Raw genomic sequence first — 72,089 nt, 5'->3', positions numbered from 1 at the left:
TTTAATTATGTTACTTTTATAAGACCCTTTTAATTTATTAAGACCGTGGTTTATCAGGGTCAAGCAACTTCCTTTTCCTTAAATTTCAGTGTGATACGGACCTTTTAATGTCTGTTTACTGATTTGTATCTCATCGGTCTCTTCAAAAATAAAACTTCAGTACATTACAGTACACCAAATCAATCAGGGCCTCACCTAATTTTTAAAACAATGCTATGAAAAATGAATGCCATAGGAAATATAAATAATCATTTATGTTGAAAAATCCAGTAAGATACTTCATAAAACATGCATATGGCATGGGTCTTATAGTATATAATGTAAAAGTGCTTTTGAATACGATATGGAATCAGTCATGTGGCTTTTGAAAAAAAATTAAAAGAAATATGGCAAATTTCCAGAGACTCTGTGGACGTGGGTTTGAGTGTACTCCAGGAGTTGGTGATGGACAGGGAGGCCTGGCCATGCTGTGATTCATGGGGTCGCGGAGAGTCGGACATGACTGAGCGACTGAACTGAACTGAATCATTGTAAGAAAAAAAATGATAAAAACTAGCATATAATTTACATCAGGAGTCAGTAAACTTTGGCTCATAGACCATGTTTTATAGCTCATAAGCTAAAAATGGATTTTGCCTTTTTAAATGGTTAAAAAATCAAAATATTGTTTTGTGACAAATACACAAAATTCAAGTTTCAGTGCACTAATTCATGCACATGTTGCCTATGGCTGTGGTTGAGTTACAAGGACAGATCTAAGTAATAATGTCAGAGTCTGAATATACCCTACAGTCTAAAATTTTTACTATAGGGTTCTTAAGAAAAAAAAACATTGATTATCTCTGAGTTAAAGATTATGGTACAGAAGGTTTCTTTCTTTTTTCTAAAAATATGATTATATAATATTATTTTATGTTGTGAGGTCTAATATTCCTATGTTTAGAAACATAATTGTTCCTACATTTAGAAAAATACATTTACTTGAATATGGACAAAATAATCATGTTTTGTAATACTTCATAAGCATTTTCCTTTTTTAGTCTAGTTAATCATGATTATTTTCCTGGATATCTGCCAAACTTTCAGTTAGCATTGTTGTCAGTGGATCCAACCAAACTATGGAGAAAAGTATTTAGAACCTTGTATTGAGGGTGATGTCAGAGCACATTGAATAAACCATTTACGTGCTCAAATTGGCCATTTAAGTAACCAGCAATCAACCATTACAAAATCAATGTTCCTTTAAAATTATTTATACATGGATTTGTGGAAGGGAAATATAGAATAAATAAAATCTTATATATGGATCAACAATTTGTTTGACTTTCCTAAAGTATAAAAATTATGACTGGAAAATGCTCCCTTTTGCTTTTCTATGACTCTAGCTTATTTTATTTACAGCTAATTATATTTTAAGCCATCAGAACATTCTGATCCATAATATTTACTTGAAAAATGAAAGGATTCATATTATATATTAACAAAATTAGACAATTAAGAGGGATTGCTAATTGTATCTTTAAGAACTGGAAAAACATTTTCAACTATGTACTACCAAAAATTGTATTACGAGCTGTGAAAACTTGGTCACATTTGCAAAGATTCTAACTGGATGGACTTGCCACAGTTAACAAGAAAATGGTGGAGAGACAGAAAAAAAATCATCCAAGCTGTTTCATTCACCCCTCATTTTTTTCAATTTTTCTAAAAAGAAATATCATTTAGGATATTTTATTAAAACACTCCCTAATTTGTTTATATAGAAATAAACAAAAAGGAGCTTTGATTTAATTAATCATGTAGATTATTATGTGGATTATGATGTACAATTGAGTACCAGTCTCACTGTAGACACACAAATGGTTTAGTAGATTTGAACTGTAACACATGGCTCAGAAAAATAAAATGATCTATTCACTGGATGTACAGACAAAAAGGAAAACTGAAAATAATGAGTCAGCGAGGGTACAAAGTTTTCAAATGTCTAGGCATCCTTCTCCTTGAAATAGATGCCACTAAAAAAGATAACATTTCAGTTCCTACAGGACAGCCATACACCTACTCTGGTCCTCATAAGTCTTGTTCTGAGATGACTAGATAACCTCACCTCCTGCCATCATCCTAAAAGGATGTGAGTTGCTTACCAACAAGGCCAACCTCAACCTGACCCTACAGCTCAAATCTTTAATAGCATGTGCCCCCTGTCCAAGTAAAGCCACCTTCTCCCCACTTGGTGTCTCCTCCTGAAAGCTGTTACTTTCTAGTCTGGAGCCTCCCTAGAGCCCAGCAGAGGCAGGATGGTGGGACGCACGCAGTTGGGGGGACAGAGTGATAACTCATTGTTTGTGCTTCAGCTTTTCTCTTACTGAGCAAGCAGACTAACAGTCTGGCTGTGTCATCGCAACCAGTGCAAGTTACCATCTGACTCATGATGTGTCCATGACTAAAAGCAAAAAAAGATGAATTATCTGGCCCCTAAATAGAAATATGGACATGGTTTTATTTGCAAATGCAGAAAGACATCTTCAAAGGAAGAGCTCACTATTTTTTCAATTTATTTTTCCTAACAAATTATAAGACCCAGTTCAGTTCAGTTCAGTCAGTCAGGTCTGACTCTTTGTGACCCCATGGACGACAGCACACCAGGCGTCCCTATCCATCGTCAACTCCCAGAGCTTACTCAAACTCATGACCATCGAGTCGGTGATGCCAGCCAGTCATCTCATCCTCTATCATCCCCTTCTCCTCCCGCCTTCAATCTTTCCCAGCCTCAGGGTCATTTCCAATGAGTCAGTTCTTCACAGGTGGCCAAAGAATTGGAGTTTCAGCTTCAGCATCAGTCCTTCCAATGAATATTCAGGACTGATTTCCTTTAGAATGGACTAGTTGGATCTCCTTTCAGTCCAAGGGACTCTCAAGAGTCTTTACCAGCATCACAGTTTAAAAGCATCAATTCTTTGGCACTCCACTTTCTTCACAGTCCAACTCTCACATCCATACATGGCTACTGGAAAAACCATAGCCTTGATTAGATGGACCTTTGTTGGCAAAGTAATGTCTCTACTTTTTAATATGCTGTCTAGGTTGATTATAGCTTTCCTTTCAAGGAGTAAGCGTCTTTTAATTTCTTGGCTGCAGTCACCACCTGCAGTGATTTTGAAGCCCCCAAAAATAAACTCTCTCAATTTCCATTGTTTTCCCATGTATTTGCCATGAATGATGGGACCAGATGCCATGATCTTAGCTTTCTAAATATTGAGTTTTAAACCAATTTTTTCAATCTCCTCTTTCACTTTCATCAAGAGGCTCTTTAGTTCTTCTTCACTTTCTGCCGTAAGGGTTGTGTGCTCTGCATATCTGAGATTATTAATATTTTTATCAGAAATCTTGATTCCAGCTTTTGCTTCATCCAGGCTAGCATTTCACATGATGTACTCTGCATATAAGTTAAATAAGGAGGGTGACAATATACAGTCTTGATGTACTCCTTTCCCAATTTGGAACCAGTCTGTTGTTTCACGTCCAGTTCTAATTGGTGCTTCCTGACTTGCATACAGATTTCTCAGGAGGAAGATGAGGTGGTCTGGTATTCCCATCTCTTTAAGAATTTTCCACAGTTTGTTGTTATCCAAACAGTCAAAGGCTTTGGCATAGTCAATAAAGCAGAAGTATATGTTTTTCTGGAACTCTCTTGCTTTTCCAATGATCCAACAATGTTGGCAGTTTGACCTCTGGTTCAATTCAAAGTACTTTCCATAATACAAAAGCTGTATTATTTTAAATTATTATTATAAAGTATGTCCATGTGGTATCATACACTTGATTACCATGATATTGAACAGTTTGCCTTGGAAACGGACAGAGATCATTCTTTCATTTTTAAGATTGTATCCATTTTGGACTCTATTGTTGACTATGATGACTATTCCATTTCTTCTAAGGGATTCTTGCCGACAGTAATAGATATAATGGTCATCTGAGTTAAATTCACCCACTACAGTCTATTTCAGTTTGCTGATTCCTAAAATGCTGACATTCACTCTTGCCATCTGCTGTTTGACCACTTCCAATTTGCCTTGATTCATAGACCTAACACTCCAGGTTCCTATGCAATATTGCTCTTTATAGCATCAGGCCTTGCTTCTATCACCAGTCACATCCACAACTAGGTGTTGCTTTTACTCTGCCTTCATCTCTTTATTCTTTCTGGAGTTATTTCTCCACTGATCCCCAGTAGCATATTGGGCACCTACCAACCTGGGAGATCATCTTTCAGTGTCGTACCTTTTTGCCTTTTCATAGAGTTCGTGGGGTTTTCAAAGCAAGAATACTGAAGTGGTTTGCCATTCCTTCTCAAGTGGACCACATTTTGTCAGTAATGCTGACAATCCCGACCAGTAATGCTGAAGAAGCTGAAGTTCAACAGTTCTATGAAGACCTACAAGACCTTTTAGAATTAACACCCCTTTTTTGGGTGTTAAAAAAGATGTCCTTTGCATTATAGGGGACTGGAATTCAAAAGTAGAAAGTCAAGAAACACCTTGAATAACAGAAAAATTTGGCCTTGGAGTACAGAATGAAGCAAGGTAAAGGATAATAGAGTTTTGCCAAGAGAACACACTGATCATAGCAAACAATCTCTTCCAACAACACAAGAGAAGACTCTACACATGGACATCACCAGATGGTCAACACTGAAATCAGATTAATTATATTCTTGCAGCCAAAGAAGGAGAAGCTCTATACAGTCAGCAAAAACCAGACCAGGAGCTCACTGTGGCTCAGATCATGAACTCCTTATTGGCAAATTCAGACTTAAATTGAAGAAAGTAGGGAAAACCATTGTACAATTCAGGTATGACCTAAATCAAATCCCTTATGATTCACAGTGGAAGTAAGAAATAGATTTAAGGGAATAGATCTGATAGATAGAGTGCCTGAAGAACTATGGACAGAGGTTCTTGACATTGTATAGGAGACAGGGACCAAGACCATTCCATGGAAAAGAAATGCAAAAAAGCAAAATGGCTGTCTGAGGAGGCCTTACAAATAGCTGTGAAAAAAGGAGAAGCCAAAAGCAAAGGAGAAAAGGAAAGATATACCCATTTGAATTCAGATTTCCAAACAATAGCAAGGAGAGATAAGAAAGCTTTCCTCAGTGATCAGTGCAAAGAAATAGAGGAAAGCATTAGAATGGGAAAGACTAGAGATCGCTTCAAGAAAATTAGAGATACCAAGGGAACATTTCATGCAAAGATGAGCACAATAAAGGACAGAAATGGTATGGACCTAACAGAAGCAGAAGATATTAAGAAGAGGTGGCAAGAAAACACAAAAGAACTATACAAAAAAGATCTTCACAACCCAGACAATCACGATGGTGTGATCACTCACCTAGAGCCAGACATCTTGGAATGTGAAGTCAAGTGAGCCTTAGTAAGCATCACAACGAACACGGCTAGTGGAGGTGATGGAATTCCCGTTGAGCTTTTTCAAATCCTAAAAGATGATGCTGTGAAAGTGCTTCACTCGATATGCCTGCAAATTTGGAAAATTCAGCAGTGGCCACAAGACTGGAAAAGGTCACTTTTCATTCTAATCACAAAGAAAGGCAATGCCAAAGAATGCTCTAACTACCGCACAATTGCACTCATCTAACATGCTAGTAATGTTCAAAATTCTCTAAGCCAGGATTGAGCAGTACATAAATTGTGAACTTCCAAATGTTCAATCAGGTTTTAGAAAAGGGAGAAGAACCAGAGATCAAATTGCCAACATCTGCTGGATCATGGGAAAAGCAAGAAAGTTCCAGAAAAACATCTATTTCTGCTTTATTGACTATGCCAAAGCTTTTGACTGAGTGGATCTCAATAAACTGTGGAACATTCTGAAAGTGATGGGAATACCAGACCACCTGACCTGCTTCTTGAGAAATCTGTATGCAGGTCAGGAAGCAACAGTTAGAACTGGACATGGAACAACAGACTGGTTCCAAATCGGGAAAGGAGTACATCAAGGCTATATATTGTCATCCTCCTTATTTAACTTATATGCAGAGTACATCATAAGAAATGCTGGGCTGGATGAAGCACAAGCTGGAATAAAGATTACAGGGAGAAATTTCAATAACCTCAGATATGCAGATGACACCACCCTTATGGCAGAAAGTGAAGAAGAACTAAAGAGCCTCTTGATGAAAGTGAAAGAGGAGAGTAAAAAAGTTGACTTAAAACTCAACATTCAGAGAATTAGGATCATGGCATCTGATCCCATCACTTCATGGGAAATAGATGGGGAAATAGTGGAAACAGTGTCAGACTTTATTTTTGGGGGCTCCAAAATCAATGCAGATGGTGACTGTAGCCATGAAACTAAAAGACACTTACTCCTTGAAAGGAAAGTTATGACCAACCTAGCGACTTCACTTTCACTTTTCACTTTTCACTTTCCACTTTCACACATTGGAGAAGGAAATGGCAACCCACTCCAGTGTTCTTGCCTGGAGAATCCCAGGGATGGGGGAGCCTGGTGGGCTTCCATCTATGGGGTCACACAGAGTCGGACACGACTGAAGTGACTTAGCAGCAGCAGCAGCAGCAGCAGCAGCAGCAGCAGATAGCATATTAAAAAACAGAGATAAACACTTCGTCTTTTTGTATTGCTTTAAGAAATAAATGGTTTTGCAGCACTGAAGAGATTATAGAAAGTAAATAAGCTAGATCAGACCTGTTTTATGTAGTAATTTTATAGTTTATTTTAATTATTTCAGTTGTAAAATATTGTTATACTGTTAATTAGTTCTGATTGTTCATATTAAACTATTGTAATGCAAATAAATAAATAAATAAATAAAATTTAAAAAAAAAAAAAGAAAAGAACTAAAAAAAAATAAAATAAAATAAAAAGCCCAGTAATGTACAAAAAAAATAAATAAATAAATAAAAAACAGAGACATTACTTTGCAAACAAAGTTTCGAATAGTCAAGGCTATGGTTTTCCCAGTAGTCATGTATGGATGTGAAAGTTGGACTACAAAGAAAACTGAGTGCCAAAGAATTTATGCTTTTGAACTGTGGTGTTGGAGAAGATTTTTAGAGTCCCTTGGACTTCAAGGAGATCCAACCAGTTCATCCTAAAGGAGATCAGTCCTGATTGTTCATTGAAGCTGAAACTCCAATACTTTGGCCACATGATGGGAAGAGCTGACTCATTTGAAAAGACCCTGATGCTGGGAAAGACTGAAGGCAGAAGGTGAAGGGGATGACAGAGGATGAGATGATTGGATGGCATCACCAATTCAATGGAGATGAGTTTGAGAAAACTCCGTGAATTGGTGATGGACAGGGAGGCCCGGCGTGCTGCAGTCCATGGAGTTATAAAGAGTTGGACATGATTGAGCAACTGAACTGAACCGATGTGATATCAGTTAACCACAATTTTTAGAAATAATAGTAAACTCAGATATTTGTAGGAACTTATGTTTATAAACAACTGAAAGTTCATTGGAATACCCTTTTCTCAATTTTTACTTCATAAACACAAAGACATGTAGACACTCTGAGCTATTAGACATAGTTCTGTCGTTCTGTCTATAGAAGGATTTTGTCCTACTTCTTACCATGTACCTCTTTTTTTTTTTTTAAGATCAGATTTATGTGAGTGTCCAGAATTGATTCAGAAAACTTTATCTCATACTCTTTCAAGTCCAGTTGTCTTGTGAAGACAGATAGAGTCATAAGCACAAAAGCTTTATTTAAAACACCATTTCACATGAAACTTTTAATATAAAAATGATTAATCTGAATCTGCAAAAAACTTAAACTTTCCTGTGTAAAATACTCATAAAACATTAGTCTAGTTCTGTTTGCTTTCAAGACATATAAATACACAAATCAGACCATTCTCATATTGAGAGATCCATGTCCAAGAGCTACAGCATATTGTGAAAGTCCTACCTAGGAGCCCATGTGATAGTTTGTCAGAAAACATTTCACCAAAAGAAAAACAGATAAGGAAACTGATGTTCCAACTGGCCTCCTGTAAATATACTTATATAAATGCCACACAATCATATTTGGTTGGTTTCTTTAGCTTCAGTCCCGTTCAGTTCAGTCCAGTCGCTCAGTTGTGTCCAACTCTTTGAGACCCCATGAATCACAGCTTAAGAGTTGTCAAAAATCACAGTAGGGTAACAGGGCTTCTGTAACAGACTATCTTTTAAAAAGTGAATCTATGCCTAAATTAATACCACCAGTCAAGCATGTGCAAATTTGAATAGCATCTTGTTAATGGCATCTTGATATTGTGGTCAAAATAAGAATACTATCGAGAGACCAACTGAATTCTCTTTGTCAATATCCATTCATATAACATAAATATTTGGTAGTTTGCTACCATTTAGAAAAAAAATTCTGCAAAATACAAGTGTCATTAAATTATAACAATGACCAATAATTTTGAAAAAATAAGATTGGAACGATCAGCTTATTTTCTAATGCTAACTACATATTAAAGTTTAAAGATACTCCAGGTAAAATGATCCAATGAATAAAATATTAAAATGAAGCAGTATTAGGAACATGGTCCCTTATGGTATCTTCACCTTTCTTTCCTATTATACAATCAATTGGAGTTTGTAGCATAAATGCTTATTAAAAACTCAATCACTCTCATGCATTTCTACTGAACTTTTGTTTTTTTCAATACTTACTTTTATTTATTTTTAAATTTATTTGGCTGCACTGGATATTAGTTGTGAATTGCAGATCTTTTACTTGTGGCATGCAAACTCTTGGTTGCAGCACATGACATCTAATTTCCCAATCAAGGATTGAACCTGAGCCCCCTGCACTGGGAATGCCGAGTGTTAGCCACTGGACCACCAAGGAAGCACCCTCTACAGAGTATTTAAATAAAGAACATTGTGAAGGAGGTGGGAGCAAGACAGGTTCCTTTCTACTGATTTCCAAGGGATTCTGCAAAGTTAGGAGAAAGTTTGGGGGAAGAGGAATATAGGTCAGAGAAATCCCAGAAGGGCTGGAGGGGGCTGGCTGAAGAAGCACAGTCATCCTTAATGCCCAAAATTACAGACAAAAGAACTTAGAAAAATGTTTAGAGAAATGAAATTCAGCACACAGTCATCCAGGTATTGAAAAGTCAATACCTGGGAAGGTTTTCTAAACAGGAATATTTGACAATAATGGAACTATATACAATCTAATGACTGCCTGCAAAATCCTGGCAAGAGAAAAGTTCAGCAAGTAGTGTAGACTACCAGTTGCTAACAAAAAATGTCAGAGCAAAGACAGAGGTTCCACTGAGATGACTCACCATTCCCAAAAACCTGTAATAATTCCATGGGTTATTATCAAATAACCCCTGCCTTAGACTGCTCAGGTTGCTGTAACAAAATGACATTAACTGGTTGACCTAAGCAACAGAACTTTCTCTCACACAGTTTTGGAGGCTAGAAGTCTGAGATCTGGGTCCAGCATGGTTGGTTTCTGGTGAGGACCTTCTTCCTGCCTTCCGGATGGCCACCTGCTTGCAGAATCCTCACATGCAGAGTCCTCACATTTCCTCTCTTCCTCTTTGTATAATGCCACTAATCCCACCATGAAGGCCCCACCATCAAGATCTAATATGACTAAATTCTTCCCAAAGTTCTCATTTCCAAAACCTACCATGTTGGAGTAATGATGAGCATCAACACATGAATTTTAGGAGGACACAAATATTCATTCCATACATACACTTCCATTTACTGAACATAGTACTTGTTAGTTAAAATGAAATTACTGAATGTAAGATTCTAAAAAGCAATTCTTTCTTGCTTATAATTCATGCAAGCTATTTAAAACTTTTGTCCACTGCTAGTATAAATGTTGATATCCACATTAGCGAATTTAAAGATTCCAAATAAAAATCCCTACTGTAAGTAAAAATAATGTTTGATTGAATTAAATAGTATTATTTAAATTCCTATTGATAGCAATTTTGTAGAGACCATTGTCAAGCAGGTACAATTGTATTAAACTACTACACATAAGCTAGATTTATGTCATATTTGAATAACTCTTTGCCATTAAGAATACATGTATTAAAGGAACATTTCTTAAAGATCCATAATGTCTTTATAGTAGGCTTTCAAACTGCAATTCTAAGAAGTCAATGAGCATTTATGATATGCTTAATTTAATTATCCCTGACCCAACTTGTGCACACAAATAGAAAGCAAATTGTTTTAAAGTATTTTTTACTTTAAAACAAAAGCTTTAAATCCAATTTTAAAAACAATATAATTCTAAAGTATTAGTTTCACCTATGAATAACAGAAAATTCAAATTACAATAACAAGTCAGAAGTTTAATTACCCCTCTTGTGGAATTTTCAGTTTCAGGGCAGGCAAAGCAGCCTACAAAGTTTTGGTTGTCCCACAAAGCCAACAAAACAGCTTCACAAGGACCTCAGACACACACAGTTCTTACGCTCTATCTTCCTGTAATTCTAACTGTGGCCCTCAGGACCACAGTCAAGATGAAGTACCAGAACGCACGTCCATGTCCCTGTTGGGAAAGAGAAATTTCTCCTCTTCCCTTCTAGGTTATTTACTGGCCTAACAAGTAAATTGACATAAGGTGTATGAAGAGGGCAAAGAAAAATTTAATTATGTACTAACTGAACCCCCATAAAGATTGGAAATTCCAAGCCACTCAGATAACAGAGGTTTATACACCATCCTAAGTTGAGGGGCTTCCCTGGTGTTTTAGTCAGTAAAGAATCTGCCTGTAGTGCAGGAGACCTGGGTTCAAACCCCGGGCCTGGAAGATCCCCTGGAGAAGGAAATGGCTAACCACTCCAGTATTCTTCTCTGGAGAATGCATGGGCAGAGGAGCTTGGTAGGGTTGCAAGAGTTGGGGTTGCAAGAGTTGGACACAGTTTAATAACTAAACCACCACAGAGATGAGGAGAAGGGAGCCGGACTCTAGGGTTTCAAAGGGGAGGAAAACAATTTACAGGAAGATGAAAAGAACAGATATTTGGTAAACAGATGTTTGCCCTGCCATGCAGGTAGATCTTTCTAATGTAAGAAGTTGTCTCTGGTAATAGCTCTCTTCCTGGTAGAGACCCCTTGTCTAAATTCTTTCAGGCAGTTAAGAAGGAGGCAAAAAACTCTTTCTGAGACTCTAGGGTTCCAATTGTAGTCAGCTTGAAAGAGCTACACACCCAAGTGACACATTCTTGGGCCTGCCCTGAACCCCTCATTTCGAACCACAGGATGGAACAAGGGAGATACAGGGCAAAAATTCCCCTCCAGTGGTTGTGAGAAGATGCTCCAAGAAGCTGCCGTGGACCACTTCCTTTTAAATCTCACTGACTAGAACCCAGTCATCAGGCTACACTTAAGAAGCATGAGAGGATGAAAAATGTATTCTTTATTTTGAAGGCCATCAGTTCAGTTCAGTTCAGTTCAGTCGCTCAGTCATTTCCAACTCTTTGTGACCCCATGAACCACAACATGCCAGGCCTCCCTGTCCATCACCAACTCCCGGAGTTAACTCAAACCCATGTCCATCGAGTCGGTGATGCCATCCAGCCATCTCATTCTCTGCCGTCCCGGTCTCCTCCCACCCCCAATCCTTCCTAGCATCAGACTCTTTTCCAGTGAGTCAACTAGACGCATGAGGTGGCCAAAGTATTGGAGTTTCAGCTTTAGCCATATGCCATGATAAAATTTTTTATTCCTATGGGAGGAAACAAGAAGTGTTGAAGAACTAGATTAGAATGACTTTTCCCATAGTCCCAAGTGCATGTTTTGTCCTTTTGATAAGCCCATCATTTCCTCACTCTGAACTGCTGTCTTACACCTAAATAGGAACATCAGATTGCTGAGCTGGACAAAGAAGTAGCACAAGAAAAAAAAAGATAAAATTAGCCTGACATCCTGTTTTAAACCAAAACAGCTCAATTGGCAGTTTTTTCCTGAGGGGAAGTGGGATGAGAGCCAAGACTGAATTACCTTTCATCTGTGGAAAACTTGGCTTTCGCTCTGGGCACAGTTTGGTAGTTTATAACTAGCTCTGAAACCATATTCCATTATTCTATCTTCCAGATTCCTCCCATCAGCGGACATTATCCTTCTGAAGAAGAGCACTGAGGTGAGGGTGCACAGTGGAAAGACAGTTTTCAAACGTGGGGACCCCAAGAGATCAAAACTTGGGAATCTCTTACAGATGCAGAGTCAAAGTTATGGCTTAATGAGCAGACAATTTCAGCTAGGCAAATAATCAGTTTTTGGGTTTGTTTTTTTTTTTATTTGATTGAGATATAGTTTATATACAATGTTGTGTTAGTTTCAGGTTACAGCAAAACGATTCAGTTATACACACACACATATTCTTTTTTCAGGTTATTTTCCCCTATAGGCTATCAAAAAATATTAAGCACAGTTACCTATACAGTATAGTAGGTGCTATATAGTGGTTATCTGTTTTACATGTAGTAATATATATTTGTTAATCTCAAACTCCTGATTCGTTCCTCTGCTTCCCCTTCCCTTTAAGTAACCGTAAGTTTGTTTTCTATGTCTGTGAGTCTACTTTTGCTTTGTATAAAAGTTCATATGTTTCTTTTTTAAGATTCTGCATAAAAGCAATATCATATTTGTCTTTCTCTGCCTTACTTCACTTAGTATGACAATCTCTAGGTCTAACCATGTTGCTGCAAATGGCATTATTTCATCCTTTTTATGGCTGAGTAGATTAATTGGCAAAATGGAAGAGTGTTACCTACTCAGAAACAAAACATAAATTTGAGATGTAGGGAAAAAAATACTCCCATAAAACAGGAAATATGCAATAGAAATGGTACTCAAAATTCCTGAAATCAAATATATGGTTTCACTTGCACTAACAAAACAGTTGGTGTCAAGAAGGTGCAAATTTGTTGTAAAAAAAAAAAAAAAAAAAAAGATGATAAAATTCACTACTTGTGTATATTTTACTTCTCCTCAGATGAAATATTTATTTGCATCTCAGTTCAGTTCAGTTGCTCAGTCATGTCCGACTCTTTGCAACCCCTGAATCACAGCACACCAGGCCTCCCTGTCCATCACCAACTCCCGGAGTTCACTCAAACTCATGTCCATCGAGTCGGTGATGCCATCCAGCCATCTCATTCTCCGTCGTCCCCTTCTCCTCCCACCCCCAATCCCTCCCAGCATCAGAGTCTTTTCCAGTGAGTCAACTCGTCACATGAGGTGGCCAAAGTATTGCAGTTTCAGCTTTAGCATCAGTCCTTCCAATGAACACCCAGGACTGATTTCCTTTAGGATGGACTGGTTGGATCTCCTTGCAGTCCAACGGACTCTCAAGAGTCTTCTCCAACACCACAGTTCAAAAGCATCAGTTCTTCAGCGATCAGCTTTCTTCACAGTCCACCTCTCACATCCATACATGACCACGGGAAAAACCATAACCTTACCTAGATGGACCTTGGTTGGCAAAGTAATGTCTCTGCTTTTTAATATACTGTCTAGGTTGGTCATAACTTTCCTTCCAAGGAGTAAGTGTCTTTTAATTTCATGGCTGCAATCACCATCCGCAGTGATTTTGGAGCCCAAAAAAATAAAGTCTGACACGGTTTCCACTGTTTCCCCATCTATTTCCCATGAAGTGATGGGACCAGATGCCATGATCTTTGTTTTCTGAATGTTGAGCTTCAAGCCAACCTTTTCACTCTCCTCTTTCACTTTCATCAAGAGGCTTTTGAGTTCCTCTTCACTTTCTGCCATAAGGGTGGTGTCATCTGCATATCTGAGGTTATTGCTATTTCTCCTGGCAATCTTGATTCCAGCTTGTGCTTCTTCCAGCCCAGTGTTCCTCATGATGTACTCTGCATATAAGTTAAATAAGCAGGGGGACAATATGCAACCTTGACGTACTCCTTTTCCTATCTGCATCTAGTCATACATAATATCCATTTCATGATTCTATTGAATCATTTCAGGAGCATTCAAAGTATTTCAGCATGAACCCTGACATTTAGCATGAACTTAACCTTCTGTTTCTTCATTTTCATCTCATTATCATAGGCATAATTTTACAATAATCACAAATATATATCAATCTTTCTTTACCTATGAAGCTCAAAAGGCATAAGAATAAACTATATTTCCCTCTTAATTGTTGCTTAACCAGGTTTTACACATCATTTTGCTATTTTCATATAAAAACAATGCTTTTCATCTCTTTATAATATCAATAGCATTATTCAGTGTATCAAAGTATATTGAGTCACTTTTGAAGTTTCATAATAATAATTTTTGACATTATTTTTATGAGAAATCCATATAAACTACTGAATCACTCTTGGCAGGGACCTGAGATTTTAATAGCCATGACTTCATGAAAATAAAATGCCAGGTTGGTAATGCTTTGGGCTTTCTCCTGAGGCAATTTAAAATGAGAACATTTATTTTTATTCTCCCCATTGGGTCCAGAATAGCACTAGGTAAACAGCTGTAACTTCTTCTCTCTTATTCTGACATGGAGTTGACAGTGGCTCCTTACCTCCCAAGCAAACCACACTTGACTAGAAGCTAATGAGGTGATTAAGGTTCACTCATCAATACCTTCCAGTCAAGTAAGCCCACCTGACACACTCTGATGAGCCAAAGGTTGAGTGGGAAAGAAAAGCCTACCTTGGGGAACAACCTAGCAAACAATAATTTCTAACCAGCATGCTGCTGCTGCTAAGTCACTTCAGTCGTGTCCGACTCTGTGTGACCCCTTAGACGGAAGCCCATCAGGCTCCCCCGCCCTTGGGATTCTCCAGGCAAGAACACTGGAGTGGGTTGCCATTTCCTTCTCCAATGTGTGAAAGTGAAAAGTGAAAGTGAAGTCGCTCAGTCGTGTCCGACCCATAGCGACCCCACGGACTGCAGCCTACTAGGCTCCTCCATCCATGGGATTTTCTAGGCAAGAGTACTAGCATAACCACTATGAAATAACAAATGCTAAGCAGAGTTCCTTGACTAGATGGACCTTGGAACTGAACTGAAGCAGATTTCCTTCCAGAAATTAAAAAAGAAAGAAAAAACCAAACAAAATTTTTCTTTTGAAAAAAAGGAAGTTAAAAATAACTTACTCAACTTTTTCTTTAATTATTTATTGCTTTTTTAAATTGATGATGATCAAAAATACATACCTACTTCAAATTATTTTTATGAGATTCAAATAAAATAAAATGTTATTTATGAGAAAGTTACTATGCAAATGTTGAATTAATGTCATTAAAATAGAATAGGATAGTAGGAGCTTTTCTGCAAGCATAAGGAACATAGTAAGTAGTTGATGTAATTTTAAATCATTTGGTGGCAAAAGTACCCAATTTGGATGCTTTCCTGAAAGGCTTCCTGTTTCTTGCTTTTGGAAGACCACCCATGTCCTTGTGATATTCATCATAACCAGATAGAAATATTCCCACATGGCTATCCCTTACGTATGCTTGTACTGTTTCCTCTGTTTGTATTTGGGTTCCCAGGCCATAGAAAAGCTTCTCAAAATTAAGAAACATTGATTCCCATATTATTTGACCATACAGTATACACAAAATCAATTCACATCTGTCAGTAAAAGCTGCTGCACCACAGACTTCTTTAATCATGCATCTTTATTCTAAACTCTAAACAGTGTAGCAAAAATATAACCAAGCTGCAAACGGTCTCCCTCTTATTCAGCCCTGATGTATTATTGGTTTCTATCTGTGCAGCTTTGATTTACAGCAAAACAGAATGTGTGTTGTTTCCAGAGCAATAATATGCTTCCCCATACAAAAAGACACTCTTTAAATTTTAAAAATGTCTCTTCATGATGGATAGTTTTTAAGCCAACATATTATAATGCCGTTTGTATAATGAACACTCACTCCAATAATATTCCATAACTCTAGGCTATTGAGAACAGTCAGGGAAAATAGGAGAGATGGATTCTGCTTCTTGCTAATTCTATTCCTACTTTTCCATGTGATTCTAATGGTCTATTTTGATATAGATTGTATCCAGATAGCTTTTCAGGGAATTTGTGAGATTCTGGCCTCTTTGATCCACAGTGACTTTACTTTCATTCTCATCATCACGTTCAAGGTCACTCACCACATCGTCTCATTTGGATTTATGATTTACTATTACATATTATTTCTTTGCATTGATCACTGAGGAAGTCTTTCTTATCTCTCCTTGCTATTCTTTGGAACTCTGCATTCAGATGCTTATATCTTTCCTTTTCTCCTCTCTTCTTTTCACAGCTATTTGTAAGGCCTCCTCAGACAGCCATTTGGCTTTTTTGCATTTCTTTTCCATGGGGATGGTCTTGGTCCCTGTCTCCTGTACAATGTCACGAACCTCCGTCCAGAGTTCATCAGGCACTCTATCTATCAGATTTAGTCCCTTAAATCTATTTCTCACTTCCACTGTATAATCATAAGGGATTTGATTGAGGTCATATCTGAATGGTCTAGTGGTTTTCCCTACTTTCTTCAATTTAAGTCTGAATTTGGCAATAAGGAGTTCATAATCTGAGCCACAGTCAGCTCCTGGTCTTGTTTTTGCTAACTGTATAGAGCTTCTCCATCTTTGGCTGCAAAGAATATAATCAATCTGATTTCAGTGTTGACCATCTGATGATGTCCATGTGTAGAGTCTTCTCTTGTGTTGTTGGAAGAGGGTGTTTGCTATAAGCAGTGCGTTCTCTTGACAAAACTCTATTAGCCTTTGCCCTGCTTCATTCCGTGCTCCAAGGCCAAATTTGCCTGTTACCCCAGGTGTTTCTTGACTTCCTACTTTTGCATTCCAGTCCCCTATAATGAAAAGGACATCTTTTTTGGGTGTTAGTTCTAAAAGGTCTTGTAGGTCTTCATAGAACCAATTAACTTCGGTTTCTTCAGCATTACTGGTTTGGGCATAGGCCTGGATTACTGTGATATTGAATGGTTTGCCTTGGAAATGAACAGAAATCATTCTGTCGTTTTTAAGATTGCATCCAAGTACTGCATTTCGGACTCTTTTGTTGACCATGATGGCTACTCCATTTCTTCTAAGGGATTCCTGCCCACAGTAGTAGATATAATGGTCATCCAAGTTAAATTCACCCATTCCAGTCCATTTTAATTCACTGATTCCTAGAACGTCTATGTTCACTCTTGCCATCTCCTGTTTGACCACTTCCAATTTGCCTTGATTCATGGACCTAACATTCCAGGTTCCTATGCAATATTGCTCTTTACAGCACCGGACCTTGCTTCTATCACTGGTCACATCCACAACTGGGTATTGGTTTTGCTTTTGCTGCATCCCTTCATTCCTTCTAGAGTTACTTCTTCACTGATCTCCAGTAGCATACTGGGCACCTACCGACTTGGGGAATTCCTCATTCAGTATCCTATCATTTTGCCCTTTGATACTGTTCGTGGGGTTCTCAAGGCAAGTATACTGAAGTGGTTTGCCATTTCCTTCTCCAGTGGACCACATTCAGCTGTGGTCCATGTGATCAGATCGGCTAATTCCACGTGAACATTTCATGCAAAGATGGGCTCGATAAAGGACAGAAATGGTATGGACCTAACGGAAGCAGAAGATATTAAGAACAGGTGGCAAGAATACACAGAAGAACTGTACAAAAAAGATCTTCATGACCAAGATAGTCACGATAATGTGATCACTGACCTAGAGCCAGACATCTTGGAATGTGAAGTCAAGTGGGCCTTAGAAAGCATCACTACTAACAAAGCTAGTGGAGGTGATGGAATTCCAGTTGAGCTATTTCAAATCTTGAAAGATGATGCTGTGAAAGTGCTGCACTCAATATGCCAGCAGATTTGGAAAACTCAGCAGTGGCCACAGGACTGGAAGAGGTCAGTCTTCATTCCAATCCCAAAGAAAGGCAATGCCAAAGAATGCTCAAACTACCACATGATTGCACTCATCTCACACACTAGTAAAGTCATGCTCAAAATTCTCCAAGCCAGGCTTCAGCAATATGTAAACTGTGAACTCCCAGATGTTCAAGCAGGTTTTAGAAAAGGCAGAGGCACCACAGATCAAATTGCCAACATCCGCTGGATCATGGAGAAAGCGAGAGAGTTCCAGAAAAACATCTATTTCTGCTTCATTGACTATGTCAAAACCTTTGACTGTGTTGATCACAATAAACTGTGGAACATTCTGAAAGAGATGGGAATCCCAGACCACCTGACCTGCCTCTTGAGAAACCTGTATGCAGGTCAGGAAGCAAGAGTTCGAACTGGACATGGAAAAACAGACTGGTTCCAAATAGGAAAAGGAGTACGTTAAGGTTGTATATTATCACCCTGCTTATTTAACTGCTATGCAGAGTACATCATGAGGAACGCTGGGCTGGAGGAGGCACAAGCTGGAATCAAGATTGCTGGGAGAAATATCAATAACCTCAGATATGCAGATGACACCACCCTTATGGCAGAAAGTGAAGAGGAACTCAAAAGCCTCTTGATGAAAGTGAAAGAGGAGAGTGAAAAGGTTGGCTTGAAGCTCAACATTCAGAAAACAAAGATCATGGCATCTGGTCCCATCACTTCATGGGAAATAGATAGAAAAACAGTGGAAACAGTGTCAGACTTTATTTTTTGGGGCTCCAAAATCACTGCAGATGCTGATTGCAGCCATGAAATTAAAAGACGCTTACTCCTTGGAAGGAAAGTTATGACCAACCTTGATAGTATATTAAAAAACAGAGACATTACTTTGCCAACCAAGGTCCGTCTAGTCAAGGCAATGGTTTTTCCCGTGGTCATGTATGGATGTGAGAGTTGGACTGTGAAGAAAGCTGATCGCCGAAGAATCGATGCTTTTGAACTGTGGTGTTGGAGAAGACTCTTGAGAGTCCGTTGGACTGCAAGGAGATCCAACCAGTCCATTTTAAAGGAGATCAATCCTGGGTGTTCATTGGAAGGACTGATGCTAAAGCTGAAACTGCAATACTTTGGCCACCTCATGTGACAAGTTGACTCACTGGAAAAGACTCTGATGCTGGGAACAGTTGGGGGTGGGAGGAGAAGGGGACGATGGAGAATAAGATGGCTGGATGGCGTCATCGACTCTGTGGACATGAGTTTGAGTGTACTCCAGGAGTTGGTGATGGACAGGGAGGCCTGGCGTGCTGTGGTTCATGGGGTCGCGGAGAGTCGGACACGACTGAGCGACTGAACTGAACTGAACTGATTACATATTATGCATGTATGTTTAATGCAAAATATAATAAAGATCTAATGTATATTATAGCCTGATTCTCCAACTAGATTCTGTTTAAGTAAAAATAGATTCTGGGACCCACAGCAGTTATCTTCACATAAGTGATTCTCACCAAATATTTGTTGGTAAATCTTGAATCTGACAATATGGTTTAAAACAAAAAGAAATATACTAATTTAATAAAACCAACAGACTAATCTAGTCCATCCATTTTCTATATAAATTTGGAATCAATTTAAACATACTTTCAGCTCATTTCAGCCTCCCTGAAAATTGTTACTAATTTTATTTTCTGCTTAATTAAAAATTAAAAGATCCATCATGCCACTACATCCAATTGTCCATTGATGGAACATTATCAAAACTCAGCTTAGAAATAGGAATTCATATTAGACTTCCTCACAAGACTCAGCACCCACACAGAAACAATTGTTTTCAGGGCTCAAGCTGAGTCGTAAGAAACTTACTTAACTTGACCCTATTATATTGGGATCCACAGAATTACTATCCCTTAAGTTATGTGAGAGTTAGACTGTGAAGAAAGCTGATCGCCGAAGAATCGATGCTTTTGAACTGTGGTGTTGGAGAAGACTCTTGAGAGTCCTTTATACTGCAAGGAGATCCAACCAGTCCATTCTAGAGGAGATCAATCCTGGATGTTCATTGGAGGGACTGATGCTAAAGCTGAAACTGCAATACTTTGGCCAACTCATGCGAAGAGTTGACTCACTGGAAAAGACTCTGATGCTGGGAAAGGTTGGGGGCGGGAGGAGAAGGGGACGACGGAGAATGAGATGGCTGGATGGCATCACCGACTCTGTGGACATGAGCTTGAGTGTGCTCCGGGAGTTGGTGATGGACAGGGAGGCCTGGCGTGCTGTGATTCATGGGGTCGCGGAGAGTCGGACACGACTGAGTGACTGAACTGAACTGAACTGAACTGAAGTTATGTGTTTAAAATGGGCACTGGATTTCATCAGGAAAAAATACCAAATAGGGTCTATCAGAATTGATACCTTCATTTGTTGAAAAAATTTTGATGACTTATTTAGGTTTGCTTCACATAAAGTTCCATTAAAATCCAAACCAAACAAACCCACATTATTTTAGGATAAGCACTAGGAGATATTCTGTTTCCCTTGGAAAATGGTTCACATTTTATTCAAAGACATGGTTGCGGTAGTAGTTTAGTCACTCAGTTGGTCTGACTGTGTGATTGCATGAACGATAGCCCACCAGGCTCCTCTGTCCATAGACTTCTCCAGGCAAGAATATTGGAGTGGCTTGCCATTTCCTTCTGCAGGGAATCTTCCTGACCCAGGGATCAAGCCCAGGTCTCCTGCACTACAGGCAATCTCCTGCATTGTAGGCAGATTCTTTACCAACTGAGCCACCAAGGAAACCCTCAAACATATGATGGCTTTCAGAGACATGAAAAGAAAGTCATTTTTTTCTTACTTTAAAACTTCTTGGATAATCAAAACCCAATTCTCGGTGCAGTAATCATACTTGTATGAAGCCTTACGTAGCAAATAAAAATGCATTCCATTTTTCCTTCAGGCCATCTTGACAGTCTTTTCTACTTTATTTTTTCTGTGGTTCTTTTCCACTCAATGTGTTATCAGTTACTTCATATTCTCTGTGAAAGAGGTATTATGCATTTTAAAAACAGGGGACATAGAATTATTCATTTCTTAATAGGAATTATGTGGTTAAGGTTTTTCTCATAAGGATTCAACATGTGAAGAAATCAGGAAGAAGAGAAGCCGTGAACACAAGACTTGGAGAAAATAGCTGTCAAGAAGGCCCCCAAGGATGTTGCTCACCTCCTGGCATAAAACCCTATGCAATAGCTTCTGCTTAAGCACCCTGGGTCAGATAACTTGCTTCTTGGTAACAGTATATGTCAGAGATGGCAGGGCACCATGTATGTGGTTCAGTTACATAGACAGTAGCTTCTGCCTTGCTAGCAGAACCTCTCACTGGTGAGATGAGGCAAGTTTGGTATGTTGAAGACACCTAATCTGCAAGGAACTGAAAGGTGTCTCCAGATGAGAGCAATCAGGAATTCAAGAGCTCAGTCTCACAATCATCAGGAAACTGAATCCTATCAACAGTCATAAAAGTGAGCTTGGCAGCAGGTTCTTCCCCAGTCCAGGCTTCAGGTGAGAACTTAACATTGGTTGTCACGACACCTTGATCCCGGCCTCCTGAGAACCCAAGCTCCCCATCCCCATGTTCCTAACCCACAGTAACCATGAGATAAGAATGTGTTGCTTTGAGCCAATAAGTTTATGATTTTGGTATGTTGCAATAAATGACAGAGAAACATTCACAGTTTACTTATTTTGTAATTTAATCAAGAACCCCTCTTTCCTTGTGATTATTTTTAACACATTAGGAAATGTGTTCAAGTGAATGACTTACCTTTGTCTTTATTCTTTTCTTTGAGTCTCTTGGACTGCAAGAAGATCAAACCAGGCAATCCTAAGGAAGTCAACACTGAATATTCACTGGAGGAACTGATCTGAAGTGGAAGCTCCAACACTTTGGTCACATGATACAAAGAGCTGACTCACTGGAAAAGACCCTGATGAAGAAAGACTGAGAGCAGGAGGAAAAGGGGGCAGTAGAGGATGAGTTGGTTGGATAGCATCACCAATTCAATGGACATGAATTTGCACAAACTCTGGGAGAACGTAAAGAATAGGGGAACCTGTCATGCTACAGTCCATGGGATCACAAAGAGTTGAACATGACTTGGTGACTGAAGAACAACAAATCAATTACACAGGTACTATAAATTATTATCTTATCCATTTCATTATGTAAATAATACTAAGATTACTCCGTTTAGAATCATTTGTATAAACCATCGTATATTTTAAAAACGATGTTTGGAAACTTGCCTGGTGATCCAGTAGTTAAGACTTCGCCTTCCAATGTAGAGGGTGCAGGTTTTCCATTCCCAGTTGAGTTGCGAAGATCCCACAGGCCTCATGACCAAAAAAACCAAAACATAAAAAAAAAGTAATATTGTAACAAATTAAATAGACTTTAAATACGGTCCACATAAAAAAATTTTTTTGATAAATAAAATGATGTTTGTAAATATGCTATTTTCCAGATGTCAACAGAATCTTCAATCACCTGGGTAAAAAAGAGATAATAACCATTACTCAGTAGTCAGAGACTTGAAGGAAAAGTTATAAATGAATAGAAGACATACTGAAAACATGCTTTTTATCCTCTACTTTCACGTATTTCCATAAAACACATAAGAAAGTTTTTCCAGTCAGTTTCTTTAATATGAAGATACTCTTCTATATAAATAATTATATTTTCTTAATGATTAAGAAAATATTTGAGTTCTAATCCCATCACTGGAAATTTTCTTTTACATTGCAGCATAAATGAAGCATATACGTTGTTAAACTCCTGGAAGATTAGTTATTTTATTATCCAATGTTGTTTATTATATATAACATACTGCCAAAAATGTTTATGTCATTTTTCCCCCAGAAGTAGCCAAGATTTCTTAAGCACTATTCAACCCAGTCAGGCCCCTGTGTGTCACAGGAATCCTATTTTTTAACTAGTTCTTATTTTTTTTTACTGCTCCCCTGATTCTCTGTCCTTTTATAACAGACCTCAGACTTCAATACAGTTAAAATTAATGACTTAACCAAACATGGTAGGAGCTTGAGCCTGTGTTCTTTGCTCTACTTTTCAACCTCTGTGGGAGATGTGGTAACTTGTATGCTCTGGAATCTTTTAACTGACAATGAAAAGGGCTAGTAAATCACTGCACTGCTGTAAGTCATCCAGTGTGGACTCTGCCTAATGACCCCGAAGCACATTCAATACATGCCCTTCATCTGAAATCTTACCACTGTTCAAGGCACATTTGTCCGTGTTTGGAATGAGCTTGCACAAGTCCCCTGCACTCCATTTCAGAGTTTACTTCTCTTCCTTTATCTTTATGTAGATCAAGGAAACCCTAGAGGATTTTACTAGGAGTAAATACTCTAGATATAGGACTTGCAAGGTTTTAATACAGGCACCTGCTGGTCATATAATTGAGATTATCTACACTGAAGTAGAAACTAATTTACAAATTAAGTATCATTTTATAGATGCATTTATATTTACATCACTAGTTTGGCAGCTGACAACTCCTGCTAGACATTATTTCTGTCCTGCTACTTTTACAAACGGTTTGAATTTACTTGAAAGCTATTATGCAACCAAATGATAATAAAATAGAAATATACACATTGGATAGGTTGCATATACTCACTAAATCCTCATGATGTAAGTTCAGACAGTAAAAAAGACCTTCCCTGGAGGCCCACCCAGCCCCAACCACCAGCTTTTCTCTATTACAGCAACTGGGTCTTTCACAGAACTTTCAAAAACTGACAATTACCTTAGTTACTTTGCTTAATTTTCTGTCTTCTCCCTTCCACACAAGTTGCATATGGAAAGAGACTCTGTGTGTGTGTGAGATTCAAGATAACAATGGAATGCAATAACATGAAATATGGCAGAGTGGCTGGTATAGAGAAATAATATCAATGGAAGCTCGCTGCATATCTTGTTAAATGTGTAAGTTATCTGGAAATGGGAGAGAAGAGAAAAGTCTATCACCAAGGTGAATGTCACGCCAGCCATGGTGATGACCCCTGGCAACCGATTCTTGTGGAGGACCTTCCACTCAATTACACTTTTCAAATTCTTGTTCTTAGCACCTGGAGACAAAGTCAAGAAAACAGGGCCCAATGGGAGTGGAGGTGCTTCAGTAGATATCATTGCAAACAGCAAGCACCACTACAGGAGCATCAGGACCAAGTGTGCCTGGTACCCAGAGTCTATGGAAACGGATGAAGGACCATAACAAACCTTCACAAAGTCACATTGGTAGTCTCCAGGGTGAGGAGTGGAAGGTGAGGCATCATATGGAAGGTAAGCCTTTATTTTTCCTGCACAAGGAGAGACTTTACTCATCCTAATGCAAACCTTGATGACTAATATATTTAGGGAGGAATCAGGCCTCATGGCTGCAACTCTTCCACTGTTTATGAAGTCAAGATGCTTTCAAGGATAAAGAAAATGAACAATATATGCTTTTTGCATCATCTTGAGGTTTATGTTTTCCCTTATCTTTCAGCCCCAATGAGAGCTTGAATTAGAACTTAAAGTTACAGAGAAGGAAAAAATTCAGTGAGCAGGGCTAAGTGTTGTACTTATCAACTGTGTATCCATATGCTGAAGCCTAGAAAATATACCTGTTAGAGGTCAGAAGAATTAGATCAACAGACATGCTAAATACAATAACAGAAGATGAAAGTAAATTGTAATACTATATCCTTTCTATGGCTGAAATGAAAATATGTTTCTAATCTTTCTATTAGTTAAAAATAAGAGATTTTTTATAAATAAAAATAACTTCTAAGGAAAAATGCCTTCCAAATATTCCAATTTTATGTAAAATATTCACGGCCCAGAATAAGAAAAAATAAACCTGACCCATGGCTTGATTTACTGACCTTCATCTGATTGTACCTGCTGGAGTGGTGGCCTATGGCACTAGAGTGGCAGCTGTGCGGCACTGGAGTCTTTAAGGAGATACCCCACATCCAAGGGCAGAGAAGCCCCAGCAAGATGGTTCAGTTCAGTTCAATTCAGTCACTCAGTCGTGTCTGATTCTTTGCAACCCCATGAATCACAGTAGGACAGGCCTCCCTGTCCATCAACAACTTCCAGAGTTCACTCAAACTCATGTCCATCGAGTCAGTGATGCCATCCAGCCATCTCATTCTCTGTCATCCCTGTCTCCTCCCACCCCCAATCCCTCCTAGCATCAGACTCTTTACCAGTGAGTCAACTCATCGCATGAGGTGGCCAAAGTATTGCAGTTTCAGCTTTAGCATCAGTCCTTCCAATGAACACCCAGGATTGATCTCCTTTAGAATGGACTGGTTGGATCTCCTTAGAGTCCAAGGGACTCTCAAGAGTCTTCTTCAGCACCACAGTTCAAAAGCATCAATTCTTCAGTGATCAGCTTTCTTCACAGTCCAACTCTCACATCCATACATGACCATGGGAAAAACCATAGCCTTGACTAGACGGAACTTTGTTGGCAAAGTAATGTCTCTGCTTTTTAATATGCTATCTAGGTTGGTCATAACCTTCCTTCCAAGGAGTAAGCGTCTTTTAATTTCATGGCTGCAATCAGCATCTGCAGTGATTTTGGAACCCAAAATAATAAAGTCTGACACTGTTTCCACTGTTTCCCCATTTCCCATGAAGTGATGGGACCAGATGCCATGATCTTTGTTTTCTGAATGTTGAGCTTCAAGCCAACCTTTCACTCTCCTCTTTCACTTTCATCAAGAGGCTTTTGAGTTCCTCTTCACTTTCTGCCATAAGGGTGGTGTCATCTGCATATCTGAGGTTATTGATATTTCCCCCAGCAATCTTAATTCCAGCTTGTGCCTCCTCCAGCCCAGCGTTCCTCATGATGTACTCTGCATATAAGTTAAATAAGCAGGGTGACAATATACAACCTTGACGTACTCCTTTTCCTATTTGGAACCAGTCTGTTGCTCCATGTCCAGTTTTAACTGTTTCTTCCTAAACTGCATACAGGTTTTTCAAGAGGCAGGTCAGGTGGTCTGGGATTCCCATCTCTTTCAGAATGTTCCACAGTTTATTGTGATCCACACAGTCAAAGGCTTTGGCATAGTCAATGAAGCAGAAATAGATGTTCTTCTGGAACTCTCTTGCTTTCTCCATGATCCAAGGGATGTTGGCAATTTGATCTCTGGTGCCTCTGCCTTTTCTAAAACCTGCTTGAACATCTGGAACTTCACGGTTCACATATTGCTGAAGCCTAGCTTGGAGAATTTTGAGCATGACTTTACTAGCGTGTGAGATGAGTGCAATTGTGCGGTAGTTTGAGCATTCTTTGGCATTGCCTTTCTTTGGGATTGGAATGAAGACTGACCTCTTCCAGTCCTGTGGCCACTGCTGAGTTTTCCAAATTTGCTGGCATGTTGAGTGCAGCACTTTCACAGCATCATCTTTCAGGATTTGAAATAGCTCAATTGGAATTCCATCACCTCCACTAGCTTTGTTCGTACTGATGCTCTCTAAGGCCCACTTGACTTCACATTCCAAGATGTCTGGTTCCAGGTGAGTGATCATGCCATTGTGATTATCTTGGTCGTGAAGATCTTTTTTGTACAGTTCTTCTGTGTATTCTTGCCACCTGTTCTTAATATCTTCTGCTTCTGTTAGGTCCATATCATTTCTGTCCTTTATGGAGCCCATCTTTGCATGAAATGTTCCCTTGATATCTCTAATTTTCTTGAAAAGATCTCTTGTTTTTCCTATTCTGCTGTTTTCCTCTATTTCTTTGCATTGATCGCTGAGGAAGGCTGTCATATCTCTCCTTGCTATTCTTTGGAACTCTACATTCAGATGCTTGTATCTTTCCTTTTCTCCTTTGCTTTTCGCCTCTCTTCTTTTCACAGCTATTTGTAAGGCCTCCTCAGATAGCCATTTTGCTCTTTTGCATTTCTTTTCCATGGGGATGGTCTTGGTCCCTGTCTCCTGTACAATGTCACAAACCTCCATCCAGAGTTCATTAGGCACTCTATCTATCAGATTTAGTCCCTTAAATCTATTTCTCACTTCCACTGTATAATCATAAGGGATTTGATTTAGGTCATATCTGAATGGTCTAATGGTTTTCCCTACTTTCTTCAATTTAAGTCTGAATTTGGCAATAAGGAGTTCATGATCTGAGCCACAGTCAGCTCCTGGTCTTGTTTTTGCTAACTGTATAGAGCTTCTCCATCTTTGGCTGCAAAGAATATAATCAATCTGATTTCAGTGTTGACCATCTGATGATGTCCATGTTTAGAGTCTTCTCTTGTGTTGTTGGAAGAGGGTGTTCGCTATGACCAGTGCATTTTCTTGGCAAAACTCTATTAGCCTTTGCCCTGCTTCATTCCGTGCTCCAAGGCCAAATTTGCTTGTTACTCTAGGTGTTTCTTGACTTCCTACTTTTGCCTTCCAGTCCCCTATGTCCACCGTAGTTTAGCCCTGGGTTAATAACAGGGAGGGAACACAGCTCCACCCATCACCAGAAAATTGGATTAAAGATTTACTGAGCATGGCCCCACCCATCAGAACAAAACCCAGTTTCCCCCTCAGTCAGCCTCTCCAATCAGGAAGCTTCCATAAGCCTCCTATCCTTCTCTATCAGAGGGCAGACAGACTGAAAACCACAATCACAGAAAACTAACCAACTTGACCACATGACCACAGCCTTGACCACAACCAACATGACCACAGCCTTGTCTAACTCAATGAAACTATGAGCCATGCCACGTAGGGCCACCCAAAATGGACAGGTCATGTGGAGAGTTCTGACAAAATGTGGTCCACTGGAGAAGTGACTGGCAAACCACTTCAGTATTCTTGCCTTGAGAACCCCATGAACAGTATGAAAAAAGATAGGACACTGAAAGATGAATTCCCCAGGTCAGTAGGTGCCCAATATGCTATTAGAGATCAGTAGAGAAATAACTCCAGAAAGAATATAGAGACAGAGCCAAGACATAAACAACACCCAGTTGTGCATGTAACTGGTGATAGAAGAAACATCCAATGCCATAAAGAGCAATATTTCATAGGAACCTGGAATGTTAGTCCATGAATCAAGGCAAATTGGAAGTGGTCAAACAGAAGATGGCAAGAGTGAATGTCGACATTTTAGGAATCAATGAAATAAAATGGACTGGGATGGTTGAATTTAACTCAGAGGACCATTATATCTACTACCGTGGGCAAATATCCCTTAAAAGAAATGTACTAGCCATCATAGTCAACAAAAGAGTTCGAAATGCAGTACTTGGATGCAATCTCAAAAACGACAGAATGATCTCTGTTTGTTTCCAAGGCAAACCATTCAATATTACAATAATCCAAGTCTATACCCCGACCCGTAATGCTGAAGAACCAGAAGTTGAACAGTTCTATGAAGACCTCCAAGACCTTCTAAAACTAACACCCAAAAAAGATGTCCTTTTCATTATAGAGGACTGGAATTCAAAAGTAGACAGTCAAGAAATACCTGGAGTAACAGGCAAATTTGGCCTTGGAGTACACAATGAAGCAGGGCAAAGGCTAATAGAGTTTTGCCAAGAGAATGCACTGGTTATAGCAAACACCCTTTTCCAACAACACAAGAGAAGACTCTACACATGGACATCATCAGATGGTCAATATTGAAATCAGAATGATTGTATTCTTTGCAGCCAAAGAAGGAGAAGCTCTATACAGTGAGCAAAAACAAGACTAGGAGCTGACTGTGGCTCAGATCATGAACTCTTTATTGCAAAATTCAGACTTAAGTTGAACAAAGTAGGGAAAACCACTAGACCATTCAGGTATGACCTAAATCAAATTTCTTAAGATTAACAGTGGAAGTGAAAGAATAGATTCACGGGATTAGACCTGGTAGAGTGCCTGAAGAACTATGCACAGAGGTTCTTGACATTGTACAGGAGACAGAGAGCAAGACCATCCCCCAAACAAAGAAATGCAAAGAAGCAAAACATCTGTCTGAGGAGGTCTTACAAATAGCTGTGAAAAGAAGAGAAGTGAAAAGCAAAGGAGAAAAGGAAAGATATACCCATTTGAATGCAGAGTCCCAAAGAATAGCAAAGAGAGACAAGAAAGCCTTCCTCAGTGATCAGTACAAAGAAACAGAGGAAAAAAACTGAATGGGAAAGACTAGAGATCTCTTCAAGAAAATTAGAGAAACCAAGGGAATATTTCATGCAAAGATGGGCACAATAAAAGACAGAAATGGTATGGACCTAACAGAAGCAGAAGATATTAAGAAGAGGTGGCAAGAATACACACAAGAACTATACAAAAAAGATCTTCATGACCCAGATAATCATAATGGTATGATCACTCACCTAGAGCCAGAAATCCTGGAATGCAAGATCAAGTGGGCCTTAAAAAGCATCACTATGAACAAAGCTAGTGGAGGTGACAGAATTCCCATTGAGCTATTTCAAATCCTAAAAGATGATGCTGTGAAAGTGCTGCACTCAATATGCCAGCAAATTTGGAAAACTCAGCAGTGGCCACAGGACTGGAAAAGGTCAGTTTTCATTCCAATCTCAAATAAAGGCAATGCCAAAGAATGCTCAAACTATCTCACAATTTCACTCATCTCACATGCTAGTAAAGTAATGCTCAAATTTTCCAAGCTAGGCTCCAAAGGTACATGAACCATGAACTTCCAGATGTTCAAGCTGGATTTAGTAAAGGCAGAGGAACCAGAGATCAAATTGCCAACATCTGTTGGATCGTCAAAAAAGAATTCCAGGGGATGACAGAGGATGAGATGGTTTGATGGCATCACCGACTAGATGGACATGAGTTTGATTAAGCTCCGGGAGTTGGTGATGGACAGGGAGGCCTGGCATGCTGCAGTCCATGGGGTCGCAAAGATTCAGACACGACTGAGCAACTGATACGAACTGAACTGATCTGATTGTATTAATCCTATTTTTCATCCCACTATTCAATATAAAACCAATGTAAATTGGCTGTTGCTGCTGCTGCTAAGTCGCTTCAGTCGTGTCCGACTTTGTGCGACCCCATAGATGGAAGCCCACTAGGCTCCCCCATCCCTGGGATTCTCCAGGCAAGAACACTGGAGTGGGTTGCCATTTCCTTCTCCAATGCATGAAAGAGAAAAGTGAAAGTAAAGGCGCTCAGTCATGTCTGACTCTTCGCGACCCCATGGACTGCAGCCTACCAGGCTCCTCCATCCATGGGATTTTCCAGGCAAGAGTACTGGAGTGGGGTGCAATTGCCTTCTCCATAAATTGGCTATTACTGCACAAATTTGACTTACATAAAAGCAATACATTCTAACAAACAACTATACCAACTAACCTTTTATATACCTGTACCATTACCAACACAGTGGCCATGGGTTTGGGTGGACTCTGGGAGTTGGTGATGGACAGGGAGGCCTGGTGTGCTGCAGTTCATGGGGTCGCAAAGAGTCAGAAACGACTGAGCTGAACTGAACTGAACCAAATAATGCTTTGTATTGTTGATGAAAGTTTTTGACTGAATGGTTTCATCGTGTTGATCTTTGAGATTCCCAAAATTCAGTTAAGCAAAGAGTCCACTCTTATGCTGTCCTTAGACAGTCAAGGATCTAAATAATTGGATTATTACCTTTCTTTTTGATTAATAGGTGGGCATAAATAAAGACTTTTTCTTCTGGGTTTTTCAGTCAGCTCAGTTCAGTTCAGCCAGGCCTCCCTGTCCATCACCAACTCCCAGAATTTACTCAGACTCATGTCCATTGAGTCGATGATGCCATCCAACTATCTCATCCTCTGTTTTCCCCTTCTCCTCCCGCCTTCAATCTTTCCCAGCATAAAGGTCTTTTCCAATGAGTCAGCTCTTCGCATCAGGTGGCCTAAATATCGAAGTTTCAGCTTCAGCATCAGTCCTTCCAAAGATTATTCAGGACTGATTTCCTTTAGGATTGACTGGTTTGATCTCCCCTGTCTAAGGGACTCAAGTGTCTTTTCCGACACAACAGTTCAAAAACATCAATTCTTCAGCACTCAGCTTTCTTTATAGTCCAACTCTCACATCTATACAGGACTACTGGAAAAACCACAGTTTTGCCTAGACAGACGTTTGTTGGCAAAGTAATGTCTCTGCTTTTTAATATACTATCTAGGTTGGTCATAGCTTTTCTTCCAAGGAGTAAGCGTCTTTTAATTTCATGGCTGCAGTCAGCATCTGCAGTGATTTTAGTGTAAGTGTTAGTCGCTCAGTCATGCCCGACTCTTTGTGACCCCATGGACTGCAGCCCACCAGGCTCCTCTGTCCCTGAGATTTTCCAGGCAAAGATACTGGAGTGGGTTGCCATTTCCTTCTCCAGGGGATCTTCCCAACTCAGGGATTGAACCGAGGTCTTCTGCACTGCAGGCATATTCTTTACTGACTGAGCTACAAGGGAAGCCCTGGAGCCCCCCAAAATAAAGTCAGCTGCTGTTTCCATTGCTTCCTCATCTATTTGCCATGAAGTGATGGGACCTGGTTGCCATGATCTTAGTTTTCTGAATCTTGAGTTTTAAGTCAACTTTTTCACTCTCCTCTTTCATTTTCATCAAGAGGCTCTTTAGTTGTCCTTCGCTTTCTGCCATAAGAGTGGTGTCATCTGCATATCTGAGGTTATTTATATTTTTACTGGCAATCTTGATTTCAGCTTGTGCTTCATCCAGTCCAGCATTTCTCATGATGTACTCTGCATATAAGTTAAACAAGCAAGGTGACAATATACAGCCTTGATATACTTCTTTTCTGATTTGGAGCCGGTCTGTTGTTCTGTGTACAGTTCTAACTGTTGCTTCTTGACCTAAATATGGGTTTCTCAGGAGGCAGGTGAGATGGTCTGGTATTCCCATCTCTTTCAGAATTCTCCACAGTTTGTTGAGATCCACACAGTCAAAGGCTTTGACATCGTCAGTAAAGCAGAAGTAGATGTTTTTCTGAAACTCTTGTGCTTTTTCAATGATCTAACAATCAGCGAAAGCTAAAAAAACACCTTTGCCCCCTTTTTATAACTACAATAAAAATAGGGTTTGTAATCTATCTAGTTAAAATACCAGACAATATTAGGTCCTTCAGAATGGTAGATGTGAGAAGTTTGAGATTTTTTTTTAATTAGATTCAATTTATTTATTTTTTAAAATTGGGGTATTGTTGCTTTACAATGTTGTGTTTATTTTTGCTGTAGAGAAATGTGAGTCAGCTCTATATACATATATCATCTCTTTTTTGTATTTCCCTCCTATTTAGGTCACCACAGAGCACCAAATAGAGTTCCTGATGCTATACGGTAGGTTCTCATCAATGATCTATTTTATACATGGTTACATGAATCCCAGTCTCCCAACTCATTCCACCCCTTCCTTCCCTTATGGTTGATCTCTGTATTTGTGTCTCTACTTCTGCCTTGCAAACAGGTTCATCTGTACCATTTTTCTAGATTCCATATATAAGTTAAGCAAAATGAGAAGATAGATTCGATTTTTAAAAAAGCATAAACACTGAGCAATTAATTTAATTGAATGCCCATTAAAGTATGGGCAAAGGGTGGGCATGAATGAAGGCAGGATGAATCATTCACCCAAATACTGAATCAACTGTTTAACAACTCCAAAGGAATGTTGCTACTATGACTTTGATGTAAACCCATGATCTTGAGGGCCAAAACAACTCCTCCTCCTGGCATTTAATCACATAAGAAGAAGGAGTGTGACGTGTGATGGAGAGGGTAAGGCCTGGGGACACAGTGTCTAAGTTTGACTTCTGGTTTCTCCACTAGTTAGCTGTGTTATCTTGGATAATTTAATCCGTCTCTCAGCTCCTCAGTTTACTCATCTGCACAATGAGGATAATGTCAGTTTCTTAGGAAGTTGTTAGAGAAGGTTAGTACTTATCAAGCACCTGAGAACAATGCCTAGTTCTATAGTCATAATGATCATTTCTGTTAACTTTTTTTTTCTCTCAGGTTGTATATATTGCCTATTCCCCAAAATTGAAACTCTTGTGGACACAGTGAGGGAAGGAGAAAACAGGATGAATGGAGTAAGTAGAATCAATATATATACACTACTGTGAATGACACAGATAGCTGGTTAGAAGTTGCTATATAACACGGAGAACCAAGCCTGGTGCTCTGTGATGTCCTAGTGAGGTGGGGGGATGGGGAGGGGGGGAGAAGGAGGCTCAAGAGAGAGGTGGTATATATGCAGTTATGGCTGATTTGCATTGCTGTATGGCAGAAATCAACACAACATTGTAAAGCAATTTCTCCCCAATTAAAAGTAAATTTTAAAAAAGTAGAAACTCTTCCTTGTACAATACAAATACATTTCAAAAAGTTTGTACCACTTCAGCATAATAAAAACTCCCTAAATTGCATAAATACAATATTGTATATGTCAATAGAATTTTTACTTGTGGAAATAATAAGAGCACGTGTCCATACTCAGTCACTTCAATTGTATCCGTCTCTTTGTGACCCCATGGACTGTAGCCCCCAGGCTCCTCTGTCCATAGCATTCTCCAGGCAAGAATACTGGAGTAGATTGCCATGCCCTCCTCCAGAGATCTTCCCCACCCAGGGATTGAACCTGTGTCTCTTCCTTCCTCTGCAATTACAGGCAGATTCTTTAATGCTGAGCCACCAGGGAAGCCCAATAAGAGCACAGTGGTAAAAATTATTTCTAAATAATAACCGATTACATGAATAAATATATTATTACTCACCTTTCTCTGAGCTAATTTTCTAGGGAATCTCACCTCCAACATATACACACACACACATACATAGCATCTTTGAGGCCACCTAGAAAACAAAGATCATGGCATCTGGTCCCATCACTTCATGGGAAATAGATGGGGAAACAGTGGAAACAGTGTCAGACTTTATTTTGGGGGGCTCCAAAATCACTGTGGATGCTGATTGCAGCCATGAAATTAAAAGATGCTTTCTCCTTGGAAGGAAAGTTATGACCAACCTAGATAGTATATTAAAAATCAGAGACATTACTTTTCCAATAAATGTCAAGCAGAGACATTACTTTGCCAACAAAGGTCCGTCTAGTCAAGGCTATGGTTTTTCCAGTGGTCATGTATGGACGTGAGAGTTTGACTGTGAAGAAGCCTGATCGCCGAAGAATGGATGCTTTTGAACTGTGGTGCTAGAGAAGACTCTTGAGAGTCCCTTGGACTGCAAGGAGATCCAACCAGTCCATTCTAAAGGAGATCAATCCTGGGTGTTCATTGGAAGGACTGATGCTAAAGCTGAAACTCCAATACTTTGGCCACCTCATGTGATGAGTTGACTCACTGGAAAAGACTCTGATGCTGGGAAGGATTGGGGGAGGGAGGAGAAGGGGACGACAGAGAATGAGATGGCTGGATGACATCACCGACTCGATGGACATGAGTTTGAGTGAACTCCGGGTGTTGGTGATGGACAGGGAGGCTGTGATTCATGGGGTCGCAAAGAGTTGGACACAACTGAGCGACTGAACTGAACTGAACTGAACTGAGGCAAAGGAAGAAAGGATACTTCAGGTTATAATTGGTTTGGTTCTAATATTATCATGATTCTATTCAATATTTAATACCTTTGATCTGAATATAGTATATACATGAGCTGCTGGTGGTGGTTTAGTCACTAAGTCGTGTTCGACTCTTGCAACCCCGTGAACCATAGCCCACCAGGCTCCTCTGTCCATGGGATTCTCCAGGCAAGAATACTAGAGTGGGCTGTCATTTCCTTCTCCAATACATGAGCTACTACACTACAAGTTTCCCTTCCGTTCCGTTCCGTCGCTCAGTCGTGTCCGACTCTTTGCGACCCCGTGGACTGTAGCCTACCAGGCTTCTCCATCCATGGGATTCTCCAGGTAAGAATACTGGAGTGGGTTACCGTTTCCTTCCCCAGGGGATCTTCCCGACCCAGGGATCGAACCCAGGTCTCCCGCATTGGAGGCAGACGGTTTAACCTCTGAGCCACCAGGGAAGCCCCACTACAAGTTTAAGTCCATAAAATCATAGTTTCATTAAAAAAAAAATAAAAATTGGCATTTGAAAACTATAGAAGCTGTATACTGAAAGCAATTTTATCTAAAGAAAGATGTGATTTGACTGCTAAATTTCTTTGGTATATTTCAGTTACTTTGTCATGTCCATTGTTTACATATTCCAACTTCTATTGGGGAGGACAAGCAACAGTGAATAACTAGACCTCAAACATTTCTATTTTTCCCAACAGACTTGATATTCTGCCTTCCTTTTCTCAGGCAATTAGTTTTTATTTTAGAAAACTAAAGCTAATACACTAACTTTGAAGACTGTTCTTCTAAACAGAAGTCTTAGTCCCAGAAAAGGTAGTATTGAACAAGAACGTTTGCTTTCCTGGTAAAATTATTTGAACAATAAGTTTCTACTTACTAAGGAAAAATAATGGAGATCTGTCAAAAGTCATTGAACAGTCCAGAAAATATCTTTCCCTCAGAAATTTCCTCCATTTAAATAGAAATTGAACCATAAAATTATTCACAACTCGGAAAATATAGCTCTTAAGTATTTCTTAAAGGAGAAATGAGAATACTGCTGTGCTGATGTAACTAAGGCTATATATAGCAATACTGAAGATGTGTTCAGTCAGTATGATACAGAAGTAGAAACAGTTTCCAGAAAACTCGGAATGGAAGTTTACAGTTTACAAAAGGGATAAATTAGGATTACTAGGATTATTTTTCCTTTTGTCAAGTGGTTTTTCACTTTGAAAGTAAACTTCCAGAGTTCTTTTTTTATTAAATAATAACTGTTTGGTGTGTGGGAGTGTTTTTAGATCATTTGATTTCCAGACAGAGAAACCTCAGAGCTAAATGTTAGAAATCACTGACAAATAATACAGCTAAAGCGTCTCTGAAATCTTCATATAAGTCAAATAAAAAATATGATTCCGTTTAGAAAAAATCAATTGACAGACATATTTTGTAGAAAACAGCTATTACTTAAAGCAACGATGTGTATAGACAAATTCCTTCTTACTCTAGTTTTTTCATAAATTTTAAACATATTCTGGAAAAATCTAGCAACACATTTTCTTCAATAGTGTCAAGCAGCCCCTTAATATTTATTTAATGGGTGAATAAAACGTGCAAACATATAAACAATCTAAGTACTAATGATAGAAACTGGTATTTCTCCCTAACAGTGCAAGTCTTTTTACCAAATTCCTTTCTAAACCTGAACAAAATACCATCTCAGTCCTCATGAGCATATGCTGTACCAAAAAACCAGATGCTTTGATGCTAAGAATACATTTAAAAACTGAGAAATTTCTGAATTTAAAGGATGATACAGTAGAACATATCAGTCACCAAAATGACTTGTTTCTTGTCAGGGGAAGGGAGCAAAAAAGAAAATAAAGCATTTTTGTTAGATTATATATAATCTCATCTTGTTCTATGTGGTGAATAAAAAAAAATTAAAAAAAAAAAAACATAGAACAGTAAGAATTCAGTCACCAACAGGTCTTTGAACTCTTCATCAGGAGGAAAAGACAAAAGTTATGATGAAGAGAAAGTTCCAATTATCTAAGTTTCATACCTAGGTTCTTATTATTATAACAGAAAATACCAGAGGAAAGAGTTCAGAATATAAGAGCTAGGAGGTTGCAAATCTTTGATTACAAATGAGAAATTTATTTTTCATTTTCTTAGAATTTCATATCCATTTTGTGCAGTTGGTCATTTGCACCCCCAAACTGGGGGAGAGGCATGGTTTCTTAAAATTCACAAGTAATTGTTTCAGTCCTTATAATCCTAAAATGTGAGAATTTCCATCTCAGTTATTTTGAAGATACGTTGAAACAATCCTTCCTTTTATCCCTCACTTCCACGCTTAAAGGGGACGAGTCTTTCCCCTATAATGAGTTTTCTTCCATCCTGATCCTCCCTTCTGTCTTTCCTCGCTTTTGAATGGTGTGTGATTTATCTGGGGATGGGAAGTGGGTGTGTGTGAGGCAGGGGCGGGGGCGGGGTGGAGGACGGTCTTTCTTAAAAGCGGTTTTCTCACCGGTGCTCGACTGCCCTCTGGTGGTTCAGAACCAAATATTTGGAGGCTTCCACCATCTGGAAACAAAAAAGGCACCATTTTAGGAATATTAGTGCTGAGTTATCACCGCAATTTTGTCTCACCCAGAGAAGACATAATGTCTATATTTAGCCAGATTTTTTATGCTTTCTGCCTGAAACATTTGAAAGTACTTGGATTCTTTTACGACGCGAGTGATTCTTGACTACTTTCCATTTCTCTTCCTTTATTCCTGCCTCCCCCAACCCTCTTTCTGTGCCTTTCTTCTTTTCTTCAACAGATGATTTAGTGAAGGGATTTGTGTACTGTGGATACTTAAAATCCGTAATGAGTTACAAAACTTCCTGGAGTCCTTTCAAAATCTCCCCCACAAACAATTTCAGTTGGTGTATTAATCCTAACCATTAGTGTTGACTTAAAAAAAAAAAAAATGGAAAACGTGAGAATTGGGAGTTAAATTTTATTTGGGACAAAATGAGAACTGCAGTCTGGGAGACAGCATCTCAGACAGCTCTGAGAAACTGCTCCAAAGATGCAGAGTGTAAGGATAGTATATATGTGATCTTGGCAAAGGGCGCATACATGCAATCAAGCACATATTTTTCCGGAAGCTTCTGCTAGTTACCAGGAACAGTTGTCACCCATGAAGGATTTTACTGCTTTTCTAGATATGAGGAGATACAAGAATTGGGTTCATAAAATTGGCTCCTGAAAATATCTAACTACCCGAAGACCTATCCTGACAGTTTTTCCCTTCCAGGGACAAAGAGTGCTTCATTTCTGCTCTCCATCCTGAACTTTCAGGAGGTATTGAAGGTCAGCAGCTGCAGTAGCACATGATTCAATCCTTGTAAAGGTAGATCTTTGCTGTAGGATTCCCTTTTGTTCTAAAAGCAAGTTGATTTCTGTGACAAGCTTTATGTTCACCTAGGTAGCAACTGGCAAATTTTACTACATACATACCCTAAGAGCTAACATAATGGTTTCCTTTCCCCTCCTCTCTTGGGCATTATTAACAAATAGCAAAAAACACTAAAGGCAAAGAGAAAAGCAGGTGAGCAAGGTGTCACTCACCATGGCCATTGAATTCAATTTTTATTATTTTATAGTGAAATGTTCTATATTTCAAATGTTCAAACATTCTTCGTGGCAAAGATAAAGTACTCTAGAATTCACATGTTCATGATTTGTAAACTAAATCTTTAGCCTATTACAAGCATTATAAACTTTCTTCTATATAAATAAGCAATGTAGATTTCTGTCTTCACACCCTTCTTGGTGGCAGCCATGTTTGAAAAGACAAGAGTAAGCAGGGGCTAGAGCCAGTTGAACTTCATAGGTTGTCCACATCTCTGTAGTTACACTCATCTTTCGAAATTCCACAGACTTGGCACTTCTAGGAAAGCAGGAGCTTGTCTCATTGCTGCTGCTGCTAAGTCGCTTCAGTCATGTCCGACTCTGTGCGACCCCATAGATGGCAGCCTGCCAGGCTCCTCCGTCCCTGGGATTCTCCAGGCAAGAACACTGGAGTGGGTTGCCATTTCCTTCTCTAATGTATGAAAGTGAAAAGTGAAAGTGAAGTCACTCAGTCGTGTCCAACTCTGTGCAACCCCTTGGACTGCAGCCTACCAGGCTGCTCCGCCCATGGGATTTTCCAGGCAAGAATACTGGAGGCCACTGCCTTCTCTGGCTTTTCTCGTTAGAGCCGTGTTATCTGCTCCTAAGACCTGAATGCTCCCAGGAGATAAAAATTTAGAGCAACACTGTAAAAATAGGATCCAAATATTCTGCCTCTTAGAGATGCCTGAGTGTTGGGACATCCCCTGGACAGCACAGCCATCATTCACTGAAGGACAAAGCCACAGTTATATAAACTCTGAGATGTTCACAAACATCCCGTTCTGTGGAAGCCAGAAATCCATGATGATGGGCAGGATCCCATGTGGGCTCCACAGCAGGGTAGCCTGTGTGAACTTATTCCCTAACATTTGATGCTCTGGGCTATCTGGCCTTCAAGAGTGATGCGCTGGCATCTGTTGTTATGAGCCTAGCCTTTTGTTTCTGATTTATAAAGTCTAGTATGTCCTTGCCTGCTCATTCCCACTTGGGCTCTGCCTTTTCTCACTGACTCAACACTCCTTAGCTTCACTCTGTTAACCAAAAACTTCTAGAATCCCTTTTCAAGTCAGTCTTGAAATGCCAAGAATGGGTCCTCCAGTTCATCTAAGTAGGTCACTAAATCAAATAGCATTTCTTCCCTTCAAAGAATATAAAGCATAATTGCTTTTAACTACAGAGGAAATCAATCCCCATTTAGCACGCCCTGTATTCTGCCTTGCAAGATTTTCGTTAACATGTATGTGCAGCTCTGACATTTGCTATTATAAGCAGATTTAATAGAAAAGAAAAGAAGAAAATGCAAACCAGAAGTCTAAAATTTATAAGTCTATGATCCAAACTGGTTTGCTTTGGGGAACAATTAACCAGTTAGAATGTAAGGGTCTTTGACTATGAGTTCAAAGCTGCATGGAGGTGCATTAACCCTTCGTTAAATTTCAGTTATCGATATTTGTATAAGTAGAAAAAACAGGAAATTATGTTCTAACCGTATCCAACCTGACCAGGCTTGATACCTTCAGGTGGATGACTATGAACTATGACAACCACAAAGCTGAAGGAAATGAGATCGAGTTAGCAGAGGAGAAAGTTCTTCATCAATCCAGTAAATTAACTAATGGGAAGAATGGTGAGTGAGCCAAGATTGAGTTCGTGTCAGGACTGATGTTTTTAACCAAAAAAGACATAAATTTTTCTGAGATGTCTCTCAAATTTTTCATCTGAACTGATGTCAGTTTGTCATTAAGACAAATTGTTCTTACACTAATTATACTCTTACCCTTAGAAAGGAATTTTTATGACACATTGTCTGCAGGTTTGAAAAAAATCAAAACTTAGAGACTAAATGAAAGCAATAACTTACCTGTCTAACCTATAAATGAGAGCCTGTTTTACATAATTATACTAAAGAAACAATGCATCCATATGAAAGCAGCTATCTAATAAAACTTCTATTAAAAACTACATATTCACTTTGCATAAATGTTTTATACCGTTAGCTTTCAAACTGAAAGTAACAATACAGATAATGTGGAGGAACCAAGTCAAACAATGACTGTCTTTAAACACCTTAGTCTTTCTTGCCTTGGTTTCAGAGCTGAGGCAGTCATCCTGAAGCTCTGAAGGAAAGGACCAGAAACACTGGCCCTCACCCCCTGAGCCCTACAGCAGGCTTAGGCACTTAAAATCTCCAGGATTCTTATTATTTGGGGAAAAAGGTAAAATGATTTCTATATAATTTGTTCTGAGGAGACTTCTCATTGACTTACAACCAAGCCATCCTTTATGAAATTTATTTTTATTGAAGTATAGTTGATTTACAACATTCTGTAGTTTCCATGGACAGTACAGTGATTCAAGTTATATATCTGTATATATTCCTTTTCATAATATTTTTCATTATGGTTTATCACAAGATATTGAATATAGTTCTCTCTGCTTTACAATAGGGCCTTTTTGTTTATTCATTCTATATATAATAGTTTTCATCTGCTAATCCCAGATTCCTAGTCCATCCTCCCATCCTCTTCCCCCTTGTCTGCTCTGTATGTCTATGAGTCTGTTTTTTAAATAACATTCAGCTTCAGGGTGGGCTTCCCTGGTGGCTGAAATGGTAAAGAATCTGTCTGCAATGTAGGAGACCTGAGTTCAATCCCTGGATATGGAAGATCCTCTGGAGAAGGGAATGGCAACCCACTCCAGTATGCTTGCCTGGAGAATCCCATGGACAGAGGAGCCTGGCAGGCTAAAGAGTCAGACATGACTGAGTGACTAACACTTTGACTTTTTTTCAGCTTCAGGGCAGTTTGAAAGTTGAAAGTAAAACTTGCGTCTGACTCTTTGTGACCCCATGGACTAACAGTCCATGGAATTCTCCAGGCCAGAATACTGGAGTGGGTAGCCTTTCCCTTCTCCAGGGGATCTTCCTAACCCAGGGATTGAACCCAGGTCTCCCACACTGTGGGCAGAGTCTTTACCAGCTGAGCCACAAGGGAAGCCTTCAGGGCAGTACAACAAGGTAAAATGGAATTCCCTTGCAGCAGAGATAAGAGTGAGAACTGGAAATTCAGGTATTGACTATAATCAGAAACCCAATGGAGGCAGTGGTTGGACCCCAGAGAATTCCATGGGCAGAGGCTTTGGGGTTGATCAACACAGTTTCACATCCTCCACAGGGATTGGAGAAAATAGGACCGAAGAGGACAGAGCTAGGTGCTTAAAGAAAATACAAAAGTAACTCGTTATCAGGTGATAATGAGATAACCTGAACCAAAGGTCAGGTTTCCTTCAGGAGAAAGACTACCTCATGTGCTTGGCTACAGAAACTCCTCAAAGCCTTTCAGGACCAGAGGATGAGAAGTAAACCATGGGAGCTAGGAATTCTGGGTCATTTTATATACTTTGGAAATAATCAGTAATATGAAGCATGAACCCTACTCATTAGCAGTTCTAACAAGTAGTATTGGTGGTGTTGATGTTAACTTGGTTAAGATTATCTGGTAGTTGTGTCAATGATCAACCCTCCATTTTGTCTGTTAGATAAGAGTCATCACAGTGAATTTTTTTGTTTGTATCATGTGTGGGGTGGGTGAGAGACTTGGAGCTGCTGTGTGATGTCACACACTCTTCCTACAGTGGTGAATTCCTGTAGCTTGGTTTCCACCCTGCCTTCCACAATCAACTTCAGTGCTTTCCATCTGTAGACAGACTTGGGCCTGCTCAGGCTCTGAGTGATTTAATGCACCCTAGGGCTTCCCAGGTGACTCAGTGGTAAAGAATCCACCAGCCAATCCAAGAACCAAAGGAGACACTGATTCGATTCCTGGGTCGGGAAGATCCCCTGCCAGAGGAAATGGCAATCCACTTCAGCATTCTTGCCTGGGAAATCCCATGGACAGTGGAGCCTGGTGGGCTACAGTCCATGGGTCTCAAAGAGTCAGACACAACTGAGAAATTGAGCACGCATGCACAGTATATGATAGGATATATGATCAGTGGAGAATGGCTCTGGCCAGTCTCCCAAGGGCACTCTTGCTTTTCCACATGGGATTCCCATTGCTCTTCTCAAGTCTTTAGGGAAGAAGCCACTACTCTTGGGTCTCCTGCAACCTGACATCAAAGATCTAGAGAAAACAGGTGTGTTTTCTTCAGAAGGATGAAAATGGAAATTGCAGTGCCAAGTCTATAAAGCAGTGTATCATTTTTTTGCCTAACTGACAGAAAATGAAACAAACAAGACAGGTAGCAGCACAATGCAATGGCAACATGCAGTGCTCAATGTAGAGGGCCATAGTGCATCAAAACCATCCCCAAGAAAAGAAATACAAAAAGGCAAAATGATTGAGGAGGATGTACAAATATCTGAGAAAAGAAGAGAAGTGAAAGGCAAAGTAGAAAAGGAAAGATATACCCATGAATGCATAGTTCCAAAGAATAGTGAGGAGAGATAGGAAAGCCTTCCTCAGTGATCAAGCAAAGAAATGGAGGGAAAAAGTAGAGTGGGAAAGATGAGAGATCTCTTCAAGAAAATTAGAGATACCAAGGGAACATTTCATACAAAGATAGGCACAGTAAAGGACAGAAATGGTATGGACCTAATAGAAGCAGAAGATACTAAGAGGAGTCAAGAATACACAAAAGAAATATACAAAAGAGATCTTAATGACCCAGATAACCACTATGGTGTGATCACAGACATTCTGGAGTCTGAAGTCAAGTGGGCTTTAGGAAGCACCAGTACAGACAAATTTAGTAGAGGTGATGAAATTCCAGCTGAGTTATTTCAAAAACTGAAAGGTGATGCTGTGAAAGTGCTGCACTCGATATGCCAACATATTTGGAGAGCTCAGCAGTGGCCACAGGACTGGAAAAGGTTAATTTTCATTCCAATCCCAAAGAAAGGCAATGCCAAAGAATGTTCAAAGTATGGCACAATTGTATTCATTTCACATTCTAGTAAAGTAATGCTCAAAATTCTCCAAGCCAGGCTTCAATAGTATGTGAACCATGTGAACTTCCAGATGTTCAAGATGAATTTGGAAAAGGCAGAGGAACCAGAGATCAAATTGCCAACATTGGTTGGATCATCAAAAAAGCAAGAGAATTCCAGATAAACATATATTTATTGACTATGCTAAAGCTTTTGACTGTGTGGATCACAACAAACTGTGGAAAATTCTGAAAGGGATGGGAAAACCAGACCATATTACCTGCCTCCTGAAAAATCTTTATGCAAGTCAAGAAGCAACAGTTAGAACTGGACATGGAACAACAGACTGGTTTCAAATTGGGAAAGGAATATGGCAAGGCTGTATATTGTCATTCTGCTTTTTTTAACTTATAAGCAGAGTACATCATATGAAATGCTGGGCTGGATGAAGCACAAACTGGAGTCGAGATTGCCAGGATTAATATCAATAACCTCAGATATACAGATGACACTACCCTTATGGCAGAAAGCGAAGAGGAACTAAAGAGCCTATTGATGAAGATGAAAGAGAAGAGTTTAAAAAAACTGGCTTAAAACTCAACATTCAGAAAACTAAGATCATGGCATCTGGTCCCATCACTTCATGGCAAATCGATGGGGAAACAATGGAAAGAGTGAGAGACTGTTTTCTTGTGCAGGTGGTGACTGCAGCCATGAAATTAAAAGACACTTGCTCCTTGGAAGAAAAGCTATGACCAACCTAGACACAGGATGAGATGGTTGGATGGCATCACCGACTCAATGAGCATGAGTTTGAGCAAGTTCCAGGAGATGGTGAAGGACAGTGAAGCCTGGTGTGCTGCAGTCCATGGGGTCACAAAGAGTTGGACACAGCTGAACAGTAAACAACAAACAGCGCATCATGAGGGATCACAGCTGTAGCCCCTAAAACGCATCTGAGGAGGGCTCAGCACTGATTCACAGGGAAGAAACATCTCAGCTGAGAGAGGACACATGCATAGGAATTAGTGATATAAAAAGCATTTGGGGACAGCGAGTCGGGTGGACAGATCTATTCATGCAAGAACTCCTGGGTCAGAGAAAGTACAGAGTATTTAGGGAACTTAAAGATGCAAGATACAGGGGCAACCCAGCTTCCCTTAGTTACAGGAAATTTCTTATAAAGGGAAAGTGGAAAAGTGAAGAAACATTCTCATGTCACAGGACCAGGTCTCATGAAAAAAATATATGAGATGGTTTAGAGGGAAGTGTTGCAGGGAACGGAATGTATTAGAACAAGAAAGATTTCTTGGCAGTGTAGCTGCATAGTTTCTGTATTTCTGCTCTGGGTACTAGAAGCACAAGGATGAGAAAGACAGACAAGGATGCCACCTCCCTGGAACTGGCTTTCTCTCAATGAGCAGCCAAAAATAAACACTATGAAAAAAGAAAAAAGTCACAGAAGAACCGTCCACAAAGAATATCAGGGCTGTAACGGAGATTTAAAGTGGATGATGTGCCAATGGATAGTCACTTGAAACTCGGTGTAAGTGAGGGACTCTCCTTTTAATATTAAATTAAAAATTAAAGGTATAAAATGAGCAGGAAGAATCATCCATATAAAAGGACAGGGCAAGTAAAGACCTGGGGGCAGAAATATTCTTGGAAAGTCAGAGAGGGTAGGGAGAGGTCACAGAGTGAGCCGGCAGGACTCTGCTGGGACAGCAAGGAGTCAGGGTTTTACTCTGTGATTGGTTTTACTCTATGTGATTAAAAAAGCTTGAGAGAGCTCTTTTTAATGAGTAAAAAAAAATGAAACTTACTTCCTCATGAAGATCACCTGGCTGCCAAAGGGAGAAAGAATCAGAATGGTGTGGGGTAACAGTAGAAGCAGAGACCCCATTGTCGGGTCTGGTGGGGAATTCATGTGGCTTAAAGGACCATCAGTGGAGAAGAAGAGAGGGGTCTGCTTCACCCTTCTGTCCAGTGAGCACTGGTGGGTGGATGGGATGGAGAGTAAGGAAGGAGGAGTCAGTCCGTGGGTTTAGATGCAGGAAGCTGGTGGCTGGTGGCACCTGTACCTGGGAGACAGAGTAGGCAGGCGCCCAGGGTCAGGTGGGGAGTGAGACCCTCCTCAGTGTCTATGAAATTATCCTGAGCTGCTGGGTGTCTACCTTGAGCTTCTTGGAGCCACCAGTGAGGTGTCTGCGCAGCTTTGAACCCACAGTCGTGTTGCAGATATGGCTGGAGAGTCTAGTGTTTCACCATTTTGGTGATTCAGCAGCTCCAAATCCACTGCTCCTACATTCTTTCAACAAGCGACTTCCAACATCTCTGCTCTCCTTCTGTTTTAGGATACCTGACCATCTATGATTTATTTTGTCCTGTGGCTTCTGCTCAATACTTTTCTGTCCCATTTCCTCTCACCACATGGTGTATTGACTCATTTCAAAAATCCTCTTATTTGAGTTCTCTGAATGTGAGTTTGATGGATGATAGGCAGAATCCCATATAAATAACCTGTATTGGACAGAGAACTCGTGCAAGACAACTTCATTGGTAGAGACCTAATCTCTTGCTGAATCACATGTACTCAAGGGTGTGGATTAGGGCCAGAGCACATGGTCACCTGTGGGAAACCACCAGCTACTTCCTTACTTGGAGATGTAAGACCTGTGAGTGCAGATCACTAAAATCATCAGTACATTTACATCGTATCACCCAGCTCAAGGACCCTTTCTTTTGCCCTCATATCCTCAGTAAAAATCACTTTCTGCTCTCCCTTTCCCTCCCTCTCTTCTCCTCTTCATATCAATAACATCTGATTTCCCATTCATGCCCTAGAATACTTTAATGGAACTAATTTAGTCTCCACCTCAGCTGAAGCCACAAGGCAATTGATTTCCACTTTTTAAATGAGATGCCAATCATAGGTCAATAGAAAGCATCACACACCAGAGAACTACATATCCCCCGAGAGAAGGCAGGTGAGTTTTAAACACCTCGTAGGCTGCCACTGTGTATGCTGGCTCCTGACAGTGTTAACCAAGTAGGAATGGCCTGCTCTTTCCTCTGGCTCCTGCAGGATCAGGGTGTAACACAGAAGGGGTTAGAAGGGGGACCGTGTGTGTGTGTGGTAGGAGGGTGTTTAGGGAGGTGTTGGAAAAGATAAAAGATTGAAACTAGACCCTATTATACAGAGTGAAGTAAGCCAGAAAGAAAAACACCAATACAATATACTAACGCATATATGTGGAATTTAGAAAGATGCAAATGATAACCCTGTATACAAGACAGCAAAAGAGACACAGATGGATAGAACAGTCTTTGGGACTCTGTGGGAGAGGGTGAGGGGGGGATGGTTTGGGAGAATGGCATTGAAACATGTATATTATCATTTGTGAAATGAATCGCCAGTTCAGGGTCGATGCATGTTACAGGATGCTCGGGGCTGGTATGTGGGGATGACCCAGAGGGAGGATAAGGGGAGGAGGGAGGTGGGAGGGGGGTTCGGGAAGGGGAAACTCATGTACACCTGGGGCGGATTCATGTCCATGTATGGCAAAACCAACCAATATACAACCAATTTTTTTTACAATAAATAATTAGCCTCCAATAAAAATTAACAAAAAGATTAAAAAAACACAATATGTTAAAATGTATAAAAATACAAAATCTAAGACCAAAAAAAAAAAAGTAGTCACAGTAAAAAAAAAAGAAAATCTGAGAAATGCATATGATGTCTTTCTCACTGAAGGAAGCCAACCTGTAGTAAAGTTGAGCTAGTAAAGTGGAATCATTTTAACTTTTATTAAAGTTCAACATTTTGATTATTATTCTGGACATACTCATGATTTATTGAGGAATTTTTATTCATGCAAACAATGAGATAGTGTGATGACTTGCTCTAATTTCCATTCTGTAGAAGGTATCTGGGGGTCCATAGAATAAATTTAAGGGAAGACAAGAAAGCTTTTTATAATAACAACTCACGAGTCCTATTTGTTCAATACAACAAATGTATCTGTTTTAGCCCAGATCACTCTCAACCTTGATTTACTTTCTTCTGTGACCTTCACCCTACAGAAAGTCCTCTATATACAAATGAATTCAATTCCAAGAGTGTGTTTGTGGGTAGGTCCAATTTGCTCTTACATCTGACAAAATTAGCTTAGGTACACAACTAACACAATTGCCTATATAATACTGATAGGTTTATAACACTTTAACACAAATAATACATTAAAATAGACACTCAAAAATAAAAACATTTTTAATCTCACATTACAGTATGACAAAGATCTTCCCATCATAGTGGTCACATACGGTTGTGAGAGCTGGACGGCAAAGAAGGCAGAATGCCAATGAATTGATGCCTTCCAACTAGCAAGGAGATCTAACCACTCAATCTTAAGGGAGATCAACCCTGAATATTCACTGGAAGGACCGATGCTGAAGCTGAAGCTCCAGTATTTTGGTCATCTAATGCGAACAGATGACTCATGATTCTGGGAAAGATTGAGGGCAGAAGGAGAAGAGGGTCTCAGAGGATGAGATAGCTGAATGGCATCATGGATGGAATGAACATGAACTTGGACAAACTCCAGGAGATGGTGAGAGATGGGGAGTGCTGCAGTCCTTGGGGTTGCAAAGAGTTGAACACAACTGGGTGACTGAACCACAACAACACAGCACAACAGGGGCATCCCAGGTGGCGCGAGAGGTAAAGAACCTGCCTGCCAATGCAGGAGATATAAGAGATGCAGGTTCAATGCCTGGTTCTGGACGATCCCTTGGAGGAGGTCATGGCAACCCACTCCAGTATTCTTGTCTGGAGAATCCCCATGGACAGAGGAGCCTGGTGGGCTGCAAAGAGTCAGACACAACTGAAGCCACTTAGGATGCACGCACACACAGTACAAGGGGCTGGCAGTGAGTGAACAGATAAGAAGAGCTACTGACTGGAGGAAGGAGAGGAGTGGGAGATGCTAGAACTGGAGCATCATCAGCAATAAGAGACAGGGGACAAGCTGCAGTTTCACTCATGCCTGACTTTGACGGAATGCACATTCATATCTTTGGAAGTTTGCAGCTTGAAGGTTCACATGTAGGGGACTTACTGTAATTTTAAACTCCATGACACTAAGAAAACAGAAGCAAACAGAAGACAATTCCCATAAGCACTCACCTCCATATTTTCCCAACTAATTTTACCTGGGTGTGTCTAACCCTCCATCCCCCCTACCCTATTTTGGCAGCTGAGATTTACATGCTCCTTGTGAATGCTAAATCCTATATGTGCATGAGATCCTGGATCCCAGACTAACTCAAGGATGTGGCTCCCACCTTTCTCTTCTCCTTGCTTCACGATGTTTCCCTTCTTCTGGATTATTCTCATCAGCATAAAAACATACTTTTACTTCTACCTTCTTAATTCATCTCTTGTTCTCTCTTGAACTCATGACAATAAGACTTTTATCCTATCCATCAATATTACTCTTGAAAATGTTACCAAGCACTCCTCATCACTAAACCCAAGCTCGATACTCAGTCTGCATCTTCCCTGATGACCCCACCTCTCTCCCTGGACACCACAGGCCTCTTCCTCCCCCACAATGATTTCTCCATCACCGTCTCTCCAACTTTCTCTACTTCCCCAAACTCTTGACGTTGGAAAGCCCTAAATCAAAGAAATAGAGAAAAATATGCCCCTTCCTTTGGTGATATCATCCACTCTTAAACATCACATAAATATACAATCCCCAAACACTGTATTTCTAATAGAATTCTAGCTCAGACCTCTCTCCTCGACCCCAGCTTCACTCCTCCAGCCTCCTACCTTACATGCCACTGGGAAGTCCAATCACCATTCCTTCACCCTCAAACCATTCCCTGGATCTTCCTCCTAAAGCTTGTGACACCCATTTCTTCTTCCTTGCTATTAATGGAAACACCTCTCTTACAGTTGCTCAGAACCCAAAGCCTGGAGTTACTCTTAATTTCCCTTTTCACACTGTACATCTATTTCCTTTGGAAATCCAGTAAGATGTGTCTTTCAGTTCAGTTCAGTTCAGTTCAGTCGCTCAGTCATGTCCGACTCTCCACGACCCCATGAATCACAGCACGCCAGCCTCCCTATCCATCACCAACTCCCGGAGTTCACTCAAACTCATGTCCATCGAGTCGGTGATGCCATCCAGCCATCTCATTCTCAGTCGTCCCCTTCTCCTCCCACCCCCAACCTTTCCCAGCATCAGAGTCTTTTCCAGTGAGTCAACTCGTCACATGAGATGGCCAAAGTATTGCAGTTTCAGCTTTAGCATCAGTCCTTCCAATGAACACCCAGGATCTATCTCCCTTAGAATGGACTGGTTGGATCTCCTTGCGGTACAAGGGACTCTCAAGAGTCTTCTCCAACACTACAGTTCAAAAGCATCAATTCTTCGGTGCTCAGCTTTCTTCACAGTCCAACTCTCACATCCATACATGACCACAGGAAAAACCATACAAAATTTAACCATGCCTCACCACCTTCACCTTGACCGAGAGCCAAATCATCTCTCGACTGAATTTTTCAAAGCTGCTTAAGTAATCCTATCGTTCTTCTATACTTTTTTTTTCTTGAGTCTTAAAAATAATTAAGTGAATCAACGGGAAAAAAAACATCCACGAGCTCTCACTTTATTTTTCTTATGAAAAATTAATCATATTATGTAACTCTTCTGCTTAAAACTTCCAATGAATTTCCTTATCGGATGAATGAAATTTATAGTTGTCATCATCTAAGGCAGGGGTCCTCAACCCCCAGGCTGCAGACTAGTACTTGTCTGCTGCCTGTTAAGCACTGGACCCCACAGCAGGAGGTAAGCAGAGACTGAGGGAGCAAAGCTTCATCTGCCACTCTCCATCACTCTCATCACCGCCTGAACCATCACCCCACCGACCCTGTCCTTGGAAAATTAGCCCTCCAAGAAACCCATCATGGGTGCCCAAAATGTTGGGGGCTGCTGGTCTAAAGGATGAACATGCGCTCTCTTCTTTTCTTTATGATGTCATTTCTGTTATTCTTTTTCTCTCCAGCTCTCTGCATTGGCCATTTTGCTAAACTATGAATCGAGGACATGCTCTGACTTCAGGGCCTTTGCCCTGCTGTCCACTCTGCCTGAAATGGTCTTCCGTCACATGTCGTCATGTTCCCTAACCTCTTAGGATCTTAATCCTGTGTCACCTTCTCAGAGCAGCATTCTTTGTCCACTGTATTAGGGGTTGCAAACCTCTCTCTGAGCTCTCCTTGCCTGCTTTCTTCATACTGATGGCATTCACACTACCCATCATGCAGTACTTACTTTTCTTGTTTATTGTCTCTCTCTCTCCACTGTAATGTGAGCTGCATGAGAGAAGAGATTTTCTTTTTCACTTTATAGCCTAGGTACCCAGTAAAATGTCAAGCACATGGTATACACTCAAACATTTTTTGAAAAAGAAATCTACACATTCTCCTACCCATACCCACTTCCCATACATATCCACACATTTGTCCAAACAGATTGTTCCAGGCAGAGTGTTTTGCATTTAACCAGTGTTTAATAAATGAGAATTGACTTGTATATTAAAGTTAACTACATACTAAAGAGGATATACTACATGATTCCTTAAGGGAGTGCTTATTAACAGTGTGAGCAAGGGAGCAGGTCAGAATCTAACATGACTACGATTTTGCTCCCTGTACCTCTCCAAAAGTATTGAAAACTGGGGACTTTGCCATATCTTTCAAAAGTAATAAATTACACATCATAAATAGTGAAGTAAATAGAAGCATGAAATCCATTCATGTTTAATTCTACTTGGGCAATTTTGGCAAACTTTTCTTTGTTTAATTCATTAATAAATGGTTTAACCATTACTGCACATTATTAAAGGGCAAAACTAGGAAAAGATCTACTATTAATACAAATAGTCCTTCGAGGCTTGCCAAGGATTCAGTCGGTGTGTAACTATTCTTCCCACGTTTTTCAAAGGAACTTTAATGTGTATAAATCTAGGGCAATCAATGCAATAAAAATATCAAGAGAGGGAGAATGCCTAGTTACCCATTAAATTGAAGTTGGGAAGGAAACTAAGCAACACAGTGAGTAAAAGCAATCTATGTGTTTAAAATACCACTTTTTCTTTATCGCCACAATGCATTTTTACTCTGGAGATGCAAAGATATTTTTATTCTCCTATCTTTCTTAGAACTTTTTTTCTTAAGTGATACTCTCTGCTGCTGTATTATTCTATACAAGTATATAAATGGCTGTTCATGCATTATTAACTCACCTCCTTCATGCTGCTCTTTTATGGTAGCAGGTGCCTATTGAAGACTCAAAACTTAGCAGGAAAAATTGAAAATAAGAGCATTTGGGCATATTGTCAGGGAGATAATAGGAAATTTTGTAGAAAGGATAATCTTTAAACCTCATTAATCATTGTCTCATGTGACACCATCATTAATAAAGCAGGAAAATGTCTTCTGTGCAGTTAAAGAAGGAAAATAGCTTACAGGAGTCAGTCAGAGGGCCTTCTTACATTTCTTCATTTTCATTAATACCTAAGATCTCTGTGGTTAAAGTGCTTTAGTGATCACAAAGTATTTTCATATATTTCTTATTTAATTTTCACAACTATCTATTTGCAAGAAAAACTATCTTACTATCTTGCATTAACAAAGGAGAAAACTGAGACCATAAGAATCTAAGGAGTTGGTCAAAGTCATAAAATTAGTTGATAGAATTGTTTATACACAAACCCATATATTTAGATGCTAAAAGTACTGTTTCCCCACTATTCTGCAGCTTAGCATTTTCAATATTTTCAATATGCTAATTATAATATCAAATATGATTTAACATGGTCTCTACACTCCAAAAATTTCTAGATGGGTAGAGTTTTTCATAAAAGGCTACAACCTTACAAAATCATAGACAGCATGAGGTTGAATAAGAAAAATCTAAAGCTCTTCATAATTAAAATAAATAAAGCAAGACTACTATGATTAGGAATAAGGAACAAAGGCTATACGATTTATATTTAATTTAAAAGATAACAAGAAGAAAAATAACCTTCTGAGTCATGTGAAATTTTCCCTTGAAAATCATTAGGGGAAGAATAGAGAAAGAACTCTTCCTTGGAATGACAGTGATATTCACATCCTGGAGTCAAAATTTTTCTGTGAAATGTAGAGGAATCTAGTCTTTCACAGCTCCAAGTGTTTCATTAATTCACAGCTGCTCAATCCTGCAAATGCTAGAGCACACGGGGACCCACCCCATCTGAGACAAAGAATACAAAATTCCATTCAGAAACTCAATTCTATAGGAAGTCATTCTTTTTTGTAGTGAAGTATAATTGATTTACTGTGCTGTGTTTTATTCAGGTGAACAGCAAAGGGGTTTATATATATCTATTCTTTTTCAGTCTCTTCCCTTATAGTTGGCAAAATACTGATTATAGTTACTATGCTGTGCAGTAGGATTTTGTAGCTTTTCCGTTTTATATATAGCAGTGTATATGTGTTAATCCTAAACTCCTAATTTGTCCCTCTTCTCATTTTCCCTTTGGTAACCATAAATTTGTTTTCTATGCCTGTAAGTCTGTTTCTGTTTGTGAATAAGTTCATTTGTATCATTTTTGAAAGATTCCACATATAAATGATATCATGGGATATTTGTCCTTCTCTGTGTGACTTACTTCACTTCATATGATATTCTCATATTCATATGATATACCAAGTCCACCCATGTTGCTGCAAGTGGCAATATTTCAGTCTTTCACATTCAGTTCAGTTCAGTTCAGTCACTCAGTTGTGTCCGACTCTCCATGACCCCATGAATCACAGCACGCCAGGCCTCCCTGTCCATCACCAACTCCCAGAGTACACTCAAACTCATGTTCACAGAGTTTGTGATGCCATCCAGACATCTCATTCTCTGCCGTCCCCTTCTCCTCCTGCCCCCAACCTTTCCTAGCAGTCCTCCATATCAAAAGATAGGAAAGCGAGTTAATCTGAGCAGGCAAATCTGAAATTAGAATCTGCAAAAAACATCCAATTGTCAAACAAATTATGTCCTCCCGTATCTCTTCGAATTATGCAACCCTTTTAAAGAGCATTAGCTAATGAATAATATTTCATTCTATATGTGTATGGCATCTTCTTTATTCCTCTGTCAGACACAGGTTGCTTCCATGCCCTGGCTATTTTAAATAGTGCTTCTATGAACATTAGGATGTGTATGCATGTGTGCTTAGTTGCTCAGTTATGCCTGACCCTTTGAGACCCCATGGACTGTAGCCTGTTAGTCTCCTCTGTCCATGGGATTTTCCAATCAAGAATACTGGAGTGGGTAGCCATTCCCTTATCCAGGGAAACTTCCCGACCCAGGAACGGAATCTGGGTCTCTTGCATTGCAAGCTGATTCTTTACTGTCTGAGCCACCAGGGAGGCCCTATGAACATTAGGATTTGTGTATCTTTACAAATTTATGGTTTTCTTCAGATATATACCCAGGAATATGATTGCAAGATTGTATGATAGCTCTATTTTTAGTTTTTTAAGGACTCTCCATACTGTTCTCCATAGTGATTGCAGCAATTTACATTCCCACCAATAGTGTAGGAGGGTTCCCTTTGCTCGACACTCTCTCTAGCATTTATTATTTGTAGACTTTTAGATGATGGTTATTCTGAAGAGTTTCTGAAGTGATATCTCCTTGAAATTAGAACATTATCTAATATCATACACAAAAATAAACTCAAAATGGATTAAAGACCCAAATGTAAGACCAGACACTATAAAACTCCTAAAGGAAGACATGAGCATAACACTCTTTGATGTATATCACAGCAAAATGTTTTTGGATCCATCTCATAAGGAAAATAAAAATAAACAAGTGGGACCTTTAAATTTAAAGTATTTTGTAAAGCAGAGGAAACCATAAACAAAACAAAAATACATTTTGCAGAATAGGAGAAAATATTTGCAGAGAATGAAACCAAAGTATACAAAGGGTTCATACAGCTCAATATTAAAAAAAGAAAAAAATACCAATAAAAATGGCTAGGTCTTAACAGACCATTCTCCAAATAGATGACAAATAGGCACATGAAAAGATATTCAACATCATTAACTCTCTCAAGTCATTCTATCTGTGGTGCAGCTCTGACCTCTCATCCCTTGCCTAACAAAGAGAACATGTCCTTATTCATAACCTTCTTGTGAATACCACTTATAGAATTAGATCTTTATCTTATTTTCCCTTTCTATAAGATTTCAAATGAGACATCTTCATTCACCCTCTAGAAACTCAAGTCTAATTTCTGAAATCCATCTGGCCATAGGGATCCCATTCTTAGCTCCCCCTCTTTATTCAGTACAGGGTGTGTCACACAGCAGGTGCTCAATATTTACTTAAAGGGATATACATAATAAATATGTTCTGATCTTTGTTGCTGATGCGATTTAGAGTCTAATAGAGAAAGATAAAATTATGAAAACCATTAACATATGCTGTACTGAACGGAATAGAGCATAAAACTGGCATAAAGATTTTTTTCTTCTGGTAGAATCAGAGAAGCTTTCTTGGAGGAGATGAGAAGCATAAATGACATTAAAGGAAGAGGAAGAATAGGTTTTTCTTAAAAGAGTGGGGCAAGAGATGTACATTTTTCAAAGACAAAAAGTAAAGTTATTTACATGTGGAAAGTGTTTGTATAAAAGCATGGTAGAAGATAAGCCTTCCTGGTGACTCAGATGGTAAAGAATCTGCCTGCAATTCAAGACACCTGGGTTCAGTCCCTGGGTTGGGAAGATCCCCTGGAGAAGGAAATGGCAATCCACTCCAGTAGTCTTACCTGGGAAATCCCATGGACAGAGGAGCCTGGCAGGCTGCAGTCTATGGGATCGCAGAGTTAGACACAACTGAGCCTTTAACACTTTCACTTTCACGGGTGTGTTGTGAAACAGTCAGATCCTAGGCAGGTTGATGAGAAGTCTGAGGTTCTCGAGGAGGAGAGAGGGGTCTGGGCTTCTCGAGTAGGAGATAGGGGTCTGGAATTCTCAAGGAAGAGGAAAGGACAACTGTTTCTCTTCTTTTTTTTCCCTACATTCCTTAGTCTTAGTCACATGAAACGTTTTTTTCTTTAAGCTGAGAACTGATGATTACACAACAAGCAGCTCAGTTTAAACTCTGTACTAAGGATTATATACTTCCCTTGTGGCTCAGCTGGTAAAGAAACACCTGCAATGTAGGAGACCTGGGTTCGATCCCTGGGTTGGGAAGATCCCCTGGAGAAGGGAATGGCTACCCACTCCAGTATGCTAGCCTGGAGAATTCCATGGACTGTGTAGTCCTGCTGCTCCTGCTGCTGTGTCACTTCAGTCGTATCCGACTCTGTGTGACCCCATAGACAGAAGCCCACCAGAGTCCCCCATCCCTGGGATTCTCCAGGCAAGAACACTGGAGTGGGTTGCCATTTCCTTCTCCAACGTGTGAAAGTGAAAAGTGAAAGTGAAGTCACTCAGTCGTGTCTGACCCTTAGCGACCCCACGGACTGCAGCCTACCAGGCTCCTCCATCCATGGGATTTTCTAGGCAAGAGTACTGGAGTGGCTTGCCATTGCCTTCTCCACTGTGTAGTCCATGGGGTCACAAAGAGTCAGACACGACTGAGCAACTTTCACTTAAGTTAAGCATTATATCGAAGGAAAAGCTGAGTGCTGAAGAATTTATACTTTTGAACTGTGGTGTTGGAGAAGACTCTTGAGAGTCCCTTGGACTGCAAGGAGATCCAGCCAGTCAATCCTAAAGGAAATCGGGCCTGAATATTCATTGGAAGGACTGATGATGAAGCTGAAACTCCAATACTTTGACCACCTGATGCAAAGAACTGACTCATTGGAAAACACCCTTATGCTGGGAAAGATTGAAGGCAGGAGGAGAAGGGGACAACAGAGGATGAGATGGTTGAATGGCATCACCGACTCAATGGACATGAATTTGAGTAAACTCTGGGAGTTGGTGATGCACAGGGAGGCCTGTCATGCTGCGGTCCATGGGGTCACAGAGAGTCGGACATGACTGAGCAACTGAACTGAACTGAACTGAAGGATTATCCTGCTTATGAACAGTTTCTCCTTCCTAAAAACCTTCTGACTGATCCTGTTATCTTAAAATGTAAATTGTGGGAGTGGGTCTAGGAAGATCTTTATACCCTTGAGACATTATTTTGATTTATTGTAATAACCAATTATAAAAGTATATAACTCCCTTGCTTAGACTAGTGAGGGGGCCACTCTCTGTCCCCCTTCTGATGTCTATGTCAGAAGGCTTCTCTGTCCCTTTTTATATCTTTAATAAAACTCTGTTACACAAAAGCTCTTGAGTGATCGAGACTGGTCCCTGGTCCTGAAGCTAAACTTCTTCGGAGGTCACTGTAAGCTATCAGTTGGAAAATTACTTTTTTGGACATTTGAAAAATCTACAGGTTTCTGAGCAGACAAGTGATACCATCAAAGTGCTATCTCAGAACTGTCTTTGGTTACAGTTATCCAGACACACTAGTTGAAAAAAAAGAACTTTAAGGAAGAAAGCCAGTTAGTCAGGACTCAAGTTTATTATTCCAGCAAGAAGTGATTACTGTGTGATCTAAGGCTATGGCAATGGGATAAAAAGAGAAGAACTGACTTTGGGTGAATCGTATAGAATTAACTCTCATTTCTTCATACCATTCCACAAAAATTCAGTGCAGGGATTTTTAAGTATATAACTTTACAAAAGAGAAATTAAAAATGGGGACAACAAAGCAGAGATGCAAAGAAAAAAAATGAAAGATATGAAGCAGAAAATGAAGACTAGAAGAGGAAAAGAGATAGTGTCTGCAAGACACAAGTGTGTGGAGTCAAGATGCTCGTGAATTCACACTCTGGAGTCCAGGGAGAACCTGTGAGATAGAAGCACCATATTTCTCTGAAGGCTGAGGTAGAGAACAGACAGATGGTACCAAGTTGAGTTGAAAAATTTTCATAAGAACCATTTAAACCTTTATCTGCCCTCTAAAATTAAATGAGAAAAGCTGGTTCCTAACATTGTCCTGACCCAACAAAAAAACTGAAGTTTATTCTCTAGAGAGACTTGAAGCAGAGACACCAGATACAGTCAAGGGTGGGAAACCATACGGAAATCGAGAATTCCTGGAAGGCCTACAGAGTGAGCAGGGAGACCCCATAAAATACTTTTCCACAACTTTAGCCAACGGCCCTCCCTCACTAGGGGGTTCATCTCTTGGAAATCTCATGGTCAAGAAAAAAAATTCAAGTTGGAAAGAGGTAGTGACAATAAAAGCAACAAGATTCCTAATGATATGACAGGAAATTCCACCAGTCAGTAAGACATGAAATTGCATGCAAATATTCTAATCTATTTCTAGGACTCTAATCACAAGGATCAGGAAATCTGTGCCACTAACTAGAAATTCCTAGGACAAAGAGAAAAACAATACAGAAGAACCAGAGCAGTGCGAGGGATGAGAGACATCCTATAAGAAACAGCCTTAGAGTGATGAGTATGCAAGGTATCCATAAAATGAGAATACAGAAAATATTATGTTAAAAGGGGGATAGTTGTTCAGTCCCTCAGTCGTGTCTGATTCTGCAGAGCAAAGAAACCGACTTTGTGGAGTGTAGCACACCAGGCTTCCCTGTCCCTCACCGACTCTCAGAATTCACCCAAAGTTCATGTCCATTGGATCAGTGATGCCATCCAACAATCTTATCCTCTCCTGAGACATCCAAATAATAAAACTCCTGGAAATTAAAAATACAGTAGGAGAAACAAAATAAAATAAAAAGAAATATAAAGATGAGGGAATCTTCCAAAAGGTATAACCAAAAAGAAAAATGGGAGAAAGAATAAGCAGAACTTTAGAGGTTTTTAACCCTAAAGTTCAGACAGGCGAATAATAGAGTCCCAGTAAAGCACAAAGTTAAAATAAAGAAAATTATACAAAAAGAATTAAGAAACCATCCAGGGCTTAAGTGTCTGGATTGATAGATTAAAAGGAGGAATCAGTATCTACCAAAATGGAAGAAAGTTTTTCATGGCGAAGCACAATACAGTGAAACTTCAGGAAAGTGAGATTCAGAGGAAACAGGCAATCGTAATGATATCAGACATCTGAACGGCAACTTTGAAGCTGAAAGAAAAAGGATTCATGCCTCTGATATTCCGTAAAAAATGACTTTCTGTCTAGATTTTGAACCCAGACAACTTTCAGCCAGAGAAGAAAGGTAGGACAAAAGTTGTTTTATACCAACAAGTTCTACAAAAAATCATCTCCCATACAATTCTCAAGAAACTACAGAAAGGTGAACTTCATTAAAATGAAAGAATAATCAAGAAGCAGAAAACTTGTAATTCTGAGGGAAAGTCTAATAGAAGACAGAAGTGTACAAAACTCCCACAATGACAGCAGTTCTGGAGAATCTAGATCAGGGTTATATAAAAGTGGTCCAGGGACAAAGTCCCCCAGAAGGAGGCAAAATTGACAGATTATCTTTTTAATCAGTTGAAGGAGGAGTTAACCTTCTTTCCAAGTGTCTGTTGATGAAACATGGCAATAGATGTAAAGAAAACTTAAGCCCAAATAAAACCAGTACTAATTCCCAAGAGAACCAAAAGTTGTCCAAGAAAGAAGTAAACACAGTGCTCTTATGTGACTCAGGTGTGAATAACATTTATATAAATGCAATAATGAAAATACTGAATGCCTATTTTACCAAAATGTTATATAATTACATTGACATGATCAGAAAGAGATGAAAAGTTAACATTTTTTTAATTTATTTATTTTAATTGAAGGCTAATTACTTTACATTATTGTATTGGTTTTGCTATACATTGACATGAATCTGCCTCGGGTGTACATATGTTCCCCATCTTGAACCCCCTTCCCACCTCCCTCCCCATCCCATCCCTCTCTCTGGTTCATCCCTGTACACCAGCCCCGAGCACCCTGTATCATGCATTGAACTTGGACTGGTGATTCGTTTCACATATGATAATATACATGTTTCAATGCCATTCTCCCAAATCATCCCACCCTCGCCCTCTCCCACAGAGTCCCAAAGACTGTTCTATACATCTGTGTTTCTTTTGCTGTCTCGTATACAAGGTTATCATTACCATCTTTCTAAATTCCATATATATGAGTTAGTATACTGTATTGGTGTTTTTCTTTCTGGCTTACTTCACTCTGTATAATAGGCTCCAGTTTTATCCACCTCATTAGAACTGATTCAAATGTATTCTTTTTAATTGCTGAGTAATACTCCATTGTGTAAAAGTTAACATTTTAAAGAAATAAAGTCTTGTCTTTCAAAGGAACATATAAAAAGTTGTTAACTTTAAAAGATGGAAAATCACAAATAATAGCATTAATATACACCTTTTTAGAGACATGGAGGTAAATCTCAGAAGCAACAGATAAAATATTGAAAACTACTTCTTGGGACAGAATTCAAGTGTGAGAAAGAAATGTAGATATAATCCACTATTTTTTATTATAAACTTTGTAGAATTCCTTGACATGGATTCATCAGAGGGGCTGCATTTAATAACCAGATTTATCCTCACAGTACTGGAGGTTGGAAGTCCAAGGTCATGGTGTTGGCAGATTCTATAAGCCACTGAGTCTATGATGTGTTTCTTGTTTTGTCACTATTGTTATGGAAGCCCAAACAGACAAAGACAGTGACAGTAAGGCGTATTCATTAAATTTAGATCTTTAAAAGAAACAATCTTCTTGTGAACAACTAAACAAGAAGTTATGGGATGTGCATTTTAAAAAATAGTGACTTTCCTCTTTCATAACTTCTTCCTTTTTATCATAACTAAAAATTATGTTAGCACCAATAAAAATTGCTTAGCAGATCATCATCATCATCATAAAAGAAAGGGGCAGATACAGATGCTATTTCAAAGAAGAATCAATCAATCAATGGGATAGAACAAAATGACTAGACTTTGGAGCAAAGAAGGAGAAAGTAAATGACCCTATGGTTTAATGCCTTTGTGGTGGAAGATAATTTTGGATAAAACTGTGTAAGAGAGGAGTGAGAGGTTTGGTGTGGTAACAAATATACTGGACTGGTTGGTAGTCAGACGATATGATTTCTAATCCACATTCCATTCCCAATTACTGTGTGAGCTTGGTCAAGAAAATTTACTTCTAAAACTCACTTTCTCTAGCTTTGTACATGTTGCTGCAAATGGCATTATTTCATTCTTTTTTATGACTGCATAGCATTCTATTTCATATATATACACCACATTTTCTTTATCATATTAAGAGGTGTTGACAGTGAAAGTGCCAAGTGCTCATGTACTAAGACTGCCTAATGGGAATTAAGAAAGCTGTCAGGACTGGGGAGGCTTAGTGTAGAGGTGTGTTCATGGAGATCATTGAGGTTTGTACCAGGGTAGATATGGAAATGGGCTTCCCAGGTGGTGTTAGTGGTAAAAAGCTCACCTGCCAATGCAGAAGTCATAAGAGATGCAAGTTCCACCCCTGGGTTGGGAAGATCCCCTGGAGGAGGGCATGGCTAACCCACTCCAGTGTTCTTGCCTGGAGAATCCCATGGACAGAGAAGCCAGCCAGCTACAGTCCATAGGGTCACACAGAGTTGGACATGACTGAAGCGACACAGCAAGCACACGCACAGAGATGGAAATAGAGAAGTAGGGACAAGACTAGAGAAAACGCCACCCCAAGAGGGAAGAGAAAGTGACAGTTAGTGAGTGGTACGGAGACAAGCGTCTCCAGTGCAAAAACTAGAACAGTGAATGTGTGAGGATCAAAAATAAAACAGGATGGTGCTACTCATCCTTGACATTACTTTGCCAACAAAGGTCCATCCGGTCAAGGCTATCGTTTTTCCAGTAGTCAGGTATGGATGTGAGAGTTAGACTATAAAGAAAGCTGAGCACCGAAGAATTGATGCTTTTGAACTGTGGTTTTGGAGAAGACTCTTGAGAGTCCCTTGGACTGCAAGGAGGTCCAACAAGTCCATCCTAAAGGAGATCAGTCCTGGGTGTACGTTGGAAGGACTAACGTTGAAGCTGAAACTCCAATACTTCAGCCACCTGGTGTGAAGAGCTGACTCATTTGAAAAGATCCTGATGCGGGGAAGGATTGAAGGCAGGAGAAGAAGGGGATGACACGGGATGAGATGGTTGGATGGCATCACTGACTCAATGGAAATGAGTTTGAGTAAACTCCGGGAGTTGATGATGGACAGGGAGGCCTGTCATGCTGTGGTCCATGGGGTCACGAAGAGTCGGACACGACTGAGCAACTGAACTGATTCATCCTTGTGGTTTTAGAATTTAATGAACAGTTAGTAGATGTTACATGGAGAAGGCAATGGCACCCCAGTACTCTTGCCTGGAAAATCCCATGGATGGAGGAGCCTGGTAGGCTGCAATCCATCGGGTCGCTAAGAGTCGGACATGACTGAGTGACTTCACTTTCACTTTTCACTTTCATGCACTGGAGAAGGAAATGGCAACCCACTCCAGTGTTCTTGCCTGGAGAAGCCCAGGGACGGGGGAACCCGGTGGGCTTCCATCTATGGAGTCGCACAGAGTCGGACACGACTGAAATGACTTAGCAGCAGAAGCAGCAGTAGGTGTTACGAACTCAACAGTGATTTCTGAATTTAAGTAGAAAAATGTTTAGAGTAGAGCAAATTAATTTAGAAATCACCAACAGTGAACTTCCCCCCTTTTTCATTTCATTGTAGGCATCGTGGTATAGATGTTACCAACTGGGAGTATTCATGTGGATGAAGGTGGGATCTTTATTTTTCACCTTTAGAAATTAGAAATGATTGAAATCTTGCCTGATGCCATGAATTTTTCATACTAACCAGGTGGCTATTCAGCCCAGCAATCTAAATCCGTACTCCTCAGCTGCGGTCCAAGCAGAATGAAATGGAAATACGTGACAGTATTTCACTAAACCCTATCATGCATGGACATGACACCTCCTTTATTTTTCACGCATATTATTCATGCAGTAAAACAAATCAGTTTACACACAGAGACATAAATTTGCTTTTCATTTATAAGTGGTAAAATCCTTTCTTAATTTGTTGTTCTGAATTTTTGTATAGTAACTACTGTATTTCATACTTTGAATTCCTCATTCAATATGGTTGAGAGTATTGTGAAATTATACTCTGTATACTTTCAATTTTAAAAGGCAACATGATGACCCAACTTTATTACATATATCTGTATACCTATATGGGCTTCTCTGATAGCTCAGTTGGTAAAGAATACATATACATATGCAGATATATACATATATACATACAAACATGCATGCTAAGTCTCTTCAGTCATGTCCTACTCTTTGAGACCCCATGGACTATATAGCCCACAAGGTTTCTCTGTCCATGGGATTCTCCAGGCACGAGTACTGGAGTGGGCTGACATGCCCTCCATACACACACACACACCCCTCTATAAGAATTTCTCAAATTTTGACATATGATATACTCTTAATTTCTAATTTTGTGTTGTTAATTATATTAGTTACTAGTATCTTTGTAAAAATGCTTTCATTTATTTTAGTTTATATTTTTCCATTACTTTCTTAGATACTAATTGTATGGAATATGGCATGACTCGTCATAAGATGTGAAAATTTTGTATGACTCCATTAGGTACTTTTAGAGTGCCCCTATATCCAAAATAGCATGCCAAATTACACTTTCACTGTTACCATTTTAATAACTTGGAATATAACTTCTCTTTTGAACTATCCTGTCGGTTATGGTGAGTCAACTTACACGTGGAGAACACTGGAATTAACCTTAAGACAAGGTTGACATTTTACCTAAACACTGGAAAACTTTGTCTACTCATGAATATTTAGTTCAGCACAATAATTAGAATATTAATTAGATATAGATTAACTAAATTTAAGCAGGAAAAGAAGTGTAATATGAATCACTAGAGGGCAGCAAAGATCAGAAAAAAAAGATACAAATTCAAATGCTGATTCTTAATGGAGTGAGGGGAGTATAAAAGACTGAAAGTTCCAAAGATATCCAAGGGCAAGTTCTTTCTGCAAATGTTTCTGAGACTCCTACAGTCTTGGCCCTTACATCATCTTGGAATAGAAAGCTGCACCATCTTGCCATCTTTTAAAGGGTTGACTGCCACTTTAATTTGGTCATCAGTGAACAATAAATGTTCTCAGGCATTCTCAAGAAATGGAAAGCTACACTTTTACTGGGCTATTTCCCAAAGATTATGGTAGTTCCAAAATTTTTTTAAAGAAATAGTTATGAAATAGGTCAACTGAGATTTTCTGTGGGATTTCTGCTTCTTCAGAGACCAGATGTTTCGTTAGACTTCTGTTTCCCCATCTAGAGCAGTAAAAATATTCCATTTTAGTTTATTAGCAGATACTGAAAAAGGTTCCCTGTTCTATACAGCAAATCCTTTTTGTTTATTTCGTATACAGTAGTGTGCCTCTGTTAACTCCCTAGTCTCAATTTAACCCCCGCTTCCCCCTTGGTAAACTTAAGTTTACTTCCTGCGTCTATGAGTTTATTTTTATTTTGTAAATAAGTTCACTGGTACTATTTTTTAGATTCCACATATAAGTGATATCATATAATATTTGTAAAAACAAAAATATTACATAACTTGTGATTTCAGTGTTTATTATTACTAATAGAAAATATTTAAGTACTTTTAATAAGTTATATAAGAAAGTATAACAATAATACACCTTTTCTTTTTTGAATTCTCAATGTGTTGTGTATATATATATTCATAAATTTATTAAGTGAATATCCATGCTTTTAACATTAAAAGGGGATTCTACACTTATCACAAAGTTTGCTTGTGAGTGGTATACCCTACTCTTATTCTACATTTCAAAATTCATATTAAAATGCACTAGTAGTCCTAATTCTTTAGCATTATCTCAGTGTTTATTCTATTGCATTTTAAAATCCAAGAAAAAGTAAAATTTTATAAAAGTTTCCTTGGGTATAAAACACACAAAGTAAGAGAATGCTAGAGTTGTCAATTAACAAAATAAAACCATGTTTGTTTTATAATGTTACCCTTCTAATCTTGGCCTTGAGTGTTTATGTCGACCTTGCTCAATGCCTTTTGAAATCTTGGCATTACTGCAGTTTATTTCTTTGCAACTTAGAAATTAAAGGAGTAACAAAAGATATTTATCAAATAACTAAATGTGTTTGGGACTTGCCCATTTGGAAATGGAGGAAGGCATAAAATTGAAAAACAAAGATCTCTGGATATCATTACAGACTTCGCATTTATCTACATGAGGGGGAAATAACACTGGTTTAAAGTCTTCTTAAGTAAGACATAGAACACAGAGAAAAAGTGGGCAAGATTCATGAGGACACATTTTCATCATGACTCTAAAGCTTTACATTTCACCTAAGTGCTCATGACCCCCAGATTGATTTTCTAACCCATATTTCTCCCTGTAACCGCATGACTGCTGCACATTTCCACCAGGATTCAAGTACTGGAAGCACCTCAAAGTCACTGTGCTCAAAGTTGAACCACCTTATCGCCTCAAAAACTGCTCCTCCTCTTCTCTCTACATCCTGTCTTGCTGCAATGCCCACCCCCCTCATCCAAGACATGCAAACAAAGGTTTCCTCCCTCTCGGCCCCAACCAACCAACCACTGAACCCTGCAACGTTTGCAGTGTAAATGTTTCCTCTTTCCTTTTAAAAGACCTGATGATGTCACTTACAGTCACTTCCTAACAGTCCTCTCAAAAAGCTTTATCTATACTGTTTTCAGAATGCTTAGAGAATCATTTTACTCCACTGCTTAACCACCTACAAAAGTCTCCATTCCGTTCCGTCGCGTCTGACTCTTTGCAACCCTGTGGGCTGTAACCTACCAGGCTTCTCCGTCCATGGGATTCTCCATCCATGGGATTCTCCAGGCAAGAATACTGGAGTGGGTTACCGTTTCATTCTCCAGGAGATCTTCCCCACTCAGGGATCGAACCCGGGTCTCCTGCATTGGAGGCAGATGCTTTAACCTCTGAGCCACCAGGGAAGCCCCAAACAAAAGTCTCCATTAATCTACAGAATACAGTCCAAATGCCTTAACGTGGCATGCAAGAGTACCATCACTTTTGCATTTAAAGTTTATCCTTGATAAATATTTGTTGAACCTAAAAGAACTCAATTCCCAGTGTTCCTATGATGATGCAGAATATTGATTAAAAAACAAGCAAAAAAAAAAAAAAAGAATTACAGCTGGGGGTTGTATCAAAGGATTGAAGGTGAATAAGTTAAAATATATATAATGTCAGTTTAATATATTTCTTAGCACTGGAGGAAAACCTAGTGAAAAACAAACAGAGCAGGCAGTAATGATGGCAAAAATTGATGAGGTCAATATTACCCAAATTTGTGCCAAGGGAGAATAGAATGGTATTGGAGATTTATACACTTAAATCCAACAATATATTCCATACACAGTATTTCTGCCTCTTAGCTACTTTCCTTTTTTTTTATTTTTTGTTTCCTCACATTTCCCTTTCAAAAAGCCATCATCAGCTCTGAAGAAGACTAACTCCTTGAGACTTTTATAAACAATGAACAGTCACGGCTGGGCATTTCCTGTGAAGAAAAGGTGGAAATCAAAACAAAGACGCTTTCATCTTCTGTTTGCCCTTGGTAAACCAGCAGTGTTAAGAAAGATCTTTCATTTGCTCATTCATCTCCTCATGTGTCCAAGGACTCACAGAAAGTGTTTACAGAGCAAAACAGCTCATTTCTTTACCCAGAAAATCAATTCTTTGCAACTGGTCAAGATTAACTAAAACAGCATGTATGGAGAAGAGGGAATAGTTTGTTAGACAGGATAGAGACAAGGTCCAAGAATCAGTCCTTCACTAGATCTCAAAGTGATAAAGACAATTGTCTCTTGGTGGACCCTAGATTTTGAAGACGTTTTCTTCTGCCTTGCTAGATTTTCGATTTCTATGAAAGCATATTTTTAGTGATAGAATAGTCGTTAGTTGGTACAACTGTAAAGAATATTTTCTTCCTGTTATTTATACATTTAAGATATTTAACTACATAAGTCTATTTCTCTATTTCTGTTTGATCATTTGGTATTATATACATCTATTAGATCCACAATACATCCAAAAATTACTGATTTAACATAAATTTAGCATAGCTCTAAAAGATACTATTATGAATCAGTAAATAATATTTTAAAAATGATCATTGTGAGTGACAACAAAGCAGAAAGAAGCCCCTGGTAAGTGAGGTTCAGAACCATCTAGAGAGATAATTTGATGTCACCATTTCACAGTACATATAAAGACTGAACCATTTCTGCAAAGAAAAGGAAAATCATGTCAACAGCTTATTTTCTTAAAAGATGTACTCCCCACACAAATCAATGGGAAGATTATCAACAACCGAATAAAAAGTCTATGTAAAGACATGAATTTAGAGGTTAAAAAAATGTAAGACCTTTACAGTTTTGATGATCAACCTCCATCATAACAAAATGAATGTAAATTAAAATTTACATTTTAACTGCATCACTGAAACTTTTTGCACATTGGACAATTCCATCTGCTGTACAATATGGGGCCTGTTGTTAACAACACAGATTTGTGTACTTCAAAACTTGTTAAGTGACTAGATCTGATGTCCAGTGTTATTACCATACACACACACATACAAAAAGGAATACAAGGAGACTTTGGGAGGAGTTGGACATGTTTGTTACTCTGATTATGGTGATGGTATCATGGCTATTTGCATATGTCCAAACCGGTGGAAATATACACCTTAAATATGTGAATTTCTTTAAGTATTAATTATACCACAATAAAGTTAGTTTTGCAAACCAAGTGGAGACACAGATGTAGAGAATAAATGTATGGACACCAAGGGGGAAAAGAGGGAGAAGGATGAATTGGGAGATTGGGATTGACATATATATAGCATATATGTGTGTGTTCAGTTGCTTCAGTCATGCCCGACTCTTTGCAGTCCTATGGACTGTAACCCACCAGGCTCCCCTGTCCATGGAATTCTCTAGGCAAGAATACTGGAGTGGATTGCTCTGCCCTCCTCCAACACAGCATATATACTATTTATAAAATAAATAGCTAATGAGAACCTACTGTATAGAACATGGAAATCTATTCGGTGGTCTGTGATGGCCTAAATGGGAAGGAAATCCAAAACAGAAGGGATATATGTATGCATGTGGCTGATTTACTTTGATATACAGCAGAAACTGACACGAGACTATAAAGCAACTATACTCCAGTTTGGATATCTAGTTTTTGATTCATACTTTCGGTGAAAAGGAAAAGTCCTCTAATCCATTGTATTAGCAAGGGCTTGGGAAACATCCATTCTCCCTCTATGTTGGTCTGGACACTGTTGGTACAATCCCCTGGAAGACAATTTCAAAGCATCTATCAAAATTGTAAATAAACACACCCTTAGATTTGACAATCCCACTTTTAAAAGTTTATTCTATAAACACAAACCATAGAAATATGATTATGAAGGCTTTCAGAGCAACATTTGTGTGACAGCGAGCTGCATAGTTATTTAAAGGAATGAGGCATAGTTGTGTCACTCCCATGAGACACTTCAGTGATCAGTTATTAAGTGAAAAGGTACAGGGTGCTACAACTTGTGCAAAAATCAAGCAGAAAAATCACTTCAAGAAACAGAAGCCTGTATATTGGAGATCACTTTGAACTGTTTGATGTTCGACACTGCTTGAATTTTTTACCTTGTCATGCATTGCCTTCTCAAAAAATATATTGAAAAATCTTTTTCAGGAAGACAAAAAAATGAAGGGGAAGTACTAACATGATGACAGTGATTGAGGATAATGATTCATAGAGTTGGTAAGAAGAGTGCAGGAAACTCAATTAACATGGGGTCAAAGTTTTATTGTTTTTGTTGAGATTATGTTTGCACTTTGAACCCAGATGGTTAGGAAACAGTTACTTTGAGAATCTGACTATACTGGTCAGCATAAAGCAAGTGTAGAGGAGAAACCCTGATGCATGGTGGGGGCAGATGGATGAGTCCTTGAGAAGGATCAAGGGATAGAATTCAGGTGAACAGAAGGGTTCGTCTGTGATTAGCCCAGAGGCATCTTAACAAGTAGAATGAAGAAAAGTGTTAGACTGTGTGTTAAAGTGACAAAGTAAAGGTGGAGGAGTTGACCTCATTAAAGAGGGATCTATCTCCCATTTTATTTATTTTTTTTCATCTCCCAGTTTAATGAGCAGGATGCAGCATCGTAAGCACAAGCATGACAACGTTTTTATATTTTTAGATGAGTCAAAAAGAGGTTCTGCTATCCTGCATCTAATTAATCCATGAATTATAAAGCTAAACCATCTTTTGAGAGTGAAGCTTGCCAGAGGAGGTGGGTTAACTTTGAGGAAAGAAGATCCAGGCCAGCAAACTCATCCCAGGTGAGTTTGGGAAATTGAGTAGTGACATCAGGCAGAGTTGAATGTGTTTGGGGCTCATGGCTAACTTAGAGTGAAATTAGTTACACTTTTTCTATCGTCAGCTATTGGGTCAAGAGAATAGGGAGAAATAAAACAGATGAATCTGTTTACAAGGGAGCAAGTGTGATAAGTCACCTGCAAACTAAACTCAGACCACAAGGTAAGTGATGGTAGGGAAGGTAGAAAATAATATAGTAGTAGGAGAAATGGATTGAAGACCTGTATTAATCAAACAATGGTCATCCTGGGGTGTAATAGAGAAACTGAACCAGAAAAATAAAATATAAAGGCACTGTGGGATGTCTGAAATACAGACTAGTGACCACAGAGTACAGGGCAGAACCACAAAAGTAGGTGTTTTATGTGGACCCAAGAAACAGACTGGAATAAGAGGATTTTTCTAGTTCTAATTTTCCAAGAGCTGTGACAGTCGGAGGCACTGAATAAGATCAAACATATATTTTAACCTCTTCTGAAATAGGTGTCTTTTTTTCTTCCTGGGCATACTAATGCATCACATTGCATGTTTCTAATATTTATTTCTCTCATGGAATAAAATGACTTGAAAAATGACATATTCTTAATAGTCTATTTCATGCAATCTTCTAGAGTTTTATTTTCAGTTTTCACTGTTTACAATCATAGAATGATTGCCCTCTGCTTTCAGAACACTAACACCTTCGAAAGCTGAATTGGATAACTTTCCATCTTTTTTTATGCTCCTAACTACAAGATTCGGAGAAGGCAGTGGCAAGCCACTCCAGTACTCTTGCCTGGAAAATCCCAGGGACGGGGGAGCCTGGTGGGCTGCCGTCTATGGGGTCGCACAGAGTTGGACACGACTGAAGTGACTTAGCAGCAGCAGCAGCAACTACAAGATTTGGCATGAAAATGTTGAATTTGTTCCTTGTAAATTTGTAATGTCATCTGTTTCTATTTAGAGTTTTACGTGCAAATAATTTTTTAATATGTATTTTTTTCCATTTCCTATTTCTTGCTATACTTTTAGATGTTATCATTTTCACAAAATCATTTATTTCATAGAAAATTTCAAATGCATTAGCATTGAACAATACACAGTAATGTCTTATAATTTTATTCTCTTATGCTGTTGTATTATTCCTTTCTCTTGAAAAATTAGTGTTTCTCAATTACTGTTGGCAGAAATTTAACTTTCCAACTTTTTTCCCAATACCCAAATGTTATGTTTCCTTTGCAGTTCTGCTATATTTTCTTGTTTCTTTTATTTCACATATAATAGATCCTCCCTTCTTACTTTGTTCCCTTTTTCTCTCTCTTCAATTTTGGAGGAAGAGGCCAAAAGGATGTGGCTTTCTGAGCTTTTTCTGGACTGTTCTGTGCTTAGTTTATTTTAGTGTTACTGCCTAATCATAGAATCCCATCTGATTTTGGCTTTGAGTCATTTATATCACTTGTGTTAATGCAGGGTTCCCATTTTTATTATTTTTCCAAAGATTTATATAAATTTATAAATGTTAATGACGTTTTTAATCTCAAAAGTCAAGTTGGTGAGAGTTCAAATTTTGTTGATTTCTTTTGCTTTACCAACTGTTCACTTTTTGAATTTTGTCTTCGTTGCATTGGAGTTTTAGCTTTATTGTGTGCGTTAAAAGAATGACTTGGAAATCTTATATGAAGAAAAACCTGAGAGTCATCATAATTATTCTGATGTGTTGGCCCCGAGATGTCTTACTAACGTTATCCCAGCTCATGGATGGTCTCTAATAGTTTTCCTTTTCTTTGAATTGTGCTTTTATTATGGTGCACTTTTTTAATACGCTGTTGGCTTTTTAAAAAATTTACTCAAAAATAAAAATTCTGTGAGGATGAGTTATAATACCTTGGGAAAAAGAACAAAGGGTAGAAAAAATATTATCACCAGGGTAGACATTATCTTAGTAACAAGATTTAAAATATAGTAGTAATTGTTATGTATACGTGCTAATGCTCTGAGAGCAATACTACTAATACCTATAATGCTTTGAATTTTATAATTGATACTTAACAAGTGCCAATTTTATGGCTGAAATTCCTGAACCAACAATAACATGATTTGCTCTTACATTTCTTTAATTACAGTCAAATCATGAGAACATAGTTCACTATATGCCTAAGAACTAGGCCATAAAACATATGACATGACTTCATACCATCTTCCTGAGAAGCTGCAGGACAGACCACAAAACCTGATTTTCACTGAGGTTCTCTGTTTAGGTAGTGGCCCTGGTTACATCAATATGCAGGATCTAATTCAAAGAGATGAATTGTAAAATCAGAAATAACAGAAGAATAGCAAATTTCTTCATGATACATGTGTTTCTTGTTAGGAAACAAAAGTAAATGATAAAATCAGAGTGTTCCCAAATGTTACTTGTAATGTTAAATGTTCATGTTACAGTGTGTTCTGAACATTAAACTCATATGAGCATCCTGTGATGACAAATTGTTTCATCTTCACAGAACTTTCCCCCCACTAAGAACAGATTACTTCTACTCAGTTCCTGTCTTTAAAGTTGTTTTTATTTTCAAATAAAATAATGTGCTCTTGTGTTTTATTGTTAATCCAAACCTATTTCCTTCCTATAAAAAATTCCATTTCTCATTTATTTGTTCAGAGTCATTCACAACCATAAATGCATTTAAAAATTACTTCATCATATAAGCATTCAATTTTCCTGAGAGTACTAGTCTATGTCCTGGTCTAATGAAGTCACAAGACAAACATTTACTCCGTCTCCTTATCCACTTTTACTGCTGTTTGTCAATCTCCTTTATCATCACTTCTTCCTTTGCCCTTAAACGTTCTGTCCTCTTTCCATCACTATTTATTGTCCAAACAAGTCCATCATTCTGGCTCAATTACCCACCCCCCCTCCCCACTTCTCTATACCTACAAAAAATCTGACTGAGGTAGGAGACAGTGGGCCTCTGGGCTGGACATTTATCAAGTTGAGTAAAATTCAAACTTTGTTTTCACCCAGACTCCAAGGGCAAAGCTAGTGATAAGAGCTGAGTTCTGCGGAAACAAAGAGATAAGGTGCTCACTACTGAGATCAAGGAAGACTTCCCTGTCTGCACTGGTTCAGGAAGGTTTCTTGGGGGTTGAAAAGGGAGGGGACACCACCCCAAAATAAGTGTGGGCATGCATCCATAGGCCTCTGCAGAGGGACCCATCTTAGAAAAAAGCTGCACATGCATCTTGGGGAGGATTCATGGACAAGTCAGGTGTGAAGAAAGTAACAAAATAGTTAGCCAAAAGTAAACAAAGACCTGGAAGGACTGTTCTATACAAGTGATTTACATCACCCCTTTTCTGCTCTCCTCCTCACTCAGGACAACCGCATTTCTCTGTGTGTGTGTATCTCTACCC

Source organism: Moschus berezovskii, chromosome 19, assembly GCF_049115385.1.
Source record: "Moschus berezovskii isolate FMDL1 chromosome 19, NW_MosBer_1.0, whole genome shotgun sequence".
Classification (NCBI taxonomy): domain Eukaryota; kingdom Metazoa; phylum Chordata; class Mammalia; order Artiodactyla; family Moschidae; genus Moschus; species Moschus berezovskii.
The sequence above is the reverse complement of the archived record's forward strand: the minus strand, read 5'-3'. Positions refer to the sequence as shown.